The sequence below is a fragment of the Microtus oregoni genome, unplaced genomic scaffold, assembly GCF_018167655.1.
Source record: "Microtus oregoni isolate MIOR12 unplaced genomic scaffold, Mior012 000026F_ref0000081, whole genome shotgun sequence".
Lineage (NCBI taxonomy): Eukaryota > Metazoa > Chordata > Mammalia > Rodentia > Cricetidae > Microtus > Microtus oregoni.
This window is the reverse complement of record NW_024543085.1, coordinates 13,611,551-13,683,484: the sequence shown is the minus strand read 5'-3', so window position 1 is coordinate 13,683,484 and position 71,934 is coordinate 13,611,551. Positions and strand designations below refer to the sequence as shown.

The 71,934-nt window shown below is 42.4% G+C and overlaps 2 protein-coding genes across 3 annotated transcripts; both read right to left on the bottom strand.

The window, feature by feature from the left end:
• Positions 1-16,082: 16,082 nt before the first annotated feature.
• On the bottom strand, positions 16,083-47,316 carry Cav1 (caveolin 1). Its single transcript, XM_041675703.1, has 3 exons — positions 47,184-47,316; positions 45,634-45,798; positions 16,083-18,358 (listed from the first exon to the last, which is right to left on the bottom strand). The coding sequence occupies exons 1-3, from the start codon at positions 47,211-47,213 to the stop codon at positions 18,017-18,019; spliced, it is 537 nt and encodes a 178-aa protein (XP_041531637.1). The 5' UTR covers positions 47,214-47,316; the 3' UTR covers positions 16,083-18,016.
• Positions 47,317-63,936: 16,620 nt separating this feature from the next.
• Cav2 (caveolin 2) lies at positions 63,937-71,279 on the bottom strand. Of its 2 annotated transcripts, XM_041675773.1 has the most exons (3): positions 70,955-71,261; positions 70,446-70,633; positions 63,937-66,053 (listed from the first exon to the last, which is right to left on the bottom strand). In XM_041675773.1, exons 1-3 carry the CDS (start codon positions 71,102-71,104, stop codon positions 65,903-65,905), a joined length of 489 nt encoding a protein of 162 aa, XP_041531707.1. In that variant the 5' UTR covers positions 71,105-71,261; the 3' UTR covers positions 63,937-65,902. The 2 variants fall into 2 exon arrangements, with proteins under 2 accessions (XP_041531707.1, XP_041531708.1); XM_041675774.1 differs by lacking the exon at positions 70,446-70,633 and having other exon boundaries at positions 70,955-71,279.
• Positions 71,280-71,934: the final 655 nt, after the last annotated feature.

Here is a 71,934-nt window from a genome sequence, read left to right as displayed (position 1 = left end):
AGCATCAACCATATTCCATGAAAGTAAGATGTCCACATTTGGGTAGGTCTCTCAATGTCCCATTAATGCTGATGTTTAGGGAAGAGTTAGTGGGGAGACCAGGCTTCTATGGACAATTCATCAGACCTCTTGGTTTCTGTGCTTTCTGGGACACAAATCTTCTACAATGTCCTGGAACCCGGTCAACCTATAGTCATGAAAACCTGGTTTTACAAGAGCCTAACTTTGTACAGTTTGACTAAGACTCCAAGTCCTACAAACATGGGAGCTTCTCTCCCGCTCTGTGCTCCACTGAAAAGCGTTTACTGATTTCAGATTTCTGGCAACTGTTTCCTACGAAGTCAGAACTTGAGTTGGCAGTTTCCTGGTGCTGGAAGACATAAGGAAATTGGTTGATCTCCTCTTGCGTGCTTGGGTGGCTAGTAGAGGAATTAGTTGAGCACTTGTGGAATTGAAGTGGATGCAGCTCAGCTGTAAGGCTGGGTGGTGAAGCGCAGTATCATTGGTGCTTCTTCCTTGCCGTCACCAAGGCAGTGACCATCAAATCACGGGCGCAGGCTAAGCTGACGACCACCTGACTTTTCATCCCCATGAAAGAGTCTTATTGATACGCAGCTAGCTATTCCCATGTATTTACCTGTTGTCGCTGGCTGCTTCACGGCTAAAATGACATTGTGTAGAAACTGTCAAAAGTCCCTATGCCCTGCATACCTCCGAAAGACAGACTCCCAAACCTTGCTAAGCGTGAAGGGAATTATTTATAGAACTGGGACAGAAATGGTTGAAAATTAGCCAATATCTCTTTAACCTCTTTCAGGATTCAAGACTAAAGTCAAACTGGTTGCCGCTTGTCTCTTACAATTCCAGCTTCAGTTCTTCAAAGACTGATGCCAAAGACACACTAAGCTGGCCAGCACTAAAGAGCTTCTCACTTTTCAAACACTCATGAAAAACAAACAAGCAGCAACAACAAACCCCACAAGGTCACAGTTTATAGAACTCAATGGGAATTACAAAGTAGGATTGGGTGCCATTTGGGCTCGTGCACTAGGGAAAAAAAGCTTGCTGGAGGCCTCCTAGGAAAACTTTTCCAGGACTTTTGTCTTTTTATTCAGCCTGCAGGAATGCTCGCTGCGCCACCCCCAACTCTTTCTCTTTGGGAACTCTGCTATCCCCTTGAGTCCTATTGTTCCCATGTATTTTTTTTTTTTAAAGTTAGTGAATCAGAGCTCTGCTACAATGAGAAAAACATTTGGCCTCACATGGCCTCGCCAAGGCTGTTGCTGTGCCAAGGCACAGAGTTGGTACTGCCCATGCTACACTAACTGCAGGCACTGTGGTGCACTCTGTAGAGAGGCATTTTATGCCCCTGAACCTCCTCCTCTCTCTCTCTCTCTCTCTCTCTCTCTCTCTCTCTCTCTCTCTCTCTCTCTCTCGGCCCTGTGCCCTTTACATTGTTCTGAGGAATCCATCTCCTCTGGGTAGGGCTGATGAAACATTCCTGAATCCCCTAAGGGTAAGGCAAGCTAAACTCCCTTTTTTGGAGAAGACCAGGGGTCCCAAGACACCTTGCTAGAGCGTCTTCCTTTGTCCCAGGTTTTAAAGTCATTTGCTGTGGATCTGGGTGGCAGCAGCTTTGCCCCAGAAAAAAGTTTTTGATTTATTTCTGTGTAGACATCAGTTGGGCAATGTGGCTTAGAGACTAAATCGTTGCAATGTGCATTTCCGATGACTTGAAAGTAATGACGGCATAAAGACATCTGAACAAAAGATGGAAATAACGCTATATTTACACCAAGAGGAGACTGTTAACTGCTTTTAAATTTCTTCTCTAGTCTGAAGCTGGTGTGATATGCCTTCCCAATGGCCTCCATCAGAAGGCAGGATCCCAAGCTGAGGTCTGTTCCTATCATTCATCTTACTGTAACTCCAGTCGTGGACACAGATCCCCATCCTGTGGTAGGATGGATGCCCCAGGAGAGGGAGAAAAAAAAATGCTGGCTTAGCAGTGACTCATTGTGTGACCATGGAAAATTCTAGTTATAAAGCATGGAAAAGTTAGTTTTTTTTTTTTTCCCCAAAGAAGCATCTCTTGACAGTGCCTCCCACCCGTCTGCTCACCCTATATGTCCAAACTGCCTCTGCAGGAAAGAAAGCAGGAACTCCATGACTGTGGTGGGGAAGGGCAAGCTGCAAGCAGCTGGGTAATCCACTTGGGCATTGGCCAGTGTTGCCTTTGTCATGGACGGCTGTTCAATAATGGAAGGCCAGCTGCTGGAACAGATAAACCCTGAAAGTTTGTGGACCAGCTTAGTGGAAATTGTTACTCATACGGAAGACATTGGCACTGGGTGGAGATAGATGGGCATGGAGTAGGCTTCTATGCAGTCTTTTGAGGGCCTGAGCTAAGGCAGGCTTTGCCATTTTAGCACTGAATTTTTAGATTGTCTTGATTTAGATCTCCAGCCAAGATGCAGAGATGACTGGTAGGTCATAGTTGAAGGTGCTATGGCTCAAGTCTAGAGAGAGAATACATGGTTTCTGCTTATGTTCTAGTACCAGATTTGAGGTACATGGCCAACAGAAGAAAGGCTGGCGCAGGAAGGCAGTGTGGTCTGAGGTACATGGCTGACCGAAGAAAAGCTGGTGCAGGGAGGTTAGTGTGAGCTCAGAAAGATACAGGAGCTAGTTTGCCAGTTTCTGGCATAGTGACCCAAGTCCATTCTCCAGTTTGGCAGGTGTTAACAAAAGGCTCTTCATAGCAGCTGGTTCTCAAGCAATGGGGAGTCCCGAAATAACTTGAAAGAACCAGACAGTAATGCAGGTAAGAAGGTCCAAGCCAAAGGACCTGAGTGGGTCTAAACAGGGGAAAGAAAAATTTCATGCTAAAAACCTCAGCTAAGTTTTTAAGTTCTTGACTAACTCAGCCAATTAGAAGGAGCTATAAGCTGGGTTCTCAGATGTCACCTGATAGCAAGGGGTTGCTATACTCTATGAGACTCCATATACTTAGACGGGAACTGAGTAGGTAGGAGTTTGTAGCTCCTTCATCTGACCAAAGTTGAGAAGTACTGCTTACATACACCATTTCCCTCCTCTATTCAACCCTGGAAGCACAGACATGTCTACGTGTTTGAGTCCATTCCAAAGTTACACACTGAAAATTTCACTTTCAAGGCAATGGAATTAGGAGACAGGAACGTCGGGGTTGACCAGTTGTAGCAACAGAACTCTGGCGGATGCTGTACTAGTAGTTGCTTTTCTGTAGCTGGGATAAAATTCCATGACCAAAAGCAATTTATTGAAGAAAGCATCTGTTATTTGTTTTACCTTACAATTCTAGAGGGACAGACACTGCCGTGCAAGAAAAGTTTAAACTACCCAGCTGGTCAGAGGGAGTGTTTTTGAGGAAAAAAAAATGATTATACTCTCTATAAACTGTTATAATCCTATAGGGCTAACAGAGGGGTATGTGAATGGTGGTTGTGGTGGTGGTGGTGTGTGTGATATGTGTGTGCATGTGTATGTGTCTCTGTGTGTGTCTGTGCTTGTGTGCATGTGGAAGTGTGCTTGTATGTGTGTGTGTGTGTGTGTGTGTGCGTGTGTGTGTGTGTGTGTGTGTGTGTGTGGTGTGTGTTAAAGAACAGCTTAGTTGGTGGACAGTTAACTTTCGTAATTGTGAGACAAGAAATTCATGATCCAAGCCTCTTCAGCCAATGTTGGAAAGACCCTAAACAACTGTCCTGTTATTATGTTATTGCCAGCGAGCACAGTGAAGTTTGCTAAGTCACACAAGGGCTAGTGGAAATGAACAGCAGTTGCTGGAGTGAGTGGTGATCAAAATGTGTGGAGTAGCAGGAAATACTGTGTAAGCCCTTCTGCCCTTGTCAAAATAGCAGGAAGGAAGGAAAAATCTGGAAAAGCATCACTGACTGCTTCCTTCTCAGGCAAGCATTCTTCAACCATGGCTTCCCCCAAGTGCACACACCCCAGAAAGCCTGGGACCTACCAAGATTTAACCAGTTCAGCTTAATCCTTCATCGGGGTGTTGATACACCAAGACCTGCATAGGGCGTCACCTGCTACTTCATTGCATTCGTGCACCAAGTTACATTATTGTTTCAAAGCCTATGTTTAGTATTTAAACATGTGACAATTTTCCTCTTAGGTGGGCCATCAGCATGATTTGTCACTGGGTAAAAACTTGCGGGGGAGAAGAATTCCAGTTCCCACCTGTTTGCAGCCACAGGAAGTGGTCACTACTTACTAGAGGAACATAGAACTCACGAATGACCATGTTTTCTTAGACCAGTTCCCTGATTAAACTTGCCTGATCTAAGAAACCATTCATGGGTCAAAAGAAGCAGCAGCGAACACAGCCAGGAAGCATAGCGTAACTGACTTAACACTGTACTCAGATCCCTTGGAGGATGTGAGTGGTGTGTGGCCGAGGAGGAGTTAAACATCCCCTTCACCATGGTCTGTCCAAGGGAGGAAAGGAAGGTAGCCCTCGTAAAGTGGTTAGCAATATGATTTTATTTTAAAACACAGGATGTGAGTAATGTTGCATTTTTTTTTCCTTTCTCCGTACAGCTTGAACATGGTCCAAGCCATTATTCTGCCCATCTGGTGGGAAGGTCAAGCTTCATCATGATGGTGTCCCTCAGTGGGCCACATGAAGGCCCTGTTTGCTTTCTCACAAACCACAGCTGACACACTTGGTCTGCAGAGCTGTGTCTTCCTTAAGGACGCGGGCTGCTCGTCCACAGTGCTGAAGTCACTGCGAGGCTCCTTGGGAGCTCCAGATGGGTATTCCTCATTGGGGTCACATCACATCGTGGGGTGCTATAGGAGAACAGGGTACAGGCTGCCTGTGCCTGCGTTGTGCACACACCCTTGTTGTCTTCTCAGCCTTAGAAGACACTCCCTAGATTTCCCTTCCACTGTACCTCAGAAGATCTTCTATATTGATTTTCTTAGATCCTTTACAAACTGGGTTGGAGGAGGAGTTGGGAGAAAACAAATCTGCCTTAACCACAGATATCATCCCTACACTGTCGTCAACTTGCATTGACACAGCCCAGGAAATCAGTGTACAGGAAATGCCTTTAGCTCTAGAGCTGAGAGCTGTGTGCAGGTTTATGGGAAAGTGCTGTGTGTGTTCACTCAGTTCCATTCATTCACTGGTTCAGAGACATTCAAATAGTAACTACTGTGTGCAAATCATCATCCTAAATCTATTTCTTCTCTGTCTAGAGTGCTAATCACAACCCACGGTGGTTGAGTCACACAAATTAATAGAGGTAAGTGAAGTTAGGTTTTTTTTTTTTCTCACACTGGTTGTGCTCCAACTATACAGCAACCACAATGACTAGTGATTCTTAAAGGGAGAAACTTGGAAAGTCTCCATTTTAAAAAATAAGTGTAGACCATTTCCACCATCATAAGGCGTTTACTGGACAACAGGTATTAAGGCTCACGAAGCTGCCAAGAGACTAGGCACAATGCCATTTAGAAGGGCTTGTGATTGCGGTACACCCACGTGGTAAGGTACATTCTGAGCAGTGTATTTTCTAACAGGCAATAGTTTAAGACATTATTTTGTTAGGTATTTAGTGTGCTAATAATTATGTTAAATTCTGTAGATACAAAGAGGTTTTAAATTGGACTCTACCCCTCTACCTTCCCCAGTAGGTTCTAGTTCGAGATAAGAAGAAATATCTCATGGTCTCCAAAGCCATAGTAACTTCCTCTGCTTGGGAAAGTTGTCAGGGAAAAACATGATTATGTCAGTTTCTTTTGTCTTCTCAGTCAATGTGCATGCCTGTTCCTTGAACAACAGAAAAGACTTCAATAGTCGTATTGTGTAATGAGCAATTATTATAATTTTGTACTGACATTCTCAAAGCGTTGGGCTCTCTTTGCTCCATTTTCTAAATGAGCGTGGACCACAGGGTGGGAACTGTGACAACACACCAATTTGCTTAGCAACATTAATCATAGGGCAGGTGGTTAGACCACAGGCCAAGGATGTCTCTCACTGTGCTCTGCTGAGTAAAGCTCAGAGCCTCCCCCTTTCTACACGCACGCACAGCAGAGGTCAGGTGGAGGGGACATTTAGTCTTCCTAGTGGTCCCACAGTTTTAAAGTATAGAGCAGTGACGTTTTATTAAACCTTTTGCTGGATCTTTTCTCCCCATGCGTAGCATTTTCCTTTCAATTGTACAAGTGATGGAATAGTTATGTCCTTTACAATGAGATAACTCACTTCATTCATAGGCAGTGACTTATGTGCACTGTAATTTTGAGAACTGTATTGAAGAGAACTCTACTTTTTTATTGAGTTGTGAGGGCAAGGGAAGCTCTCCATGGCCACTCAGGCCTGGCCAAGGGTTTAGCCTTCAGGTTCATTTCTGGCTTCCATCAATGTCACTGACAGGGAGGAAGCTCTCCAGAAGGGAAACTGTTGCTATTGAGATACGAGCCTATTTAAAGATGTTTTCTCACTTTAGTGGCCTTTGATAGCTCTTTGTTCTCTGTGGGCCTGAGTCTACTTCTGCTGTTTGATGCAGATGCTACATTACTGTACTTGTGTATGTTTCAAAACTTTACAGCTTCAGTTAGTGAGAGAGCAGCCAGACAAGGCTCTTACTTTTCTTTCAGGTATCACTTGCACTGGCAAGGTCCTTTAATCTTGCTGGTTTTGTCTTCCTCTCTGTAAAATGGGGTTATAAGCCTCCTTTATAACTCATGGGACTATGAGGATTAGAACTATGAAGGGGCGAGGGGGAATTTGGAAGATTAGCGTTTTTTGGATGTATAGATTGTGAAGAGAGTGTTTGCCAGGTTTCCTGTTATAGCCCAATTTCTAATCAACTTCCCAATCACCCAAAACCTGGGCACTGTGCTCCCATAACTGATTAGAGCCAGGATAGACAACAAATCTAAGACGAGTGGACCCTCTGACCTAGTTTGGATCAATAAGATATCACCCTTCAAACACAGGAGCAGTAATGGTAACACAACTGGGAGACCTTAAACTTAAAAGATCAGGTATAGTTGGGGAATTGTTAGCTTGGATCATATTGAAGAACACACAAAGAGATGTATTCTATAATAGAAGACCAGAGAAGTTAAGAAAATCAGGTAAGTGACTCTGGAATTCTAGAAAGACTAAATTTAGGTTCAGTTATCAAGAGGCAGCCTGAATCTCCCTTATTCTAAGGAATAAGGAAGACCTCATCCTTGGCCTGAGGTCTGAGACTGGCTAGCAATTTCTAGCTTGTCTCATCCATTACAACCTATCGAGGTAGTATGGCTTCCAAAGAAACGTGGCATGGCTTTTCCCAAGTCACGCTTGGTTCTGCAGTTGGCTTAGGTTGGATTATGGGTTTCTGCCTCCAGTTTCAAATCTTCTCCTACTTCTTTTCTTTAAGCTGTGTTTAAGGTTGGAGTTGAAAGTCAAATAAGAGCTAAAGGAATTGCTGTCGTCCAACTTACAAGCCAGAGGAAAGCTGACACGTTATTTGTAATTGCTTGAGCAATATTTTACAGCCTCTCAGACACTCTTCTGAGTGTTGATAACCTCACTGTTAAATTGACTTCCTCCCCAGGCCTATTAAAAACACTACCACATTTTTCCTGCTTGTCTCACTGAAGCCATTACTGACTTCTGTTGGAAGAAGGGTGTGAGAGTCTGCCAGGCCATCCTATATTTTAACTGGTATTTATTCATGGCTCTGAGACATGCTTCCTGTGTTTGGTCATTTGCTCTGTCAAGCCTGCTTTATACGAAGATTACAACTCAGGGCAAGCTTTGTAATCCCACAGCACTAATGGCTCAGCAGTAAAGAGCTTGTAATTCCCGAGGCAAGGGTCCCATTTGGTTCTCAGCACCCACATCAGGCATCTTGGAACTTCTGGCAACTCTGACTACAAGGGATCCAAAACCCTTTTCTATGCTCAGAGGGCTCTTGCACTCATATGACATATACACATACAGAATTAAAATAAAATAAAAATTTAAATATTACTACTCATATGTTTAAGTGGTAATTTCAAACTCAGGTACCAACGTTTCCTTTAAGGTCTATGTCAGTATAAGATTTGAATTTATTTCATCAACACACACAGTAGATTTTAGATCATCTCTGTGATGGAATGTTATAGTCAAAGAAAATGTGAGGCTGAGAATCAGCCCCCAAAAATGTTCAACCACAACTTTTCTTCCAAGAAGTGCCAGAAACCATTCTTCAACATCAATCCTTACTCTACCCCAAGGTTCCCAGGAATCCTACAAGGCAAAGGTTTTAAGGCCAATGTATTAAGCTATACAATTTATTCTAAAAAGTTTTTGTTAATGAAAAAGTTATTTTTTTTCCAGCTGAAGACAGCAAAATATGAATCCACTAATCTGGCAATTGTTGCCACTGCTGCCTCCTTAGGCACCATGGAGACAAAAACCTTGTTTTATTGACTTTCCTATTCCCCATAATGATAAATCATTGTTCCACTAATGCCCGTTGCGAGAACTAATTAAATAGCATTGTTAACAGAATCATATACTAAACAATAAATACATTGTTTCAATCACTTTTAACCATTTACTATTGCTTTCTTTTTCTGGCTGATGACTACACTTTAGCACATTCTCCCAAGTATAATAGGAGTTTTCCACACAGAAAAACTTTACAGTTAACAGTCATGGGTTTTAAGCTCATTGGCTGACCCAGATTGAATTATTGACCAAGCTTTGGTTTCCTAATCTTTAACGCAGATCAGTGATATTCATTTGACTTCGCTAGTACAAAACACAGAGCTGTTAGCGATATTTATAAAGTGTGTAGGATATTGCCTGGAATATAGCATTGTCTCAATAAATGGAAACTATTATTGTCAGTAACAAATAAGGCATCAATACAAAGAAAAGTCTCTGCCAAGCACAAAATGATACCTACTATGGTACAGACTGACTGTGCTCCTCGCAAAATGTGCACTTGTATTCCACGGTCTGCCCAGCTTCCTGACGGAGAGTTGGCATGTGACTGAATGTCACATTTTCCAAGATGATAGGCAATATGATATGGGATTTCGGAGATAGATCCCTGAAATGAGTGCTGACTAATGCCAGGAATAGCTGTAAACTCATTGATACTTGGCATAATTAATACAGCCATAAGCTTCTTTATTGGGAGTTCATAGGACAGCTCCAGCTGGCAGCTACTGCCACACTTTGAACTTAAAAAAGAGAATATTTTCTTTCTGTTGCAAAAAAATCCTACCCTTTATGCAGTATCCAGACCCCTCCTCTCCCCCAGTTGTTCAGTTGTTCCATTAAAGCACTGGGTAGATGCATCGTCTTTTTTTTTTTTTTTAGCATGTGGATTACTCAGCTTTTATAGTATGCAATCCTTCAGTTGGTTAGTACTTTTCATTTTCTCCATGTCTAACTCTTCCCACTCTTCCTCATAATAAAAAAACAACACTTCCTCAGTTTTAACTGCGTAGCTCTAGAACTTAAAATGACTCATTGCATAGTGGAATTGATGAAGTCAACAGCTGCTGGAAAGTATTTCCCCTTAATAGCCCTATCAACATGTGTTTGCGATTATCCCAGCAAGAAAAATAGATGCATCAAACATACACGCTAGCCTTTGCTAAAGCTTTCACTACAGAAAGGCATGCCTGCAAAGATACTGCAGTTTTAAGTTTATGTGCATGTCCGTTTCTCCTGCATGTATATCTGTGCACCATTTGCATTCCTGGTGCCCACAGAGGCTAGCAAACGATGTTGGATCTCCTGGAACTGGAGTTCCAGATGGTTGTGAGTCACTATGCTTATGCTGGGAATCAAACTTGGGTCTTCTGGAAGAGCAGAAAGTGTAGTGTTTTTAGCCACTGAGCCATCTCTCCAGATTAGGACATTGCTTTTTGACTCTGTGTTTAAATGAGGACTATAGAAGAAGTTCTGATGGTGGTACGGGAGAATTTTCTGTATTCTGTCAATCATGTTTTAAATAAATGCTGATTGGCCAGGCAGGAAGTATAGGCAGGTCAACCAGACAGGAAGGAGATGTGGGGTGATGATAACAGGAGTATTCTGGGATGAAGGAAGCTCCTTTGCCATTCCTTCCGAGACCACTGAAGAAGCAAGATGTGAGCTACCCCTCTGAGAAAGGTACCAAGCCATGTGTCTAACATAGACAAGAATAATGGGTTAATATAAGCTACAAGAGCTAATAAGTAGCCTGAGCTAATGGGCCAATCAGTTTTACAACTTATGGAAATCTCTGTGTGATTTTCTTTGGGGCTTGCTGGCTTGTTGTGGTACCGGGCAGGACAGAAATCCTAAGAAACCAGCCCTCGTGTTACATGATGGGGAACAACATCATGGAGAAATAAATGAAATAAAAGAAGAGGACAAATGACAAAGATCTTGTTGAAAATGCTATACTTCTTTTCAGAATTGGTTAGGAGATTTCACGACCTTACTAGTGATAAGAAGAGAAGTTGACAGCTCATGCCTTCATAGCTTCTGGACAGTTTGAGAAAGACTATATCTAACAATTATCAACTATTATGGTAAAATGCCTGTCTTCTGAAGAGCCAGAGCAAATAGTCGAAATATGCTGTGAAAAAGAAAGGAAAGAGGTCAAGATAGAGATGGAGAAGAAAGGATTTAATTCAGTTAAAGATGACATCTCTCTGCTGACATCAAGACTGGGAGCTAAAGGATGGGAAGGTGTGGCAGAGGCAGAGGAAACAACCTTGCGCGGTCTTGTGACCAGACAGGGCACAGACTGTTCTCAGAGATGGAGGAACATAGGTGTGTCCAGAGCACAGCCGGTGAAGACGGGACAAGGTGAGGCCAGAGAAATGGGCAGGGATGGTCCCATGTAAGACTATGCAGGTCTAGGTAACGGGATTCAATTTTATAACTGAATGCAATGAGAAATCGTAGGGGAGGTATAAGCTGTAATGTGTGTGTGCGTGTTTCTTTAAAAGAAACCCTCTAAAGCAGAATGTTTCCATTATATATAAGGAGAGTTAACTTGTCATACATAGTCAAACAACAGATTATCAGTTCCAACTTTGCTTTTTCTATGTACCTATGTATTACCTGTCTGTCTGTCTCTCTGTCTGTCTATCGAATCTTCCACAGTTATGTAGTGGGCCTTTCTCTATTGAATGAATTGCTTTGTGTTGAAGTTTGTTTTGCCAGAGTCCTATACAAAGAATGGAGCTCAACTACACCAAGAACTACAGGCAGCTAAAAAAAGCTATGAGTAGGAGAAGTAGTCTTCCTGGAGGCAAGCACATTAATTGGTTAACAAATACTACATGATGAGCCATGAAAACAACGTACACAAGTAACATTATAAAAAAAAAATTATGAGCAGGGCTGGAGAGTTGGCTGAGCCGTTAAGAGTACTGACTGCTCTTCCGGGGGACCCAGGTTCAATTCCCAGCACCCACATGGCAGTTTGCAATAGTCTGTAACTCCAAGATCTGACCCCCACACCTATATATGCATGCAGGCAAAAATACCAATCCACATAAAATTAAAAAAATGATCAGCTTACATTTAGGAATTATATGTATATAAGTATATATATATATGTATGTGAATATATATCTGCATATATGAATGCATATGAATAACAATGAATAGAAAAGGCCATCAATTTGATAAAGATTAAGGAGGAGTTGTCCATGAAAGGGTTTAGAGAGAGGAAAGTGAAGGAAAGATGCAATTATATTATAATTTCAAAAACATGAAAACAAAAAATAGATTCAAGCTGGCTCTGTGGTGCAGAAGGTAGAGTCCAGGGCCTTGCACGTGCTATCCTGTGCAGCGCTATCCTCTGCAGTGCTATCCTCTGCAGCGCTATCCTCTGCAGTGCTATCCTCTGCAGCGCTATCCTCTGCAGCGCTATCCTCTGCAGCGCTATCCTCTGCAGCGCTATCCTCCGCAGCTATCCTGTGCAGTGCTATCCTCTGCAGCGCTATCTTCTGCAGTGCTATCCTCTGCAGCGCTATCCTCCGCAGCTATCCTGTGCAGTGCTATCCTCTGCAGCGCTATCTTCTGCAGTGCTATCCTCTGCAGCGCTATCCTCTGCAGCGCTATCTTCTGCAGTGCTATCCTCTGCAGCGCTATCCTCTGCAGCGCTATCCTCTGCAGTGCTATCCTCTGCAGCGCTATCCTCTGCAGTGCTATCCTCTGCAGCGCTATCCTCTGCAGTGCTATCCTCTGCAGTGGTGCAGTGCTATCCTCTGCAGCACTATCCTCTGCAGTGCTATCCTCTGCAGTGGTGCAGTGCTATCTTCTGCAGTGCTATCCTCTGCAGTGCTATCCTGTGCAGCGCTATCCTATGCAGCGCTATTCTCTGCAGCGCTATCCTGTGCAGCGCTATCCTGTGCAGCGCTATCCTCTGCAGCACTATCCTCTGCAGCGCTATCCTCGGCAGCGCTATCCTCTGCAGCGCTATCCTCTGCAGTGTTATCCTTTGCATGTATTATTCTTTGCACGTGCTATCCTTTGCCATGTGCTATCCCCACACTTGGTTGGTTGAGAGGGAGCCTCACTTCACATCCCAGGTTGGTCCTGTATGCCAGATCTTCCTGTCTGAGCCTCCTGAGCACTAGGGCCTAGGACCCCCCCATGCAGGACAAAACATCACATTTCTAAATAAGTACGATCTTCAATATTTGATAGTTGACATGAAATGCATTTAAAATATAGCCACCATATCAGTCTTTGGTTTGGTGATAATTTCTTAGGTATTAATGATAAATAAGCAACAAAATAAGAAACATTAAGTCAAAGACAACCCTACACTGATGAAGATGGTACCTGAAGTAAGCAAGAACAACAAAAAACTTTAAATTTTTTTTAGCATAACTGTAGTGTTCCTGAGGGCAATTTAATGGTATTTGGATTTCTTTGAGAAATTTAACTGTAAAATAAAATAGATACGATAGTTAATGGCTGCAGTGGGCTCTCAATCACCTTCCTGATGCTTAGACCCTTTAACACAGTTCCTCATGTTGTGGTGACCCCCAACCCTAAAGTTATTTTTGGTGTTACTTCATAACTGTGACTCTGTTAGGGCTATGAATCGTAATGTAATTCTTGGAAACAGAGGTTTGCCAAAGAAGCCACAACCCACAGGTTGAGAACCACTAGGTAAGAGGAAGCTCTGAGTTCAAGGGAGGTTTTGCAGTGAGAAGAATATGATAAGGACAGTCTGGAAAGAATGTAGTGACATTAAAGCAGACAGTTAAGGGTCATCTTTGTTCCCAAGGACCCTAAGGATCACTGAATTGTATGGCAAAGTATATAGCATCATGTACTATTTTAAGGTTTTAACCTTTTTTTTCCCCAAGACAAGGTTTCTCAGTGTAACCCTGTCTGTCCTAAAACTCTCTCTGTAGACTAGGCCGGCTTGAACTCAGAGATCTGCCTGACTTTGTCTCTCAAGTGCTGGGATTAAAGGAGTGATTTAGCTCAGTGGTACAGTATTTGCCTAGCAAGTGCAAAGTCCTGGGTTCAGTCCTCACTTACAGGTAAAAAGAAAAAAGAAAAAAAAAACCAAAGAAATAAACAAACAAAAAACCCCAAGGTAACTGGTAAAACCTTATCTTTAAGCCCTTATGATGAGACTTAGGCTCCACCTCCTGAGCCCTCTTATTTTTAAGCCCTTAGAAAGGATTTTGATAAACTCATGAGGGTGGTTTCACTTTCATATCTAAACGCGAGGTATTTTAATTTGAACTTTAACTGTAGCCTGGAAGGCTGACCTCCACTGGGTCTTAGCACACACCCACCTTGCTTTCTTTTTCATCATTATCTGTTGCTGTGTGTATTCATGTCACTGTTCAGTGAGCAGATCCAGGAGCCAGACTCCATGTGTTCATAATCGTGACTTTGTAAGTTACCAGCTCTGTGAATTTGGGTGAATTGTTTGACTCTTCAGAGACAGTTTCCTGATCGCTATAACTGGAAGGATACGATACAACACTGTAGAAGGCTGTTAGAAGTGTGTAGGTGAATTCAATTCAAGTGCGTAGACTTGGTATGTAGGGATTATCACAGTTTTAACCACAGTGACGTAACGATTTAACAGTCTTCTAGAACCACCCTCACCTGATGAACTGTTTATCACTGTATTCAAAGCAGACGGAGAGATTCTGCCAGCTCCAGGAGTCAGGAAACCTTAGGGCTCTGAAACCACACAGAGCAGGAGGAGGAGCAGAGGAACAGAGGTTTGGTAGTGAATACACCAGGGTGGAGGATGCTACAGTACATTACTTATGGGGACCAGAGACTCAGTACACTCTGTAAGCTTTACTGTAAAATGGGGACAGTTTTACAAACTCAACTAGTTTTAAATATTTTGTATCTACAATGTTAAGTGTCTGATGGGAATCAGAAATAATGAAATATTTTAATCAAATGTCTCCTTTCCATTTTTAAATGTAAAATTAGCAGCAAATCCCACAAATAATTTAATTTGCCTAGAACTTTTTATTTTATTATTATTATCATGTGTGTGTAAATTATTTATTACCACATTCATTATCTTAATTTAAAGATGATATTGAATTTATATTTCAAGTATATTATAATGCTGTGTATTTTATATATAAAGCACATGATTTTTGGTTCTCTTTGCTGTTTATTTTGTATACTTTTGATATAGAGAAATTTAATACATTAATGTATTCATAGAGCAGATCTTAGCTTTTGTAGCTTTGCCCACTTTTTATAGTAAGGGTGTCTTTCGTCACATCCTATCTGTTCAAGATGTGGAAAGTTTGAAAGACAAAGTATTGAAAAACAAGTACTCATGTCAGGAAATCTATAAGTGGTCTATTCAGACTGATCCCTAGTGCCCTGGGTTGACACGCATTTTATGTTGGTGGAACTATATAAATGTGTTATATATGAAGCTGTTTATTGGCAATATGGAATCAAAGTCTTCCAAAACCATGTGAATGTTTATGTATACAGTGATGAACCAAGCTGCAGTGTGATTTTGTTCATATATAGGCAGTCAGACACTCACATTATAAAACAGAAGGATAATTTATTCCTGTCCAAGGACACTTCACTCATTCTCCCTTAAATGGAAGTCCCACTTCTGCCGGGATCATGTGGTAATACTCAGGGTGTGTCTAGTAGAAATAAATTGATGGGTAAATTCATAGTCCATGCAGAATTGCCTGCTAACCAATGCTTTCTCATCAAAGAGAAGAACCCTGTGATGTTCAGAAAACTTCCTTAGTCAAAAAAAATTTAAAGATTTTTTAAAATTAAATTTGGGAGCTTTGCTGATTAATTTTTATTCATTAAATTGACTGGATATTGGGTTGTTCAGATTTATGGTTAATCATTATGCTATGGTTCCTTCAAGAGTGGTTTGAATCATATTATATTTTAATTGCTAGATTCAATACTGCAAGCTTCCTTCATTCGTGTGGGCAGACATCATTCAGTCAGTGGAAGGTATAAGAATCTTAAGAGACTTATCTTCCTTCAAGAAAGAAACAGGTCCTTCTGTTCGGCTCCTTCCAACTGGTACATTAGTTCCTCCCACTGTTATTATTGGAAAAGTGGAATATTAGTTTTTCTGGAGTCTTGGACTCATATGGCTTTAGTTGGATCCCCAGCATCCTGACTCACCTTCTAGAACTAACCAGTATCCAAAATCATGAACCCAAGTCCTCCTGATAAATCTCTTATTCTCTATTCTTATCTTGATTTCTATTTTAGTCTCTATATGTATCATAACTCTTTCCTGTCAGTTTGTTTCTTTGGAAAACTTTAACACAGAAGTCCAAATCAAAATTTAGATAGAATCAAACAACATTATGGGTATCCTTCATGTAAGGTCATTGGAATTCCAGTTAATCGATAATAAATCATTGTGTAAATTGCTAAAATACCTTTTTAGTTATAAATTTTAACTAAGTTATTTGAAGTAGTCCACTAGTAGCAATGACTTTTACCAAAAATATTTCACTCAAATTAATTTTTAATATTTGAGATGTTTGCCACCCCCAAGCACAATACAAGCATGCAAATACACATTATACACACGCTTACTACATACAAACATACACAGAGACACAGACATTCCTGTTTAACTGTTAAACATTTTTATTGTGCAGATTTGAAATCTTTATAGGACATGCAGCATAAAAAAGTGTAAAATATATCAGTAAGCATATAAAAGTTCAGTAACCGTTTGAACCAGCCATGGACTTACATGAGACTGAGCATCTAGGAAGAACAGACATGTCTTGGGGCACACAGTTTACAGACTGAATCTCATAGTCATTTCCCAAGTGATTCTCTTTATATAAAGATAAAGAATATCTTTGCATTTAAACAAGTATGCAGGATAGTACATTTTCAGTTATGCACACAGCTTAAAAGTCAAACTGTGTCCATGCCAGTGTCTGTTTTAAATGCAAACAATCAAAGTAGGCAGCAGGTTGGTAGCGAAAGTGTGGCAAAACCGAGGAAGGAAACAACAGTTAGGCAGAACTCCAATAAATGTATAAAAATGAAAGTAAAAGCCTACCTGGAATTAAAAAAAATATCCCCAGGGGCTGAGCTGTAAGGTGGGTGGGGAATAAAAAGCTTTGGGGTGTCTCAGGTAGGCAGCTTTCTGGAGGACTCAGGTACACAGGTGAAATTCCTCAGTTTGGGTTCAGAAGAACTAGAACTTATTCCAGCAAGAACATTACCTCAAGCTTTTATCGCCGCCCCTCCCCCATTTTCTCTCTGAGCAAAGTGATGTTTGGATCAGTCCAAAGGCTCCTGGCAGGGGGAGGGGTCAAGTGTCACAGCATTACAGACTATTGCAAGGGCTAGTGTAGGAGAGGGGGGTCATGATTGCAACAGTGTCAGCAGTCTCCTTCTGGTGGCCTCCTTCCCGCCAGCCCTCCCTGGAGGCCACTGATCAGCTGAGAATGGAGCACAGTATCGAGCCGCCACCACACCACCCCAGCGACAGATCGGCTTAGACGCAGGAAAGTGTGATTGCTCTTGAAGCTAAGTGAGGCTGACTAGGCGTGCTGACCTCAGTCAGTGACGGAGAGTCAGGGAAAGTTGGCTTCCGCTCCTGCCAGGCCAAGAGAGAGCTCATCCCTGTTTGTCTGTTCTAAATCTGCGTTGATGTTGACCAGGCTTGTCATAGAGAAAGATGCTACATGACCAAGTACAGAGATCAGTTTCAACAGGTTCTGTATCTCAGAGTCAGACCCAAGGATAGAGAAGTAGCGAGATTTTCTGTTTTGTTTTTAGGAAAGCTGCTGGCATAGCGAAAGTGGATGAGTTAGACCCTGTTAGAAAAGAAAACATGAAAAATTAGAAGGCACCCAGGTCCTTACTATAGGTATAACAAATATTCAGGCACACAAAATAACAGGTTAAAATGTCAAGATGAATAAGACATTAATGATATCATGAGCATGAAGATTTTGGTCTCCAATTTGACAGCGATTACTAGATCCTAGCTAGGTTGTGATTGTTAAGAGTGACGGCAACTAACTCCTCAGAAGGCTGGGAAGTATCTGTTTAAAGCCAGCACCCACGTCCCTAAACATGAGGCCTTAGGCTGGAATTCTTCCCTTTCTAGGACATCATCATTTTAGAATAGACAGCTAAGGTTGTTGGTCCTTTTTCCATCCCTACCCCCATTTCTTCCTATTTTTCTCAGGTTATCTTTCAATGATATGCTTGTATTTTAACCAATAGAGCAATGATCCATGAACAGAAGAGAGGGTAGGACTGGTTTTTTAACATTTCAGACTGTCAAAAATAGATGCAGTAGCTCAAAAGAGACAAAAGTACATATGAAAAACGGAGCAAATGGCTTCTTTGTTCTGGACCAGGACAAACCACTCCTAAATGGCTGCTGGGATAGCAACTTGAAACTTGAAATTGGCACCAAAGAAATGATAAGGAAAAAAAGAATCGGGAATACTTCCATCACTGAAATGTCACTCATATTTCTTTCTGCATGTTGATACGGATATTGCTGAATATCTTGCCAATAGCCTCAAAGAGTGGATCGCAGAAGGTGTGGACATAGATGGAATAAACACGGCTGATGCACTGAATCTCAATCAGGAAGCTCTTGATGCACGGTACAACTGCCCAGATGTGCAGGAAAGAGAGAATGGCGAAGTAAATGCCCCAGATGAGTGCCATCGGGATGCCGAAGATGGTGGACAACAAGCGGTAAAACCAATATTTTGTCACAGTGAAGGTGGTGAAGCTGGCCTTCCAGATGCCGTCGAAACTGTGCGTCCCTTCTGGCTCTGCAATCACATCTTCGAAGTCGATCTGAAAGAAAGAAATTGCAGACCGTGAGTGTAAACAGAAGAAAATGGAGACACTGCTTGAGATTTATGCAAATCTCTTAGATTTGTTTGCCAGCCGTGTGCCAGACAATTATCAGCCACCAACAACATCTGTCTCCTTGGAACCCACTGAGAACATGACTATGTGGGTTCTTCTCAGATCTGATTGTTCTAGGGTGGAGCCCAAAGGCATTTTAACATATTTCCTAAGTGTTTCTCTACTGTGTCAATGGTTGAGAACCTATTGCTTTTGGAACAAATGAGGACGTTTTAATTTCTTACTTTAAAGTAAAACTCAGAAACATGGCTAAGGACACACAAAACACAGTAAAATGTAAGGAATGTGACATAATTTTACTGCATTCAGACACAATCATACAGCATTGAGGACTAGCCATCTTAAAATTCATTAATGACTTTCCAAACAGGATTAGCAGAATCATGTCAGGAAATTCGGTCACGGGTGAGCTGAAGCATTGAGATGGGGGGTGAGGCTTTAGCAGAACTTTGGAAATGAGTGTGACGGGGAAAGGAAATGAAGGACTGGAAATGGAGCGAGTCAAGCCTTAGGAGCAAGCAAGACTGAGGACTGGGCGTGTCACAGGCAGAGGAGACTGGAGTGACAACGTCAGGAAGAGAATGAGGCCAAAATATTGTTTTCCATACAGTTGAGAGTCAATTGAAGATGTTAGAGCTGGGAAGTGTGGCCACAACCACATAGAGTTTCTTGAGATAAACTTGACAATGTATGTAAGTATGTATGTGTGTATATGTGTGTGAGTGTGTGCATGAGTGTAGAGTGTGGAGTGTGTGTGTGTGTGTGTGTGTGTGTGTAAATGTGTATGCTGGACAAAAGGGGGAAAGAGACCAGCAGGGAAACTGTGGCACAGCCCAAGGGAAGATGGCACAGTCAAGATGGGAGAGGGGTCCTAAAAAGAAAATGAAAGGAAAAAAGAAGTAGGGGGGAAAGAAGGAGGAAAATGGTGGATGGGAAAGAAACAAGAGAAAAGAGAAAATAATTTCTGGATATTATGGGAAGATTTGGTTACTTCAAAGAGAGGAGCAAAGGATGATGACCTTTGAACGCCTGCTCTGACAGCTGGGGAGAGCACAGGTGGCATTAGAACAAGGAAAAAATTATGAAGAAAAACATTTTAAGCTAGCAGGAGAGAAGCTTACTTTAGAATTCGAGAAGATGAGAATATAGTTTTGGTAATAATCAAGATAAATACCCATGAGCCAGGAATCACGACTACTTCAGAAACTGCTCTCGGGAAGCAATCAACCAAGTGTGCAGTCACATAGCACTTCAATCACCAAATGCTTCTGGGGCTTGGTCATCTGAGGTTTCAAAGCTACCTGGAGCAGTAGGTTCCTGTCACTTTGCAACAGGAGAGACACCTGATGACTTTCTAAAGACAGAGGGGGATGCTGGCGCAAACACATCTTTTTCCAATAGCACCCACTTCCAGGTACCCGTTCACCTACGTAGCTAATTCTTAGACTTTATATAAACTAAATGAAGCACGGGATTAAAAACAAATTGTCATCAGGAAGGCTAGCGAGTTCTAGGGCTACGGCTTCCTCGTTGCTGCCATATGAAGAACTCTGGTGTGGTTTGAAATTCACGCAAACTGATGGCTGTTTCTGCGATCATCAGAGCTCAACGTCAAGGCTAGAACTTGGGTTCCTTCTGGCTGCTGCTCAGTGCCAAAGTGCCACCTTTGATTTAGCACACCAAAATGTCTTTTGGAAAAAGGACATGATGCTTACCAGCTTTAAAGTTTATTTTCCAGAACATTCTGTCTCTTGCTCTGCTGCCCAGTGTCCTAATAGTATAATATGCAAAAAAATAGTTTGGCTATAATTTTGTAAGTAGCCACTGCATTCTTTTCTCGGCACATTTAGAACTAGACTCGGAGGTAGCGTTCACTTGTGTTTTTTGACAGTTTGTAAGAAGCCAGGAAAATAGCTCAGTTACAAGAAAGAACCAGGACATGAGTTTAGCCCCCAGAACCCTCTTAAAAAACAAGCAAAAACAACAGACAAGGCTCAGTAGGCCAGCCTAGTCTAATTGTGAAGTTCCAGACCAGTGAAAGACTTTGTCTTTTATAGAAAATGATGGGGGGCTTTGGAGAGGAAACACCTGATATGTCCTCTACACACACACACACGTACATGCACATACACACACACACCCCACATGGGAAATATTAGGAAAATTAGATTAAGACTTCAATGATGATATATATTTATTCATAATTATAATACTTATTTATAATTGGCTATTTTCCAGGTTATGATAATAAATTCTGTCAAAGCAATAAAAATAGGAAATGATGATTTTCCTTTGATTCAGCTAAAATATATTCCTTTTTCTGTTCTTTTTAAAGATGCCATTATTTTGTAAGTGAAACTGAAGATGTCAAAATTGCAACATTTTCAGGAACATTTAAGTCTGGGATGAAAGTCCAAGCAATGGCGGTTTACAAATCCCCTGGGCGTGTACACAGGGAAGAGACCTATTGCTTTTACCAAAGGGAACGTCTGTTACCCTGTTCCCCCAGAAATACAAATGAATCACCGGGTGAATCGGAGGTTGGTTTGGGGCTCACATATATTCTGAAAGAAGCTGAGGTTTTGGTAAATACTGAGCAACTTTACAAAAAAATATACTTTTTGAAAATGAAGAGTATTTCAGAGTAATGAAAAAAACGTTGATAGCTTGAGAGGCTTGCCGTACTGACTCTTTCCCTAGCATGACCTCAGGACCAGTGGAACATGTGTGCATGCCTGGGTGTCTACATATATGTGAATATATGCATTTGGCCTATATTAGCAAAGTATATTCTGTTAGGGAAGATGTCTAGGAATGTATGTATATGTAAAACTTCCTGATAACAGCTTCCTTAACTGCACATCTAGTACTTTCTCAGCAAACGTATTGGAAATTCTTTTTCTCATGTTAGCTACTTTTGAAACTTTTTCAGGGCCTTCTGAAAACAGGAAGTGAGCACAATATTTAAACACCTCAGAGAATTTCATGAAGGTTTGCTGGACAAATTACATGAATATAGTTGGGTGCTATTTTGTCTTAAGAATTTATGGTGACTAAAAAGGATGAAGCAGTGTGGCCAAATTCAGTGTAGCTGGGGGCAGAAGCGAGGCAGGCTGATGAAGCCAAAAGCCAGAGGGATGCTTCCTCCTCTCTACTCCCAATCTACAGCAACAGCCAGCTGCTCTGACAAGTGCATACTGTCAGTACAAAGCCCTGTGATGTGGCGAGTGCTCCCTAAGCGACAGCACTGGCAAGCTCCTCTACCTGCTGATTAGGGTTTTACTAGAGAAGCAAGTAGGATTGCCACAGCCCCTGAAAGACGTGAATTCAGTGCCTACCCCTGGCTCAACAGGACTAAACTGTGTTTGTGATCGCCTTCCTGCAAACTTCTGAGATGCCCGCTCTTACTCCTTTTTGGAGATGAGGTCACTGAAGGGAGTTAATAAATTGCTCCAGGTCACCCAGATGCTAGCGAGCACAGCCAAAATGTGTCGCATTTCAGGTCTACACTCCTTCTGCTTCTGCACTGCTGGGAATCAAACTCTTACACCAGTTTTGGTGCTTGATTTTTTATGAGGGTAGACGGGCACGCAGACGCGCTCACACTGTGGTTGCTGAAAGAAAAGATTCTTACTAATATGACCACTTTAAGTCAGGACAACTGGTAACAGGGATATTTTGAGTTGTGTGAACTGATCATATTTAAATTGCTCTGAACAGTATGCTCTTGCAGTCCTGGGAACTCAGCCAGGGACTTTCAAGTTAATTGGTAAAAATGGAAACTGAGGCACAGAGTGATTAAAACGAGGCAGACAGTACCCTGGTTTCAAGTGAGTCTGTAGAAAAGCTGACATTAGAATGGGAATTTTTACCATTCTTAGGTGTACCAACAGCCAGAGGCCCCCCACACCTCCCCCTTTTCACATACCTATTTCATGTCTAGGCACCCACACATCTCCCCCTGCCATCTAAGACTCTGGCTTGGCAGTATCTCTGTATAGGTTTTAGAGAGATGTTCTTTTAGTACTGTGCTCAGGAAATCTCATACTTCAGCCAGAATGAAGAAAACTGGAAATGGACACTTTTACGTTTTTAGAAAGTGTGTGTGTGCGTGTGTGTGTGTGTGTGTGTGTGTGTGTGTGTGTGCGTGTGTGCACAACTGCTCAGCTTGGTGTGCATGTCTGCATCGGGGGGGGGGTGTTGGAGTCTAAATTCTGATGCCCCTGATAGCACAGCCAGCGCTTTTAACTGCTAAGCCATGAGGAAGGGACAACTATCTTTAGTGTATGTTCCGACTTGCATTCAAAGTGCACGGAGGTGAACACAGTTCTACTAAGTGAACGGCCACCTAGTCGGCAGCAGGGCAAACTTTCCCACCAGGTAAGGCAGAGTTATTGAGGGGATTCATGGAAACTAAAAGAATTCCATAGGAATTTAAATTTTAAAATTCATAGCTGTTTAAAGCAAAGGATCCTTGGAGAACTGGAGTCCCATTTAAAACACAAAAATCAATGGCCACCACTGTCTTGGCTAGAGCAAGGCTATCTGCTCATCAAAAGATAGACACAGGATTGGAACTCAGTCTCAGGAACACGCCTGGCTTCTGCCTGACGTCACCACTTGTTCCCAGTCAGTCTGGTGGATGTGCTCTGTGACCAACAAGAACGACTTCTGGCCTTGTACTTGCATTTAAACATTGTCTTGATCTGCAGAGGCCCCACGGGTCCATTTGTTAGACAAGCGATGGCGCCTTTTTCTGCCAGTTTCCTGGGCACACACTCTTTGCATAAAGCATCCGACTGAGTGACTGTCCATCAAAATGGCCACTCTCGAGTCCTGTTTCCAAAGGGGCTTATCCCACTTGTCCCTGTCCATTGTTGGTGTGGAATTGTGCCCTGCCATTGACTAGGTGACTGTTAGTGAACCATGTTCTGTTCGTCATTGCTGGCCTCACCCAGAGTAATACTTCATCTGTTCACTCCAATTTGGAATGGCATAGGAGTTAGACATTGGCTTTTCTTAAAAGATTAGACAAGATCACAAACCTAAGTGGTATAAGCAACCCTGTGGTTTTTAGAGTGAGATGCCTCAAATGAAGCTCAGTTATGCCACCAAGGAATAGGTTTTCTGTTCTGTAACCTAAGGAACACATTGCCATTTTGGTAAAAGTTGTTATGCAGACCTACACATCAAAGATTGGGATGTGCTTCAGCAAGATTTCTGTGTCTCAATGGATGCTTTCCTGGGAGTCAACAGTTTATATTACTAGATTTTTATAAATGATGCTAGAATACCTTTGCACAGCTTTTGCTGTTTCTGAAACATAACAAAATCTAGCAACAGATGTCAGGAAAAGCAATCTGTCTTGTTATGTTTTGATAATGTTTGACTAATGCAATAAATCTCAGCAGATCCTATCCTGTTAGATGTGTCTTTAAAGACAGTTTACGTGTACACACAGCATTAAAGAAACAGGGTCAAGTTTTTTTTTCTGTCTCAAAATATGGATCATTTTTTTTTCTGAAAAAAGTAGTCAAGGAAAATTGAAGTACCTTTGTGAGTTTATGCACAACAATGTTTCCACATTTGGTAGTGGGAAATATATATTTTATTTGTTATATATATGTTAGTGGAAACTCTGATTTTGTTAGACTATAAAAAATATCTATTAGAACATTATTAACATGATTAAATATATTTGTAGGACATACTACAAAGCAGCTACCAAGATGTTTGCTAAAGACCAGTCTGTTGTCCGTCCAACACAGTCACACTGCTGCCCCAACGGGGTCCCAACCACTTAGGTAACTGGAAGGGTCTCCTGATCTCAGAGTTATGTCATAATTAGTTTATATCTGGGATGCTCAGGCTAGTCTTCTTGGTGAGTGGTTTGTGGCTTATTGAGAAGATACACGTGACTCGATTCTGACCAGTAAGATGTAAGTTAGTCTGCTGGGTGGAAATTTAAAGACAGCTTTTATTTACTTTTTATTTGTGTGTGTGTGTGTGTGTGTGTGTGTGTTCGTATGTGCACATGTACACAGACGCAGGACAGGACATCAGATTCCTTGAACCTGACATTGCAGGCAGTTTTGAGCTACCTAACGTGGGTGTCAGGAATCTAACTCTGGTCCTTTGTGAGAGCAGGTGAGCACTCTCAACTGCTGAGCCTTATTTCCAGCCCCCAGCAAAAAACTTTATATTTTTTTAATAAAAAAAGACAGGACCTCATGGGGAGATCCTTTTCATCCTGTGTAGATAGTATGTGCTTCTTACATAAGTTGATGCCATCATATGACCATGAAGTGACAGGAATGAGTGAAGGAGAAGGGGATGGAAATGATGCTCATTTAGCCATTGATCAGCTGTGGAATCAACGCCAGCAGTGCTGACCTCATGACTGTTCCTATGTGCTGTGTACATACCATTATTTTAAGCCATAGCTCTAGGTTTCATTCCTATAACACACATCTCTGTTGGTAGGCATACTGCATACACTTTTAGAAACATGTTCCGTGTCTGGCTTCAACCTTCCCACATTGCTAGACATTCCCACCGAATGCAGCCAAAACTAATTCAGGAAGTGTTTACTTTACATTAATATCAGAATGACAAATTAACTAGGAAGAGAGCAGTGCAATGTGTTTTCCATCTTATAAAAATGAAATTTAAATATAATAGTATTGAAAATGGCTCTCAAGGATTCCTTTCCAGCTAGTCATGTTCTTTCAATGCCCTCTGCTTGAGTTGGTGGCCAGAAGTCATGATTGTCCTTCAAAAGTGAAGGGTGTCATTTTGAAGATGAGTTTACAAAACACTGTAACACCTGACTGTGTGCCTTTCTGGCTCTCTGGCTTGCTTTGCTGGAAGCTAGCCACCATGATTGAATTCCCTTAGAAGAGGAAAGCATGGGCAAGAAGTAAAGGCAGCCCCTAGCTACCAACTATTGAGACATTGAAGTCCTCAGTCCAATAGCTTGGAAGGAACAGATTAGCCATCAATCGTGTAGAGAAGTCTGGATATGGTACCTCCACCACCTTGTCTGTGGGAGGATCTGATATTGACAGCTGCATTGCACCTTGCGAGAGACCCTGCGCCACCATTTAGAAAGGCTGACTTTCATTCCCACTGCACAGAAAGGGTAAAGTGATGGTGTCTTTTGCTCTACATTACTAAATTGGAGGATAATTGGCTATGAACGTGTAGGCAATGAATCCAATTTGCTAACAAGTCACTCTTACATTATCATTTCATGTCTTTTGCATTAGACAATTTAACTTCCACATTTACAAATAAAAACATGTACAGTGGATATATGCCTAATTTCTTAGAATTTGGTCCTGAGACAAAAATCCATAAGTATGTGATAATGAAATCCAACATTTTAAACTTTCTATAATCTATATCTTAGAAAAATAATTAGACCATTTACAGTGTTTGTATAAGACTGTCCACCATATGTCTCAAATGGCTTGAGCTTATAACCAAATGTGATTGTTGGTCTTAATTTTTACCTTAAAAGGACTTAAAATCTACCCAGCATTTATGATCCAACCCACATCAGGGCATGTCTGTGAGGACATATCCAGAGAGGATCAACTGCCTCAATTTGGGTGGTACCTTCCAATGGTGGTTGATACCTGAAGAGGTCTGAAGGGAAAAGCAATATTGTCTGCTTGCATTAGCTCCTTCCTGAGTGCATCCAGTTCTAATTTCTTTGACCTTTCACTATGAACTGGACACAAACAGCTCTCCAGAAATCTTTCTGGCTGTTAGCACCTGTTTGGGTCTACTGAGACACCCAGTGTTCTGCAATAAGAAGCTACTGGAATCTCAACTTGTCCAGTGTGAGGTGGTTGTTGTCTGACTACCCAACCCCTACACTATAAGCTGGTCTAATAAATCCTTTTATATGACACCTGCTTTCCATTGGTTCTATTCTTCAAGAGAACCCTGCCAGAACACCAGATGTGCTTAACAGACTAAGAGCCATTTTGATCTAGAAGACACACCCAGACAACCAAATCTAGACTTCTAAATCAAGTACTCCACAAAGTAATAGTTATTGTTCTTGGTTTTCAGAAGTTCTAAGTGTGAGAAACACGGCAAGAGGGTCTTTCTAGCAAAAAAAAAAAAGTGTTAAAATGCTAACACTCCCCTCAGACTCTCTGGGGTGGGATCTGGGCTTGGCACTTTTCTGATTTCAGAAAGAATCTTCTTATATAGCTCAGGCTGGTCTTGAACTGAAGATCCATGCCTCAGCCTTTTCAGTGCTAAGACAACAATCCTGGTTCTGGGCCTCCATTTCATTTTTAATTTTCTTCAAAATCATTTGTGTTTGCATCTGTCTGTTTGTGGGTCATGGGTGTAAGTACCTGCAGAGTCTAGAAAAGGGTGTGGCATGCCCTAGAGTCAAACAAGTGACCGTAAGACATCTGAGAATGATGTTGGGAACTAAACTTGTATCCTCAGAAGAAAACTTTTCCTTCTCCTAACCACTGAACCATTTCTCCTGCCCCCAGGGCTGTCACTTCAAACAAGACTTCTTTTCTATCCTCATTGCTAAACCGTACTGGAGCCTGCCATGGCTTCTTGCAGTTAATGAAAGCCCTGATGTATCGATGCCTTGCAGCCCTGGCTTGCTTCCTTCTCCAGGGTCTTTATATGCTGAATAACATCTGAACTCTAATGGGTAAATGAATGGAAACACCCTCAGAAAACCTTTTTCTAATTTCTATCTACAAATATTGGTTATTGGTTAAAAGAAATTACCATGATTATTATAAAAAACCATTTAGTAGAAATCCTGATGTATTTCCATCACTCTACGTTCAATAAAAACAAATCCTATGCTTTTTTCAAAATTAGATACATATTTCTAAAATTCTAATGTGCACACCAAATCTAGTCACAAACACAGAGGGTGTGTTCCAACTCCCTTCTCTGTTCCCACACAAATTTCCAACATGTTGAGAGGCCTTTGAAGCTGACGGAATAATATTGTGTGAGCATGTGGGTATGGACGAGGATGAGAAAGAACACAATTAAATGTTACCAGAGCACAGCGACTTTGCCCTAATTCCCATGTGTTTTCTCAAAGGCAGACTTTGCTGGGCAAAACGGACACCACTGGGCAAGAGACTGCGGCATTCTTGCCATCGGTACTGAAGGCGGAGGGTCTGGATTATGTTATAAACACCTACGATCACATGAACCCCATGGTGACCCACCCATAACTCCAGAGGAATGTAAATCTGGGGTAGGAACTTTGTTGCCTGTTCTTGGTTTGAAGGCCTGCTGCTTTCAGTGGAAGATGTGAAGTAACTTTGTCTTTCATTAGTTCCAGGACTGTCTGCTGGGGAACAAGGGAGAAGGACCCGCCCATAACCAGAGTGTCAGTGCAAACTGACAACCATGAGCAAGGAAAGAGTTTGGAGTGTGGATTACAGGGCAGGAAAAGGTCTGCAGTGAGAAGCCTGGGCACTAGCTTGGCCTTGAACTCTCTCCCTCACGTCCAGTCCTCAGCAATCTCGCTCTTCCCAGGCTAGAACCTCTGGGTCCCTTGTCCTGTCTCCTGCCATTTCGTTCTGTTGTCTCTTTGTTTTACCTTAGCATTTTATTTCTCCCTTATTCCTGATGACAGTTTCTCAAACATTAAAATACTTCAGAATTTGCTGTAGATACTGTAAAAACACAAGTTTCTGGGTCTTGAATAAGAATCAGTAGTCTGTCTATGGTACCAGGGCGTCTTTCCCTCCTATCCTGACTTTAATGCTGGATGTCTGGGGAAGAAAAACAAAGCTGCCAGTAGAGAGGCTCTCAAAGCCTCAAAATGGAGACTTGAATTAATGCAATCGTATGTGAGTGTATTGTTTTTGAAATGGAATAGATGGTCCAGGCCAATAGCATGGAGGCTGGATTCGCCTCCTTCAGGACAGCATCATATGACAGAAATGGCTCATCCGCTCCTTGCCTTGGTTTTTTTTTTACTTAGATCATGCAAATGTGGTAGTGTTAGCTCCACAGGGATGTTTTAAGGGTTAACATTGAAAATGTCCAGGTTATAGCCAGGTATACCAGGAGCACTGGTCCAGTTGTCTTGGCCAGGAGGGTGCGATGTTCTCTGGGATCCACAATAGATTTCTACACTGTAGACTGACTATCCCTGGCCTGATAGCACAGGCGAACACTCCTAGTTTATCCTTTGCCATGCCTACATCTTGCCATGCATTGAATTACGTCCCCATTCCAAGCTAAATCAAAACCCCGGTTTCCAGTAAACATGGGGAGATGGCAAGTGTTGATGGAGGCCGGGAATTGTGCTGAGCAGCTGCCGTCTGCCGTCTGCTGAGAATGCTCAACAAACCCCCAGAAACAAGGAAAAGACATAGATCTAGCAGGGGTTTCACAGGCAGCATGGCCTTCCTGATGCCTTGACTTCGGACCCCTTGCCTTCAGTCCAGGACACGATGGACTTTAAGCTTTAAGTCAACCAGCTTGTTTGGTGGTGGGGACGCCTAGGAAATGCATGGAAGTCTTCATTTTCAATGTCAGGGTTTAGCGATTCCTGAGTGTCTCCATGCCTCTTCATTTAGGGTGTGCACCCTTGTTTAGGGTGATCCCAGGTGGAAACCAAAAGCTGCATGTAATTGAGGCCAGTTGGCCAGGAGTCTTCCTAGGGAGTCCAGTATGCTTTGTTGATACAGCTTCACATTTTCTTATCACGAAGTTTCTAGCTGCAGATGTCTCTCTACACAGCAGGCTGCGCACCTCCTGGTTCATTTTATTCTCCACAGACTTCTGGGGTCTGTTTGGTGCCACTTGTTAACGCTGAGTGTCACCAAACAGGTGACAGAGAACAGACAACTGTCTAAAAATAGACCAAGAAAGGGCCAGAGATAGGAAGCTGGTGACTGCGTGTTAGTGGACAGAGCGGGGTGACTGTCCAGGCACACTTCTATTCACCACGCCAGAGAGGGAGGAATCACTGTAACCGTCCAGAGTGTCTCCAAGGGGAAGAGGCCTGCGTCACTAAATGTATGGAAACCTCATTTCGTGCAAACACACAATTAGAGGCCTCACCCGGAGGTCTGGCTTGCTCACCGAATTCTGTGTTTATGGTTTGGCGTTTGTTATTCTTTAGGCTTCTGGGTACGCCATGGGGAAGATGTGAATGATGACCATAGTATATATATATATATATGAAAAAAAAAAGCTCTTTGTATTTCATTCAAGATAGAACAAGCAGAAATGCCTTTGCCATTTGCAGGCTCGTCTTTCGTCTCTAAATGTGTTTGTTTGAGTCACAGCTTTTGAAACAGTAACAAGCTCCTTTTGCAGTTGTCACAGGGCCCTTCCTGGTGGCAGTCGCTGCCGCCTACCGTCCAGCTCAGTCGAAGGAGCACTGCAAACAGCGTCCGTTTTATCTCATAGCTGGAATCTTTTCCCCTCCAGTGCCTTTAGTCTGTTTATTAAACAAATAGAAAACGAATCCAATAGATCCCTGCAAGCCTGGACGCTACTTCACAACACGGGGAAAGGATTCACACGCGTGTCCTCGCCAGGAGAATCACAGCCCATTGTACTCAACTGACGCTCGACGTGCGGCGACTCCCAGACACAGCCCCTGACCGTCACAGCGGGATTTTCCACGTGGACATGATTGACAGGTTGATATTTAGGTTTATATAAACCCTCATTGTGGGGGTGCACTGCAGAATGATTATCTGTGTCTCTGAAGTCTACTCACTAGATGCCGGTGACATCCTCCAAATTGTGACAAGTAACGCTGTCTCCAGACATGTCCCCTTGGAGGGGAGAAAAGATTGCCCCTGGTTGAGAATCCTGCCCTAGGAAAGGATGATACGCTGCGATAAGGCGCTACCTTAAGTTTAGGAGGATCTGTAGCCTGGAATCCCTCTGTTTATTGCAGGGATGTTTGCTTTGCACGGCCATGACCTGGTGGGGCCATTTATTTATCCAGCTAACGTTTGGGAAGCATTTGTTTTTTGAGGATAGAATAAATGAAATGAGGAAACAGGGCCAGGTCAAGGTCCCAAGGCTGGCTATAGGTCATTGAAAAGGGGACAGTATAATTAGACACGAACCTTGACTTTGCATGCTCACTTAGGACCCATTGCCTGGGAGGGGTGACGTCCTTCAGGATATACACATGTGCTTTTAGGTAAGAGAGGGAGCCGTTATCCTTTCTGATTCCAGATCACTAGCTTCTAGAATTTCTAGGAATTAAGGAAGCTTTGTCCTGTGCTCAGACCCAGGGACACGCCCAAGTCCATTCCTGCTGGGGAGCCTCTCACTGGCTGTGGGATGTGCTTGGCTTGCTTCGCCCACCACTCTCCTCCTGGTTGCTTCTCTATGTCTCATCCTGCATCAGAGATTTCCTTCTAGTCATACACTGGTTTCTCACTTGAACCTTTGTTTTCTACCCAGGTTATTACTTCATCACTCCTATTTAATGGTATGCTTCTCTCTCTCTCTCTCTCTCTCTCTCTCTCTCTCTCTCTCTCCCTCCCCCCTCGTCTCTCTTGTGTTATGTGTGGTTTCTGCTAGCAGACTTTAAGTTTCTTAAGTATAGTGGTTCATAAATCAATATTTGTTAAATATATGAAAGAATTAGTGAAAGTTGCTGTATTGGTTCCTCTTCCATTGCTGTGAAAAGATACCACGACCAAGACAGCTTATAAAAGAAAGCATTTAACTGGGGACTTGCTTATGGCTTCAAGGGTTACTTCATGACCATCACGGATGTGGGAAGAGCACACGGGCAGGCGGGTAGGCATGGTGATAGAGCATCAGCTGAGCTTACATCCTGGTCCAGAGGTAGAAGACAGAGAGAGATAGTGAGACTGAGTCTGAAATGGGCTTTTGAGAGCTTGAAGCCCACTCCCAGTGACTAACTCCACCAACAAGGACACACTACTTAATTTCTCCACGATTGGAAGCAAATATTCGAATATATGAGCCTATGGGACATTTCTCATCCAAACCACCACACTGGGTATTTAAAAGTCGTAGCTCCTCCTCCTTCCAAGAGAAATCATTGTCTTCATTACATCCCCTTGAAGAAACAGAGTTCTGAATATGTTATTATCTGGCTCATGGATTAGAAACTGAATTCACCAATATAGTTATTTCTTTTTCAACCCAGGTGTAATTTTGATGAAAGCATTCACAGGAGCTGACTAATGGCAAAGAAGATGGCTTAATTTAGTGTTGTGTATTATGCAAATTCAGGTTCCACTATACGGGTTGTAATGTAGCTTTGCTCGTCAGAGCCAGTGGGTCCCCTAGGAGTGCTCAGGTGGCTGAGAACTCAAGTGACTTCATGTTTATCTTCAGAGCCACACAGCTGGGGTGCTAAGTGATGGGGTTAAAATCACGTGGGCCCTTAAATGCTAAACTTTATGCCAGTTGGAGAGAAACAGACTTTATAGCTCCCCGACAGGAAACTATGACTCAAAGGAACTCTGCCCTTTTTGCCTGCTAGTCATCGGATCCATTGCTCACAGATAGGCCTTAAAGGAACTCCAGAAACAGGACCACACTAACTAGGTGAGTCTGACAACTGCTGGCTTCATAGGAATCTGCTATTTAGCTAGGTCTTTATTAGACCATAGCTCTAACCAAGGCTTCAATTATGGCTTTTCTGCAAAAAGGAAAAAGAAATCTTGAAGGTTTGTAGCCAACTTTGGAACTGACTTCTGGTTCATCTTGGAACACAAAAGCGACCAGTTTGGAGACAATGAAAAAGAAGACCGCAAAGTACAGAGTCCAGATCTGTGAAGTGAACTGCCAGCTCCAGATCATCTCCAGAATGCACTAAGTGTGCATTGAGTAACATGTGGGTTCAGCAGGCTGCCAGCGACGTCAGTCTTTCCAAGATTATTTCATTAATTACTGTAGCTGCAGTATTAAGAGCAAAGAAGCCATTTGAAAAAATTTAGGAAATTCATAATAAAGATACTAATGACGATTAACTGGGCACGGTGGCACAAGCTTTTGATCCTAGTACTTTGGAGGTAGAGGCAGGTGGATACCTGTGAACTCAAGGCTGACCTTGTCTACAAAGATGGTCCCAGGACAGTCATAGTTACTTATTTACTCTGTCTCAACAACCAACCATCACACAAACTCCTACACACACTCTTTGTTGATGAGAAGTCGTCCACCATTCTCTCTTTGTCAGTACATTTCTGGGTTTCTATTGTTGCATGAACGTTAGCCTACTTGAAGGATGAGTCCTTAGAAATGAAAGTGACTTAGGGGTTGTCTTGTTATAGACACAAAAGGTGGATAGGACTTTTCCAAGGGCCAAAGTAACATTGGAGATATGTGTCCAAGAGAGAACTAGAATTAAAATTTACTTTCAGACTCAGTTTTCCCTTCTTCTCTGAGGGGGTGACAGGCATCAGTAAATGTCAGTTGGTGACTTGGGTTCTCTTCTCTGTGAGGCACCGGAGAACTCAGTGACATCTGCCTAGTGTGGATTCTCTGAAGTTGCCCATAACTACAGGCACTGCAGGAATTTTATAGCATTTTTAGGAGAAAAGGCCACGTGAGTTGTTAGCTCCAGTGCAGGTAAGAAGAAGGTCTGGAGGTGACCTTTTGGTGCTCCAAACAATAGGCTGTCCTCTTGAGGAAGAATAGACAAAGATAATCAAGTAGACAGGAGGCAGCTGGATTTTGCAAGTACCCTGAGCTTCACTCTGCTTGGAAGGTTTATCTCATATAGTTGCTATAGCAGAAAACACTATATTCTGGTAAATTGCTAAGACACTTCTGTTCACTATTAAAAAGCAGCGAGCGAAGTAACACCTTACTGCCTTGATGGTTGTGAAAAATCTTACTCTGACATGTGTTTTATTTTATTGATAAATTCCAATCAAAGTCAATTTAATTCTGATTGTCTATCAGCTGCATGTAGGAACTACACAGAAGGACTCCAAGGAGCTTGGGCCCTGCCATAGACCAATTACATCATATTTTCTACATCTCAGTGTGCAGTGCTTTAAAACACTCTGCAGATGGCTTGAGGCCAGATGAAGAGCCTCTCTGTGGAAGCCACACCCTCTCGTGGGGCTGTATTTCAAGGTTCTACCACAATGGGGTTTATACACTCAGCCAGCGCTGTGAGTATGTGCTGTGTAGGAGGGCGTGGAGGGCGGGCTTGCAGCACGGATAATGCTTCGTGCTGACCTTTTGGTCCCTACAATGCATGCATTTTCTAGTGTGCTGCCTCTGGATGTTTACCACTTGCATTCTCCCTTGCTGATTAAAGTGAAGCCACATCCAATCTTTACCCAAGCAAACCAGGTCCACGGCTGAAACAGAGGAAGGTGTTCATATACGTCTATGTTAGGCTGTGGGTAGGGGCTGTCACACACACAAAATTGTAACTGTAGAGGATCTGAGAAGTTGTAGAGACAACGAAATAAACATGCAGCCATCAGGAAGCTGCTTCTTGCGACACATTGCTGGGATTATTCCTAGGATTAACCCTGGTTACGACTTGAAAGTATTTTCTGCTTTCTTTTGAAGTGAATCATGGTAGCCTTCTCTTTCCTTCAATGAAGACTCTGTCTGAATAATATGTGCCCTGTAAATCTCCCAGGAGCCTGACAATAAGCAAGGTCTTTTCCAAATTATCATGCAAACCAAAACGGTCCCTCCTCTGGGGATTTCTCTTCAGTCCTGATCACCAGCATCTTGCTCTTCTCAAGGGTCTCTCCAGTCCCCACCCCCTTTCAAGACCAAGCAGTCTGTAGGATGGCAAGGTAAAGAATCTTGAAGGTGACATTCCCTTTGGGATATCAAATCACGCTTGCTTTAGAACATCATCTGATTATGGGGATGCTTAATGTTGGGTGGCAACTGACAGACTTACTATGTATCTCCCGTTGCTAAGGTATTTTGTGTGTGAATCCAGTGAGGGCATGTTTACACTTGTTATTTTTAAAAGAGGTCATGGTTCTTGAGGGCCTTGGAATCTAGCCCACTATTCTAATGGCATATTGCCTTTCCACACCGCATGTTGAAAACAGCCCTCTTTCCTTGTTACTTGTCTATTTTTCATGTTTAGTTAATATATAATTCTCATTATATATATCTTATTTTGAGCCCTTCAACACAATTGTGCTTTGTAGTAGTTATTAGTTTCTATAGGCTACCTGTAATTTGTCAAAGTTACTTTGATTTTGGGTTAAACACGGATATTAATAGGGTCATCATAACGGGTGTCATTTATGAGGTGGAAGACCTCTCCACTTGTCTACTCCAGGCTCTGACAAAACATGTGTGCTAAGATTGTGCTTCTGGCCTGTATGTTTGAAACCTGGTTACACACCTAACATTCTCATTACACCCCAACACTCTTTCTTGATGCCACTTCCTCTTTCTATATATTTTTAACTGAATGATATTGCAGATATTTTACACTCATTCTGTTGCAGAGCCTCCTATTGGAAGTCAAGTTGGTGACTCGTAGACATATTCTAGTAAATCTATCTGCCATTACAGGAGACAAGAACAGGTCGCATCTCTGAGCAAAAAGCCAACCTTTCATCTCACATGGCACAGACACCAGAAAAGAAGTCCTGATATCTGACCCCCAGAATTCTACATTCTCTCTGCTCTGGTTTCGTTTTTTACCTTTTCCTCCAAGAAGAGATCTGTGATCTATAAGAGACCAGCCCTGCGGTTAAAGAAACGGTCTCTGCTATTGAAATAGTGAATGACAATTCGGATCGTCTCAGCGAGAAAAGCCTCCAGCTCTGCATGCTCGTCATCAGAGAGATCAAGCAAAAGAGGAAGAAGTGGGGAAGCCAAGCAGCAGCCAGTGGCATCCTGAGAATGTGCTTGGGACACCCTGGAGCTTAGAGCTGATCTATGGCAGCCCAGGAGGTCAACACTTGAAGGCCCAAGCAGGACGTATTATATTGTGTTCCTCTAATACCAGAGTTTTAAAAAAATCAAATTAACATTAAAAAAATACGTATTTTAATACACATACAAGTATTTCAAATACAGACAAACGGTGTGTATATGTACATATAGAACATGTTTTCCTTCTCGTAGTACACTGATAGCTTGGCTATTTCTCTCACTCTTTCAGCTTTTTGTTTTTGTACAAGGTTTTGAACTGTAGTCAATAAAAGGCACGAAGGAAGCTAGGTGATAAGGTGATCCAACTGTGGTTTCATTAAACAGGACTGAATCAGTCTAGGAAGTTCAGAGTGTCGATTCGATTCGATTGAGCCTCTATTTTCTGGTGACTGATTCAGTTGGTGCTTGATTCTGGGGTTCACCTGCAGGTTTAGGGCAGGGATAGAAGTGAGGACCATTGCCTTGCCCTGCTGGACTTGAAATGAGGGATAGGGAGAGGGATAGCCACCCTCCTCCAAAGGAACGAGAGGAGAGCACTGTCCTCTTAGCAAACAGTGAAACCGTGCCCGGAAATCTTTCCAGTGCCACAACGGTGAGAACGGAACAGCTAGAGCATCTCACGAAGCACGGGCACCTGAAGCTGCTGCTGCGGGGTGCCGGAACCCTGCGTGTGTCCATGGGGTATATTCTAGGACTCCACGGACTCTGGGTCTGCTGGGGAGCTGGTCTTCCTAAGTATTTCTTGAGCATGTTGTATGGGAACAATTTATTCTCAGATCTATTTAACTACAGAAATAGAAGGGGTTTATCAAAAAATAATTTGGGGGATTGGTTGTAACTGTTTTTTGTTTGTTTTAATGATACCCTTTCCAAAAAAGCAAAACAACAAATTAAACAGACAAAAAGCCTGGCTTTTCGAGGAACAAACTAGAAAGGAGGTTGTTGAATTAATAAAAACAATCAGCGATGATTCTAACAAATCCAGTGCCCTTTCCTTGATTCGTCCCGATATGCACACCTCAGCCACGTTCTACTGTTTGCAACCTAGGGAAGGGACGGTAAGGTGCACGCATCGCGAGGCACGACTAACGGACACTTCATTTATTCTCACAGATTAATGCGGCTCGTAAAATGCACTAGTTACGTCTGCTTTTTGTTTCTGGCATTTGTTTTTTAGAACAACTACGTAATGCGTAGAGAGAGGAAGTCTCAGAGAAACTCCCTGCAGAACTCAATAGACCTTTCTCCCACCAGCGTCTAACTAAGGTTATTCTCAATCGCTTCCTGTTTCCACAATGTATGGCTCCGTGGCACGTATGTATATACAGACCAAAGAGGCAAACGGAGAACCTTCAGAATAGTTGTTTTGTACTTGTTGGGACCTGCTTCCTTGTTCTCTACGGTTTACCCCGCCCTTCACATCCAGCGGGACGAGCCCCACCCGAGGTGCTTTCGTGAACCTGGGTGATCCACAGCACTCTAAAGGCTTTCCAGTCAACGCCTTTGATTCTATGCCCACGCACTGAGATTCCCCAGAAGTTTGTGCTTATCTCTGGTCTTTGCAACGGAGCGTCCTGTGCCTCCCTGGGAATGTGTGTGTTTGGGAATGTACATATGTTTCTACATCAGTTTTTCTTCTTTCCTACCAACCTACCAGGACCTGGAGTCAGGTCCTACAGTGACGATATTCCTGTTACTCCTAACGTAGGCCACATCAAAAACATATGTTTGTTCATCCTGAGGCTGCCATCTCCTATTTCAGCTCTTTCTTAACACCTGTGTTTCCCTGGAGTATGGTTTGTTACAGAGGGATGTAGGATAACAGTGGTTAAGAGCCCAGGCTTTTGCATTCTCTGTTTGGGTTCTAATCCTGACTCTTCTACTTTTCTGTTCGTGCGGTTCTGAGCAATTCGTGTTTTCTTTTTGCAAAAAAGAGTGTTGCTGTTGATAGTAGCAACAGTATGTAGTTCACAGGACTGCTGGAGGAGTAAGTGCTATTGAGCCATGCTGTAGGAAGTTCTAGAGCCCCCCCCCCCCCATTCTTCTCTTCCTCATATCCACACAATTAACACCAGGAGGCTGTAGCCAGCCCTTGAAAGGGTATATACCCCCAGCTGACTCTGTGGCCCCTAAGCTCCTTTGTGGGTCACCAAGGCCTATAAAGATACAAATACTCTGATTGGGTGAACAAGGCCATGCCTAACTGGCTTGTGGTTTTACATGTGGTTCTGGCTACACTAGGCTGCTGCTGGCACCAGGCACCTTCACCTCCCTGGATGCTCTCGGTGGGAACCCTTTCTGTGCAAACATACACTTGACTTTGAAGACTGCCAAGAACTCTGTGCTCTGGGCTTGACTGTTGTCTGTCCTTTAGTTACTCGATCTTACAACGGCCTGTGTGCATATCCTCCCCTAAATCCCATACCCTTGGAGATGGGGCTATGATTCAGCTACTCAGGGAACGCCTGACCCTGGATGAATGCATGAATGTATAAATCCATACGTGAGTGTGCCATGTATGAGTACTTGGCAGCACTGTGTACAAAGAATTGAATGTGGGGGGAGCTGGAGCAGGGGTGTGTGCAGCTTAGCCCAGTCGGGGACAAAGATTTTTATTAGACTTTTTAAATTTTTGTTTGTTTGCCTCCCATCACCTGCTTCTTCACTATTTTCACTATTCAGGCTCAGCATCTTTCAATGTTCACAGCAAATGAGAAATGTAATTGTGTTTGACATCTGCACCACACATGACTCAGAATCATTTCTAGACACAGATAGCTAGCATTGAGTCTGTCAAGGACTGGCTACAATATAATGCTGCTATCGGGCTCGGTAAAGGTTTGCATACTTCACGCAGCTCCAGAATTTAGACTTTTGAATTACTGTTGAGATGCAGTCGACCAAAATATATTTAGGTATTGTCAAAATTAAAAACGCCTGGTTTTTAATTACCGAAACAGGTAACAATGGTTAAAGGGAAGCTTGTACTTCCCTTTCTGTGAAGTAATGACCAACAAGAGACATCTCCTCAAGGTCCAATAGGGAAGGCAAGATGTGTTTTATATCTGAACCGTCAGCACAGTTTCCGGGAGAGGCAGGAAATATGTGTTCTCTGCAGGTGTAACACTGTTCTACCGACTAAATCCCTTGGTAGTCGCCCAGTCCGTGGGGCATGCAGATTTCCTTTAAGACAAAATTAAAAAACATTTCCCCCTCCCTAAACAATGGTTCGTGTTAAAATATGCTGCTTTATGTTTCCTGGACTACATTTCAGTCTTTTGATTGACTCACTGATGAAATATGTGGGGGGGGGTGTCAGTTTATTTAACCCCGTGATTCATGGAAAGAACCCAACGGGTTCGAATATGGGAGATAGAGGTTAGAATCGGCTCATCCAGATGGGGCAGCTTGCTGGCTGTGACGAAGGGTAGGAAAGATGTGACAATGGAGAATGTAGAGGAGGGAGGCAACACACACTCGGACTGTGAAAACTTTGTACCATCTGTTAGAAAAGTGAGCGGAAAGATTTCTAGTGTATCCCAGGCACAGGAATTAGTAACAGGTGATTTCCAATGCATTTTTGATCACTTTTTTTCTTATAAATTAAAGCACTTCTGAGTATGTCATGAGGGGCACCATCAATAATTGCTCAAGGTTTTTTAAAACCCAGCTTGCCCAACTAAATCAGTGTTGTCTGCCATGGGGCAACATGGAACATAGGCTTGCCGCACTCAGGTTACCCTGGGTCTTTGGGATTCTAGTTGGCTCTCAACTCAAATGGTCTCAAGAGATGGAAAGCCATTGAGCAAGGCTGACTTGGGAGTACTCCATGCTGTTTCCAAATTCTCTGGTGAGGTTTAAAATTCCAGATCCTCAAATAGTATTCTGTCAGAGAAAATGTCAAAAAAACCTAACCAACCAACAAAACCAAACCAAACAAAAATCAAAAAACAAAACCTCTACAAAGTGACTCATGTGTTCTCTTGGGATAGAAGAAACCAGAGTACATATCCTTAAGCCAACTTGGGCACGACTTCTAAACCTGACTCCACAGTATAATCATTTGAAGCTCTGAAAATACAGATATTCGGGCATGCTTTTTGTATGTTCTGACTTAACAGAGCTGGGTAGTCCCAAGGCATCTGAATTTTCAAGAATTCCTCTGTTGACTCTGGTGCCTTAAGTAAATCTTAGACATCTCTAAAGTTTGTAAAGAGGCAATGCACTGTTTAAGGCTTCAGAGTTCACATTTTCAACAGGAAAGTATTCAATATTAACTGCAATATTTTATACAATTTAATCACAGTTTAAAGAACTCCAGAAGAGAACATTGATTGTAAGTAATCTCTCTACACCAGGACATCTCTGAATTCCTCTCTGTTGGGCAGCTTTGTGCAAGAGGAGAGCACCTTTACTATGCTCTTTTCAAATATATATATATATATATATATATATATATATATATCTTTCACAAACAAAGCATCTTTGCAAAGATATTCCACCACGATCATAGAAGCTTTATCTACACATATATACACACATATAATACGAATCATCTTATGTACAATGAGTATCATATAATAAGCAATTCCATAGAATGCACACCACACACACACACACACACACACACACACACACACACACACACACATTCCCAGAGCAGAATAAAGGGTGAATGCATCCCGGCATAAGCCATCTTCATAGGAATTCATCATCCCTACCATTTCCCCACTGCAAACATAGTGTCATAGAAGGATCCAGAGCCCCACAGTGCAGTGCACAGAGACTCATCTTTCTAACAATCAGCTCTCTCTGGCATTTAGTCATAGAGAACTGCTTTTTCAAAGTAGGGCAAACTAGGAAGAATGAAAATGTGCCTGCCGTTGTATACACTTGAGTGGACAGGATGCATAAGCAGGTGGCGTTTGAAGTTTCTGGACATTTTAGATCCTGTTCCCCACTGCAGCTGTTCATAACTCAGCCCTCTTCAAATGTAGCCAGCACTGCTTGCTGTTAAGGGAAAAGTAGCCCACATCATGAAAGCTTCACAATTCAATGATATGTAGTATACTTTGTCATAATAACTAATATACAATTTTATTCAGTTAAAGTCAAAGTTTAGACAATTTCCTACTGTTTTTTTTAACCTTAATTAAGGGATGGAGATAAAAAGGCAACTTTTAAAAAGTGTTTTGCATATACATAGAGATACATATACACACATCGTTGCTGGCTTAACTTAAAACCACTTCATAAGCTTAGAAATGAATAATGTCACTCATTTTAACATCTTTCTTTGCTCAGTAATGTGTAGAAACTTGCAATCAAGGATGACTACAATGTGGTTTTATAAACTGGACATTCTGAATTCCGTGTATGATTTCAGGTGTGGCAGAACATTAATTACCATTTTATGAAGCATCTTAAACAAACAAGCAAAACAAGTAACACTGCTATCAATTTCAACAGAAAAGAATGCTACCTTGGCCTTGGAAATGTGTTTTGATTATATATATATATATATATATATATATATATATATACATATACATACATATATATATTAAAGTGGTTTAATTTTATGTGATACTTATCTAAAATTAATCACAATTTTTGTGGATTACTCCACTGACAATGGTCTGTACACCACACACATGCCTTCGCTCCACGATTAAAGAAAACTATGCATGCATTTAAGAATTACATTCTTGTTTTAGGAGAGAAAGTTGCAAGCATATATTTTGACTTTTTAAGAACGACGTCTTCCCAGATGTTCTGATTTGTCTCATTGCTAGTCTCAAGATTACTAAACTCGTTTCTTCCCTGTGACAATAATCCATGACGAATCATGTAATTTGTCTATTGTTCCTTAGTTGCACATCTCAAAATATCTGTTCGGAGCTCTCCTTGAAACTGTGAAAAACATTTCAAAGTTGATTAACTCTTAATTTTCTATTAATGTCAAAAGGGGAAACTAGAAGCTAAACTGGTAGCCATTATGGTCTCATAAATTATGTTGCTTGTTGCTTAGATGATTCCCTTCCCAGTGTGTGGACCATCCTTTTCACTTCCATGTTTGGACCATGGAGTAAACACAGATACTTCTCAAATTACTATGGGATTACATTTGATTAAGTTCACTGTAAACTGAAAATATTTCAAGTCTAGGATGCCTTTAACAGGCCTAACCTACTGAACACCATAGTTTAGCCACATGGCACGCTGTAGTATTTATTGGTGGTTGTTTCTCGTGATTGTGTGGCCAACAGGGAACCATGGCTGGCTGCCACTGCCCATCGTCACAAGAGACCATTGTACCACATAGCGCTGAACTAGGAAAAGGTCAAGAGTCAAATTTTTGAATGTTTGTTTTTGTAGTTTCTTAAAACTGAATAATCACGTTGATCCACTGTGAGCCATGGTGCACCTGTATTTCATCCCTTTCCAGAGTACGCAAGGCTGTGGTGAACCTGCACTTTCCTGAAACGCCAGTTTCTCACCTCAAGCCCTTTCTTGGGTTCTTCCACAGCTTTCCACGGCTGGCTGAGGAGCCCACCCACACCCTTAAAGTGCATATGAGATTCAGAGCTCTGCTGTCTGATCAGAATCTCCCATTTCATCTTTATTGTCTTCCCCGCTGCCATATGAGTCCCTAGAGTCCACAGTCAAAGTGAGATGTTAACACTTGTGTGGTACAACAGGACCTAATACTCGGGGGCTGTTGTGGAAGGGAGGACGGGAAGATTCTAAGAGTCAGAGGAACACTGTCTCCTAAAAATGTCAGAGTAGCAACATCCATGAGGCCTCACCGAAAAGGCTGTCTGAACAAGATCTGAGCAAGGACGACATTGATAGACGTGCTAAGGAAGAGGGAAAGATCAGGAGGCCTCAACCCTAGACGAAGAAGCACAGATGGCTAAGGGATGCTGGGAGTGGGAGAAACTTGTCTTCCTCAGGGAAGAGCGCACAAACTGGTTATCCAGTGCCAAAAGGTAAGCCCTGAAAGCATACATACAAATAACACTATTCGACTGAGCAGGTTATATGCATTTATTTAGAAATATGTATACACATATATATGTAACAAAAATCAAGGGAAAAGTAGCTATGAATCTGAGAAGGATCCAGGGGTTACAATGGGAGATGCTGGAAGGAAGAAAGGGAAGGGGGCGGTGATGCAATTATAATCTCCAAAAACAAAAGGAGTGGAGTCTCTAGAGGAGCAAAGAAGACAATGAGAAGAGTGAAAATGGAAGGGAAATATGGAAGAGAAAATGCTCAAAATACAATATATATATTATACCTGCATTAAAATATATATTAAAAAGTGTCTGTGGGAGACGGCTCTGTCTGACTTCCTCGTATCCTCCTGCACCTCCTAGGCTATTGCATGCAAACTACTCTTCCACCCAATCAGACTGCACGTCCTTCATGACCACTCTTCCACCCAATCAGACTGCACATCCTTCATGACCACTCTTCCACCCAATCAGACTGCACGTCCTTCATGACCACTCTTCCACCCAATCAGACTGCACGTCCTTCATGACCACTCTTCCACCCAATCAGACTGCACGTCCTTCATGACCACTCTTCCACCCAATCAGACTGCACGTCCTTCATGACCACTCTTCCACCCAATCAGACTGCACGTCCTTCATGACCGCCTCCATCCAAGTATTTTCAACAACTCCTCTCCACCTGTTGCTCTTTCCATAGCAGCATCTCCCTGACAGTTAATGCTCACGGCAATCACTATTTTAAGAACATTTTTATTCTGCAATATGTGATACAACCTACTTTGACTTATTATGGCATATATTTTGTCTATTTATGAAATGACAGATTTTTCTATGGAGCCTCCTAAAACTTCATGTCAGTAAAAAAAAAAAGGAAGTGAAAACATAAAACCACATGGGATGTTAGCCTGGATGTTTGTTATTTAATTCTTAAAATAAATCCAGAAGATAAGACTATTCCTGTGATTGAGACAAGGGATGCACATATTATTAAATCTTAATCTTAGGCACACACACAACCACAATGGGTCCTTCAGTTTTGCCTTGACTGCCAGGGCAAATGTAGCCAGATTTTTTTTTTATTATTTTATTAGCACAGTTAAATAAAATTATTATGTGGAATGGCAAACCTCTGTAAGAAAACAATTTTATTGGCAATCAATCCTTAAATCAATATTCTTGTCACCAGTGGACTGGTTAATTGTGCTCTGTGTTATTGAAGTTCAAGTGGAGAGAGCACCAGGCTTTGGCGGCTCGCCACGCCTCCCTACCTGATGTGTAGGCCTGAAAGGATGTGTCCCATGCGCCATGCTGTTCTCCAGACTTTAAATTTGGGCCTCATTTGTTCTCTCCACAGAGGATTTGTTTAGTTGTGTTTTTCATATTGATGCAAAGGTATTTGTGAGGAACAGGGACACTCTAGCCAGACCCTGTCCCGCAGAGGTTTCTATGAGGATGAAAAATTTCTAGCTAGTCGTGCGGAGGAGGGGAGGAGCAAAATGTGCAGGGGGTAACCGGGGTCTCTCTTTGCAGAGGGAGCATTCTTTGAAGGCATCCTCCTAGGCAGGGCTTCCACCTAAATCCTGCCAAATTCTTTTCTCAAGGTGGGTTTTTCTGGCCTGCTGGACTTTCTGGATTTGCTCCTAGTTCTGTTTGCAAGTAAACAGGCATTGCTGTAGTTCTTCTATTTTCTCTAGTTCGAGGATCCCCACATTAGCCCTTGAAATGATATTTTGTAAACTGCTGTTTCCTCCACGCCTGTCACGCCTTTTTTTTTTTCCATCTGTGTTGAGGACTCTTCCCAGTGGGGCCTTCTTTCTCCACTTAGTCATGCTTGTGTGGAGACCCACATCCACACTGCTGGCCTTTCTGACTCATCCCAGGAGTCTAGTTGGCTCCAGGGAATTCTGCTCCCAGCACAGGGCCACAGCAGGGAGGGTCCAGTGGAAGGAGCCAATCTGAAATCCTGGAATCAGCTTTTATCCTTCGAGTCCCCCTCCTTGACCAAAGCAGCCAGCACGAAAAGGGTGAGAAGCAAAAGTGTCCTTTCCCCTTTAAGGAAATGTGGCTAATAAACAGATTTTAGCAATCTTAACTTTCAGTTTATGAGATGCCTTCATTGCTGGTTTTAAATATTCCGCAATCCGGCCAGGAGAAAAACGGTCCAATTTTCCTTTTCCCTTTACCAGTAAACCAAGAGAGTACATTTTGACAGGTACACGTTCCCTTCAGTTGTAGATGAAACCGTTTCTTTCTGAAATATATTATTCATAAAGGTGAAACTGCGCTAGAACCCCTCCCATCCATAGATAAGAGGTTGTGGGTGGAAACCCTTTGAGCTCCTGGGGGTGCATTCATTTATGCCGCAGTTACAGCTGGGCAGGACATTGGCTTCCCACTGGAACCCCTGAGGCCAGGATTTTCCTTGGCCCTCCAGGCCACTCAGAGGAAACCCTCAGCCAAGGGGAGCACAAGCCCAGGATTTCTCAACTCACAAGGGTTCAGACAATAAATTCCTTGAACTGGAATTGCTGAAAGGGTCAAAGTTGAATAACAAAATGATATAGAAAATCAGACCACTGTGTCAAGTCTCCACTCGACCAAGAACCCAGGAAAGTAAAGTTTTAAATCCCAGCAAGTTATCCTGAAAGTGGAAAATGGAGCTACAACCTTAAAGCTCCTTTAGCCCAGCGCAGGCTGACCTTGGCTGTCACCAAAGACGCGGCTTTCCACATTTAACTAGAGGGATCCAGAAGCCAAGAGGTGGAAATTATTTTCAGTTTGGTAAATTGGCTTAGCCTTGCACATGTGCTGAGTTTTTATAGCCCAAACACTGTTCATATCTATATATATGCATAGGTTATTTGTGTTAAGCGTTTCCACTTGCTCAATATTTTTAAGCTAATAACTCGATTATTTTAGCTGAAGGAATAAGATCATTCTGTATTCTAACCGCCGCCGGTGGTGCAAAGTCTCACATAATTGTTTTACCAACACGAAAACGACCTGTCACTGAACTTTTAACATGGCTCATTGTCACACTCATCTTCCCTTCCCAAGTAATGTGGGGTCCCACCTGTGGCTGAGGGTCTATGAACTCCCACAAGGCTCACTTCAGCTAAATTCCTGCTGAGCTAGCCAGGATTTCTGACAACGGACCGCAGGGGTTCACATACAGTCAAGCCTAGGAAACGGTGCCTGCGGGATAAAGCGACGAAAGGATGTACAGTTACTCGCAGAGAGTAAGGTTGTGGGACTCAGACAGCCACCAAGGCTTACCTTGACCACGTCATCGTTGAGATGCTTGGGGTCCCGGTTAACCAGGTCGATCTCCTTGGTGTGTGCATCGTACACTTGCTTCTCATTCACTTCGTCTGCCATGGCCTTGTTGTTGGGCTTGTAGATGTTGCCCTGTTCCCGGATGGGAACAGTGTAGAGATGTCCCTGTGAGGGCAGCCGGCCAAGGCAGGGGAGGGCGGCAACGGAGGTGGGAAGAAAAGTTCAGAAAGAAAAACAAGCGTCAGGAGTCAGTCTGCGTGACGGAGGAGCCTGGCGCTCTAACTCTCTCTAACTTCAACCTCCAAGGCTTTGCGCACAGAAAACTCCGGGCGCCGCAAGCTTTTTAAGAGGACGGAGGGGAGGACACCACACCCCTCGGTACCAGGCAGCGAGCGCCTGCCTCCCGCGCCTGCCGCCAGGGGTCAGGGCTAAGCCCCATGCTCGCCCTCCTGCTCCCCGCAGCTCCTGGCGGCTGCGACTCCTCAACCCAGGGGGTATGCCTTCCGCCTACTCTGTCTCCCTTCTCTACGTCAGACCACCCGTGTTCCCACAACCTCACCTGCTCCACCGTCCCGCCCTGACCCTGTTAATTGTGTGCCGCTATCCTTTCCACCATTATCTTTAAGATTCAACTGAACCATACTGACAGACTCAGTGGTCCCATCTTGTCTGTCCCTCCGTGCGTCTCCCTCGCACCTGCCGCGTCCCCTACCCTTCTTCGAAACCCCTTTGCTTCATGGTTTTCCTCAGGCCGTGGGGGTGAATTGGGTGGATCAAAATCTAACATACTTTTATTTCTGAAACTGTGCCAGGCACCCCTACCTCACCCCGCCCAATGTTCTAGAAGGGCTTCTCACCTGAAGGACACCCTGACCCACCCTTACTTAGATCACCCCCAAGCTTGTCTGCCCGAGGCTGAACGAAAGTCACGTTTGGGAACCGAGGTCTCCACGTTTAGGCCACCTGAGTGCCAGGAACTAGTTGCCAACGGTGGTGGTACTTGTGAGGAAGGAGACTCCCCACCTCGGAACTCCCCCGGGCCGCCGCCGCCCATATTGAAGTGCTAGAGAACTTTGCTAAGTGCAAGACAGGCGTGGCTGCTGCCCAGGCCAGCCACTTTAGGCTCCTGGTGGGGACTGTCCTTAGCTGTGGGCAAATGACACCCTCCCCCCCCCCCCCATCCAAACGCACCACCACCACCACCAGCAGCAACAGCTCTCAGCCTCCCAGTAGCAAGGGGTTTGTCCGTGGGAGGTATTGCGAACGAAACCATCTGAAAAACTTAGTTCTAAGTTTGGCAGACTACCAACGCAGGACCCCGATCCTCCTTTGCCCGGTGGGCTCCCTTGGTTCCCTCTCCAAAAGGAAGCCATAAACATTCCTGACTTTTCTTCACCTCCCCACCCAGGCCCATTCCTCAGCGGTGCCAGAAGGAGAGAAGTGCTGTGAAGGCGGAGAGGGCTGGGGCTAGGAAAGCAGCCGGAGCATTTGGAGTGGGAGATAGCAAAAGCAGGCACTTTGGAGCCGGGCGCGCCCTCACCCAAGCCTACCTCGGAGTCTACGTATTTGCCCCCAGACATGCTGGCGCGTGGCTGGCTGCAGGCTCTGAGGAGGTTTCCCTGGGCTGTGATTTAAGAGAACTGAGGAAGGAAGATCTTGTATTGTATAGGGGGGGAAAGGCGCTGGCGGGGGGGGGGGGGGGGGGCGGTGGCTGGGAGGGAGCCTCTTGGCTATCCGCCAGTGGTTTGTTCTGCTCTCAGTTGGCTGGGACGTGCTCTGCGCCGGGTCTAGGCACATCCCCAAGGTTCTGGCAGCAGAGGGCGGGGAGCGCCCGCGGGGAGCTGAGAGCCTGTGAGAAAGCCTTCATCAGCGCTAGGCTGTTTGGGCAGATATTTTAGACCCGGGGCAACATTTTCCCAGCTATAAACTAACAGAGAAGCATCCCTGGGAGAGCGAATGTTTTCCCAGTGCATCATCCCAGCAGGGGTGGAGGGAGCACCAGAGTCTGCAGAGCTGCCCAGTATGGGCATCGGGAGCAGCAGAAAGAATTCTGCCCTGTCCTAAGCAGCTTCCCTGCTTCGCCCACATTCCATTACCTCCTGGGGACTGATCTGCCTCCCTGTTTCACAGAGAATTCTAGGAAGCCCAAGGAGCACTTTACATATAAACACAAGAAAGGAATCTGTGTGGGTGCCTGTAATGTCATTAACAATCTCTGTAAAAATGAAAATGAAATTTCTACCAACCTTTATGCCATAACCATAAGCACTTAGAATATTTCCGACTGTAGAAAATTTATTTGGAGGTTCAAGTTTGTTACCAGAGAGGAGTTTTCTATCTGATTGAGATCAAACCCAGGGCTTTGTACATTGTACCTGGAGGGAAACACTCGACCACTGAATTGCATCCTCGGGACTAGAGTACCCCTGCCCAGAAAGATGAGGTTGACTGTGAGAGGAGATGGTTTTTGACAAACTGACTTGACAAGGTTTTTCTCTTTTTTTAGATTATTTATTCATTTATTAAAAATTTCCATCTCCTCCCCTCCTCCCATTTCCTTTCCACTCCCCCCACTCACTCTCCCCCTCCAGAAGAGATGTTTTTTTTTGACAAACTGACTTGACATGGTTTATTAAAGTTAAAAACTAATATGGCAGTTTCAAAATCTGGCCGACCTCCTTTTATTTTATTGCAAATAAAATAAACTATAGTTGTTTTTTACTAAACAACTGAGTAACTAAAGAGAGGCAGAAGCTAAGAAATTTACCCCCACCAAGCTGAAAAGGGTGTTTTTATTTAAACATCCATATACAAACTGCCATAGACACTGGAAGGGACAGAGGATTTCTTTCTTTCTTTCTTTCTTTCTTTCTTTCTTTTTTTGATATAGGGTTTCTTTATATAACAGCCCTGGCTTTCTGGGAACTCTCTCTGTAGACCAGGCTAGCCTCGAACTCACAGAGATCCTCCTGCCTCTGTCTTCCCAATGTTGGGATTAAAGACATGTGCCACCACCGCTTGGCTTCAAAGGATATTTTAAATTTTAAACATGGCTATCAAGAAGCCAGAACATGGGATCAGGAAGAAGATGAAGAGGAAACACGGGCCTGAGAGTAGAGAACGGCACTTCAGAGAACTGATCACGAAACAGGACCTGAAAAGACTAGTGACCTAAGCAGACTGGACCCCAGCTGATGGGGAAAAAGGCAATCCATTTTTTTGAATTAGTTATTTTGATTAGCATGTGATAACCACACTGCTAATGATAGGATATTTCAACAGTTGCTTATATATACTGATCAAATAAGGATGATTAGCTATACATTGTTAAAATAAAAAGATCAGCTTTAACTAAGGATGGCAGGGGAAAGTCAGTATGATAAACAGGAGATAACTTATGCTAGCTATTATTCACCATGAGATTAAAAATCTTTCAAAAGACACATTTTCTTGGTTTTATTTCTGCTAAATTACCTTTCCTAAAGTGGTGTGAGAGGTCCTTCTGTCTATGTGTTGCTTTTATTGGTTAATGAATAAAGAAACTGCCTTAGCCTGTTGATAGTGCAGAACTTAGGTAGGCTGGAAAAACTGGACTGAATGCTTGGAGGAAGAAGACAGAGTCGGAGAGATGCCATGGATCTGCTGCCAGAGTTAGACATGTTGAGACTTTGTTGGTAAGCCACTGGCACGTGGCAATACACAGATTAATGGAGTTAATTTAAATGGGTTAAACTAAAATGTAAGAGCTAATGATAAGAGTAAAATGTAAGAGTAATGATAAGAAGTTAGAGCTAATAGGCCAAGCAGTGTTTTAAATAATATTGTTTCTGTGTGATTATTTTGGGTTTAAGCTAGCTGGGTGGCCAGGAACCAACAAGTGACCCTTCTTACTAAAGTCTTTAGTCAACTTGTGTTCCAACACACATGATAAACACCCAGAAAAAGGATGCTTTTTCTTTCCATGTACTCTGTACTGGCCCCTCAGGTGATCTCTTAGAGTGCCCTTCCTATCCTATATACATTTTCTTTCATTGATATTTTTTTGCAAATCAATACAGGCTCTATTCTAGGGAAAAGGTAGTAACTGGTTCCTGTTTATTGTTACTCAGTTTTCAGCTGCGTATGAGTAATTCTGGCTGTGAAAAAGTCAGCAGGAGCTGGGAGAGCTTGTCTTGTTTTCCAGGCAGGAAAGGAGCTCCAGGAGAGGTCCTCCAGTGGATGCCTAACTAGTCCCCAGCAGAGGGAATGTGGCCAAGCCACCTCACTGGGGAAACCCTTATCCAAGTCAAATCAACAGCGGTGCTTGGCATCGTAATGATCAGTGAAGCGTTGTCAATGCCAAGATGAATTCCTAGCGAGTGGAAAAACCACAAAGTGTTGAAGTAACCTGCCTCAACAAGAAGCAGGCACCAAAGACAAGCAGCTCTTATGCTGGCTGTTACAGCTGGCTGGGAGAAGCAGCTCCAATCCCGTGAGAAGGAAAGATGCAGGACTCACTAACTTAGGTACAAGATTTCAGTGAGTAGATGGTAAACAATCCCTTCCTCTGATAGCCACACAGATAGCTGTAGGCTTGAAGAGAAGTTAATAGCTTTCTCTAAATCATTTACTAGAAATGAGTGGAAACTGCAGTAGATTTGCTTTGTTTTCATGTTAGGAGCAACATTAAATGTCAGCTTGTGGAATATGAGTTACTTAACTGAGTAGGACATAGATAATCTAATTCCCACTATGTCAGAAGTAAAGAAACTGAAGTTTTTTTTTCTGAGGAAATTTTGTTGGATAATGAACCTGGTACATTCAAGGACACAGGCATCTGCTTATGGCTAAATAACAAACTGGGTGCTTTTGTGTTCTCCTTTCTTCCACCTCATCATCCTACCATGGGGTCCTTTTCCCCTTCTCAACACCCTGAGTCTTTTTCCTCTTCTCATCTAGTCTTATCTTATTTCTCCTCTGTGGTTAGAAGACTAAGGTTTAACCATGTACAGTGACATCAGTGTTCTTAATAGAAGCAAAATTGGGCTGGGGCAATGACTCAGAGGTGAAGAGGAGTATGAGAACTTGCTGCTCTTACAGAGGATCTGGATTGAGTTCCCAAATAGTAGGTCACATTGTTGTAACCCCAGTTCTAGTGGATCCTCTACCCTCTTCTGGCCTCTGCAGGCACCGACACACACATGGTGCTCATACAGGCATGTAGGCAAAACACTCATACAGATAAAATAAAATAAATACATCTTCAAACAGGATGCAAAATCTTTCCAATCTTTTCCAACATTCAAATGCATAGCCTACCTAAGTGTATCTTTGCCAATTAGTTTAGAAAAGAGATTTGGCACAAGTTGTAAATGGCCGTGTGTGTGTGTGTGTGTGTGTGTGTGTGTGTGTGTAAGACAAAGTCACTCATTGGTCATTCCAGACTTGAGTTGTGACACTGGGGCTCTTCTTGGGACACTGCTAATTATCTGATGGCCCTCTGGATAAAGGGTACATACCAGGTGGTTGCTGGTCACATGTAGATATATAAACTTGGCAGTATTTTAGCTCTGGCTTCGTCTAGCTGAACAGTCACTATCCTCATCACCATCTCACACACCTTCCCCTTCTTAACTTGTCTTCCAGATTCCTTGGAGGGCTTCTTTCTCTCTTTTCTGATTTTTACTCAGAAATTAAGAGCATTTTGAATGAGCACATGATGTGTTGTTATTTCCTTTCCTATCCCTGTCTGACTTGAAGCCTAGCTGGACTGGGGGTCCTCCTTGGTTTAATCTTTATCATTGTCACCATTTTCATCCAACATCACGCTCCCTGTATCAGAGGATGCTGGTTCTCTCTGCTTCTACCTATCAAATACTGGAATTTATAGGTATGTAATAACCAGCTTTCCTTTCAGTATTTTAAAGGCATTTTTTCTATCTAATTTATATATATTTTTAAAAGATTTATTTATTATGTATACAGCATCCGGTCTTCATGTATGCCTGTACGCCAGAAGAGGGCACCAGATCTCGTTATAGATGGCTGTGAGCCATAATGTGGTTGCTGGGAATTGAACTCAGGACCTCTGGAAGAGCATTCAGTGCTCTTAACCTTTTCCTACTCAGTTCTAAGCCAGTCTGACTTGCGATTTACTGGGAGTGCGATCTTCAGAAAACTTTAGAGCACCAAATCCTGCCCTGAGAGTGAATTTGTTTTTATTCCAGCACACCTTTAGTCCCAGTACTCAGGAGGCAGAGGCATGTAGATCTCTGAGTCTGAAGCCAGCCTGGTCCACAAAAAGAGTATTAGGACATTCAGGGCCACACAGAGAAATGCTGTCTCTAAAAACAAAAACCAAACCAACCAAACGAACAAACAAAAAAGTGAACTGTGTTTTGTGTCCCCTCGAAAGCTGCTGAAAGCATGGCCACCTTGTGACTGTCAGTCTAGCAGTCCTGGTGGCTTTATGGAGCTGTCTAGATGATAGCAAAGTGAAAGTTGAAGGGAACCAGCACGATTTTACTATCATACATTTGATAAATATATTAAAACTAAACTTTAGAGTGTATCAATCACCCACAGTTATGGCTGTTGCATGGCTGTATAAACAAACTACTCTAAAATCCAGTGGTTTTAAATAGCTACCATCTCTTCTGTAAGATTCACTGCCTAGTTGACTGCTGTTGGATGATTTGGTCTGCGGAGGTTGGTCTCCATGCTTCTCTCCTTCTTTGTACCAGCTAGCTGAATGGGTTATACTCTTTTTATGCTCCAAGAAGGAGCTGAGGTCCAAAAGGACAAGAAAAATATACAGTGCTTCCAAAGCGTAGAGCTGGAATGGTGGATTGTGACTTTTGTTTTGTTCCCTGACCTATGGAAAATGACATTGCATAACCCTAGGTCAAGGGAGGAGAAATTAAAAGCCACCAATGAGAAAGCCATAGTAGGGTGTGAACCAAAGAAAGCCAGAGCAAAATGATTGGCTTTTTACTGACTTTCTAAGTTTTCATCTAAGTTTTGATGTATACTTTATTACCATCCTTTATCTCATTCTTAGAAAGCATTGTGCAGTGTATTAGCAATATTCCAGGGTAGGGACAGGTGCTTGAAGCCCATGTAAAATTGTAGATTCAAGTATTTATAGTATCATGATGACATAGAGCAGATCAAATTAGCTGCCATGAAATTGAGTGACCTATTTACATTAGGTTGATAACTAGATCGTAACTGTGCTATCATTCTTCAAGATGAGAAATCTTAGTCCAAACTTACAGCCACTTGTAACATGATCAAAGGATTATATATTCTGAAAGAGTAAAGTTAAAAAATAAATATTTTGTTTATTCTTTCCTCTGAGTAGATTTATATCAATAATGGAAATACATAAGTAAGTGTTGGGTTAGAAGGATTTAGAAAATATGAAGTCAAGTGATGAAGCAAATTATTGCATTTTATCTAGCTGAGAGACTTGGAGTAGTGCAATAATGTCTACACTTCATCCTGCCCAAGCTAAATAAATTGTGGCTCCCTTTTGGACATACATGCTATCTAGAACTGACTGCAACTCATGTTACAATATACAATATGAAATAGCTTAGTGTACTTCAGTGTAACAAACCAGAACTAAGATATATACTGTTGGAATATCCGCAGAGCTTTTTTTTTTTTTGTATTATATTACAAAGCTACATACTTTATTTTTAATTCTATTGGGTCAAACATATATTTTGATCATGATGAAATGGAAAAGACTAAAAATGGCACTACTTTTGATAGAGATGTGAAACTCTGATGTTTTTCTTGAGCAACTGTAAATATCTGGGAGGAGCCTTCCCTGGAAGCCCTTTGTTTCCAGACACATCTGGTTTTAAGCCAATGCTTCACTATTTAACAAAGGAAACTCTCCTTACTTTGGTGCTTTCTCTAGTAAACAAACTATTTACCAGGAACTGCTTTTACCTAGGGAAAATGTGTCTCTACACACCACTTCCTCCAAGGCAATGATACCCGATGATAAATATGTAATTCTTAAAAAAGCGTAGGGGCGAATGTGTGTGCAGTTTTACATTAGATAGTAAATTATTTGGTTCCCACATAAAACTGTACTTTTTTACAATCATATAAAGTTTAATATTTTTTCCAAAGAAAAGACAACACGACAGCCTTGCTCTTATGTGGCTGGTGACTGAGTTTAGTTTTTTTGTGTGTGTGAGTTTCGCAGTTTAGCTTCAGCTGACTCTGCTTACTTCAGAGAGCGTGAGGTCACGGGAATGTGTTTTAAAAAGGATAGAGAAGAGGAGATTCTACTATGTAAATTACCTGTTGTACCTTCTCAGAGAACCAAGGACATGGACGACCTCACTGCCTTCTCTGGAGCTCTCTCATCTGTCTCTCATCCCTCATCTTGTTACAAGTGACGTTTAGAGCCATGGCCCTCAGAGGGTGACCGAGAGGTTCAGTAACACAGGCGTGTTCACCGGAAATACAGAATCTCAGGTCCAGTCCCAGACACACTGAGTCAGAATCTGCAGGCAGTGCACAGGGAAGTATCCTTAAGGAGTGCGGTGGAGAGGACACGTGGAAACTTAAGACTTTAAGACATTTGAAAAGCAGGATCCATGCCGGTAAACACGACTCACCTGTATGGGAACCATGGATAAAACAAATAAACAAAAACAAACGGAAACCACAAACACTAGAAAACTTTACAGTGAAGGAAGATCTGTGGAAATACAACAGGGTGTCTGACAGGGAACTCCAGGCCAACAAGTGGAAGTGAAGGATTCTTAAAGGAATGCTTCTAAGTAAATGACAGCAAGCATCATCTAAAGGGGACGCCAAAAATGCTTCTAAGTAAATGACAGCAAGCATCATCTAAAGGGGACGCCAAAGGCTACCTTGGCGCAGTTGCTTGCAGGGAAATGGCATTTTTTTTTTTTTTTTGCCATTTAGAAACTAGTCTCATAGGTGTTGAAATTAGGAATTATGCACTGGGCATTAACCAATGTGATTTTTTTTTTAAAGAAAGGACTGAGTTGCATTAAGTACTCCTGGCATAGTGAGATGCCAGCGGAGGCACACCAGCCCAGTGATTTTACCAGAGGATACCTGTTTAGGAGACTTTATTTGTAGACATTAGGCTGACATAGTTTCTTTTCTGATGGTGAATATTTCTTCTTTTTGCATAATCCCCTCGGTTCACCATGTGGCATAAAGCATTGTCTCCTTTGTATGTGCCTCTGGTAGAAGGTGCTAATCATTGCCAACATACATTGAGACAAATTATATCATAATCTTTTTGTCTTTGCTCTTATTTAAATCTCTTTATGGCTACAGCATTCAGTGTGGGTGGGTAAGTATGTACATGTATGTAGGTAAGTATGTATATGTATATATGTGTGTGTGTCTGTGTGTCTGTGTGTCTGTGTGTATTGTGTCCTTTTAAAGTAGAGATATCTTTATTGTTTTTATTAGAATGCTTTAGTGACCTTCCAATTAGCCTTTGGGACAAATCAAACCAAATACTTCCATGACTTTTAAAGATCTAATTTTTAAAAATTTGATCATCCCAAGATCTTCCCTTTGAGTAAACGGGATGTATATAGATGATTCAATTGGTTGCTCACTTGTATCACCTAGCTGATCCAAATGATTTTCTGTTTTTATTATCATTATTAATACTTTAATCACGACTAGCTCCTGAATTCCATGAATTTGTCATATGCAAATGAACTAGACATTGTTGATGGATTTATTGTCTGTATATATTGTTTATAGTTATTGTACTTATTGTTTATAGTTTCTTATATTATAGTCTTCTTTTTATTTTACATGAAAGGGGAAATATAGTGATATTTCATTTGTATTTCAATAAGTAAAGCTTCCCTGAAGATTAGAGAGTAAAACAGAGGCACTGGTCAGCTTTACAGACCAGGCAGTGGTGACACACATCTTTAATCTCAATAGCCACACTAGTTTGCTATAGAAACTGGGAAGTAGTGGTGTACGCCTTTAATCCCAGCACTAAAGAGGAATAAAATATGGGAGGAGACAGCTCTCAGTCAGTCTCATTCTGAGGATTCCTGGAGGCAGGATCGCCATTTCGCACTGAGGTAGATGTAAAAGCTGGTGCTGGCTGATGGGGGAGAGTCTTCTGTTTTGTGTTAATTTCATTGGTTAAATAAAGAGACTGCCTTGGCCCTTTCATAGGACATAAAATTAGGTAGGCGGAGTAAACAGAACAGAATGCTGGGAGAAAGAAGCTGAGTCAAGGAGTCGCCATGATTCTCCTACTGGACACAGACACAGGTTAAGATCTTCCCTGGTAAGACACCTCGTGGTGTTACAGGGATATTAGAAATGGGTTAGATTAATATGTAAGAGCTAGCCAAAAAGAGGCAGGAACTAATGGGCCAGGCAGTGTTTAAAAGAATACAGTTTTCGTGTAATTATTTCGGGTGTAAAGCTAGCTGGGTGGCGGGATGCAGCCTCACCGCTCCTATTACAAAAGCTGGCTACTTTGCTTTTCTGAATTGAACCTTCAGGTTGAACCCCTGTATCAGTCCCTAGGTTTTTATTAATCATGCTACATATAAAAACTATTTGGTATTTCAAGCATATTTATTTGGTGATTTACGTATTTTGGTGTATTATATCTTACACATTTGAATTAGAAAAACATTAAATTTTATTGGGTCCATTAAGGAAAAGTTATGAATAAACCAAAATCATGTTATGTAGTCCAATTAATTTTTGTCCCACAGTAAAATGGTGAAACTCTTTATCCATTAGAGACATGTAAAATATTCAGTTCACAGGACTGAGTAAGTAGCGAGAGGAGGGATGAAATAAAGGGGGAGAAGATTGAATAAATAGGAGCTAGTCATGGCTAAGACTGAGCAATGTAATCTCCTTGCCCTATGACAGGAGTCTATACAATATAGTTAAGAATAGTTCATATTTCTTATTTTTAATTATGTATATGCATGTGTCTTGCCCATATTTTGAATCTACCAGAGCTGGAGTTCCAGGCAATTTTGAGCCACCTGGTGTGGATGCTGGGAACCTAAGTAGGATCCTCTGCAAGAACAGTGTGACCTCTTAACCACTGAACCACCCTTCCAGCCCCTGGTACAACCATTATTGCAAAGCACTGTTCTGTTTTATTATACCAATTGAAAATTAGTGCAAAATTAAGAATGTAGGCATCACAATGATCACGCCCACTAGGAAATCTCGTTTACTTTGTATACTTACAAAATGGCAATGCTCAACTTTTCTTGAGGAGATGTGAAGGAGCAGCCGATCACTGCAGATGAACACCAATATGACAGCCCAAAGTAATGTTATGGCATGGAGATACCAATGAGTTTAGTGGGCTTTCTGGGCAGAGTATGGGTGACTTCAGAACAGCTGTGCCACCTCAAAGTTTCACTGTTGGTACGTGCTCAAACAGAGGCATAGGACACCTAGGTTTTGTGACAAGAAGCAGCATGCCATGCTTCCTTCCCTTTGTTCTAGGAGGATCCTTACCATCCCTCAGTCATGGACGATGGTTTCATGGAGACTAAGCCATGGGGTACTAATTTCAGTTAATCTGTTTCCTACATATGGCCACACAAGCAAGAGAACTAGAGATCATAGCTCCCGAACCACCATAAATATTGGGTAAGTGTTAAGGCTCACCTTAATTCCAGATTCAGAAGGTCGATGTGTGACTCCTGGAGGCCCTAACTTGCCTAACAAGACTAACCATGTTGATGAACTCTGGATTTGTTTGAGAGAAGAATGTATTGCCAAGATTCCCAAGATCAGCCTTAGGGCACCATACCCATGTGCATATATGTCATGTCTGTTCCCCACATCCGTGCGCACTAATGCAAACATACACATGCAAAAACAAAATTTTGAAAAAAATCATACTAACTTAAACATATATATATACACATATATATGCATATATATGTAAGCCCAGAAGACAATGTCTGTAGTATAAAAGGCGCGCCATAACAAAACTGAGCTAGCAAGCAACATCCATGCTAAGATGGCCTCTGCCTTTGAAGTCTTAATTCAAGGATGATCTTGGTTGTTCCTCCATGTTGGCTAAAGCTCACCCTCATACTCTATTCCTGATTGGCTAATTTGAAAAGTGGCCTGAAGGAAAGGTGGAAGGGGTTGGGTCCTAAGGATTCTTAAGTTCCTGGAATATAGCAGGGCCTTTGTGTGGGGATGAAAAGATTTGCATAGGAGACTATAGAGACAACTTACTGGAAGACCTGTGTTTGGTTTCCAGCACCCACATGGTGGCTTATAGATTTCTGTTATTTCAGCTGAGAGATCTAGCACATTCTTCTGGCCTTCCTGGGCACCAAGAGTGCATGCAATGCACATACATAAGTGTAAGCAAAAACACTCATACACATAAAAAGTAAAAATTAAGTAAATATTAAATTATAATTTGAAAAAATGTTCATAAATGTTTTACAAGGTAGAGGAGATTAAAAGACTTGCATTAAAGTTTTTTATAAGATTTATGAAATATTGGCCTTTGGAGGGTTAGCCACTTTTGATAGAACAAATTCTTCACAATACTAATACTGATAGCAAGATCATAATACACAACCTGGCATGGGGGAACACATCTTTAATCCCAGCACTCATAGGCAGAGAAATGCAGGCAGGTGTCTGTGAGTTCAAAACCAGCCTGGTCTACATAGTGAGTTCCAGGACAGCCAGGCTACATAGTAAGACTCTGTCTTAAAAACAAATCATAATACCAGACTGATTCACTACTGTTGCAATAGTACATTGTATACATCTATTGAACATCTGTATGGCATTATAAAACTAAACTATTAATACGATCATGTACTTCAATGAAGCTCCACTTTTGAAAATTATCATAAAATCTTCAAAGATAGGAAAATAAACAAATGTATATATGGTTTTTTTTTTTTGATTTTTTTGAGACAGGGTTTCTCCGTAGCTTTTTGGTTCCTGTCCTGGAACTAGCTCTTGTAGACCAGGCTGGCCTCGAACTCACAGAGATCTGCCTGCCTCTGCCTCCCGAGTGCTGGGATTAAAGGCGTGCGCCACCACCGCCCGGCATGTATATATGTTTTCTTACTGTTTCAAAAATAGAATGACAGACAAGGTTGAGTAACAATTAAAGGTTAGACACTCTGAAAAGACATTTTTGAACAAATAAAGACACTACATATGTTCTGCTTAGATAACTGATTAACCTAAACAGAAATTGATGCCATTGTTAACATGTGCCAATATGTCTAGTGTTTAGATAAATTACTATGCTGAGACACATCGTAAAGAAACTTGTGTGGGATTTGAATTTCTACCTGTGAATAACGGCATTTGAAAGGTAATTTTCTGACATTGGGCAGAATGTAAAATGTAGTAAGGAGGCTGCTTGTTTGTCCTGGTTGCTTAGCCCCGAAATAATCACACAAAAACTGTATTAATTAAATCACTGCTTGGCCCATTAGCTCAAGTTTCTTATTGGCTAACTCTTACATATTAATCTAACCCATTTTCTATTAATCTGTGTATTGCCATGTGGCTGTGGCTTACTGGCTAAAGTTCCGTCTGACTCCGGTGGAGCTACATTGCTTCTTTCTGACTCTGCCTTTTTTCTCCCAGCATTCAGTTTAGTTTTCCCCACCTAGTTCTCTTCCCCTATATCTCTGCTATAAGCCCAAAGCAGTTCCTTTATTAACCAATGCTATTCACAGCATACAGAGGGGAATCCCTCATCAGTAAGAGCCTGAGTAAGATTGTAAAAGGAGCAAAAGGCTGTACCTAGAGAAGCAGGATATTGAGCTGTATTAGGGGATGCCTGAGCTGGGGGACAGCTTTCAGGTTGGGAGAGGCCCTACCTCTGAGGACCTGGGACTGATTTGGATGAAAACACATGCAGGAGAAGCCACACACAGAATCCTAGGGAAAGCAGATGTCCCCCAAATGCAAGCTTTGGTGTCAGATTTTCTTGGCTCAAATCTTAATTTCAAGGGTGATCTTGAGCAAATCCCTCAACTTCCAGGCATCATTTTCATCATTTTGAAAACAGGGTCAAAAGAATCCGTGCTATAAGTTACAGATGAAGCTCCCAGTTCCTAAGTGCTTATCCAATGTACACTTTCCTGTCGTTTCCTGAGAGTGCAACCCTCAACTGTGTGTGCATGAAGGATTACAACCCTGCTACTCTTTGCCACTTGGCTCCCTGAAAAACACCCTGCTTCTGCCCTGCAACTTCCCAAACGACTCCTTGTTTCACTGCCCCAGTTAGATGAGACAGCAATTGTCTGGAACTGAAGCAGGACCTGCTTTCTGCCCTTCTCTCCCCTTTTGTGACTGGATCGTGCTCAGGGACAAGTGGCTGGGAGGCAGGGAAAGAAAAGAACACTCTAGAGGTGACCTGTTGCTCTCATCTTCCTGCTCCGGTTATAGCGGAGAGGAGCCTTTGCCTTTGGCTACAGGCTGCTTCCCACTGAGTCTTGTCTCTTCCTGTCTCTCATCCCTCCCCACCCCTACCTCTCCTCATAATGGCAGAATGACTTCTCCAGCCGTGCAGCCAAGCTGCGTAACATAACGCGTCCAAGTGCAGGCAGATAGGTGTCCTTGTCCCATTTCGGGGTAATTGTGGAAGTGATGGCCTCTGATTTCTCTGAGTGCTCTGTGGTATCCGTTCTCTGTCACAGACACCATGGCTGGGGTCAACAGCGGAGCAGGGCAAGGTGAAAGCGGCACAAGCGGTCACAGCTAAGCTTCCGTTTTCATCCTCAGCGTTGCTCGCCGCATGGTCTTTGGGGGACATGGTTCCTGCAGAGCCCCTCGGCTCCCTCCCAGGCCCATTTGTATTCAATAAGACAAAAGCAATTCTTCTTTGTGGAGAAAAAGAAGTCTCTTTTGTGGACTGAACTCTCCCCACTCCTATTCAGTTTCCACTGAGCCACGCTTAGGAATGAGAAGCAGAGGTCTCCAAAGCCGAGCTGGGACGGGTTAAGGTCAGCGCCATTGCAGCCGCCTGTCTTTGTGTCTCTAACCTGATTTTCTTCTTGGTCTGTGTGTGTGCCCCATGCAGTATTCGGGGCTCTTCCTGGGATCCCTTCTGCAGTGTTCAATATCCCCTTTAGACTACCCATTCATACTGGAGTTTAAAATATAAGGCCGCAATCAATTGATATGTGACTCCACTCAAGGCCATTTTCCACTTAAAAAGCATCAGAGTTAAGATCCCTGTGGTAGCATTTCAGATGTTACCCAGAGAAAGGCTAGAGGGTACAAAATGACTTAAAACTATGTCGAGGGGAGCCGTCTTTGGCTCATTTTGCTACTTAGAAGTGAAGAGAGAAGACACTGGGTGAATCAAGCCCAAATTATTCTTAGTCTTTAAGTCTGTAGCCTGGGTTTCTAATGCGCTGACATCCTTTGCCTCCTCCTCGCTCTGTTTTTCAGAGGAGATGTCCTATATCGCGATGCGTTGCACCAGCTGCCGTAAGTTCTCCTTGCGGCTTTATCTAGTCTTCTCCTGCCTGTGACCCTCCAGAAACGGCTGGAAGCTCTTGTTAGCTTACACTGTGCAGTGCTAGCTAACGTTGCAACCACAGAAATGGAGCCATTTGCATGGTCTCTTCACTGCCGTTTAATTTGTCCTCGAACTCAAATGACACAATGCATAGGCCCTGTTTTCTAACAGGCAAACTTTTACAGAAATCATGTTTTACTTGACTTTAGCTGGGAGATGGAGTAGCAAAGGAATTCCCATTCTCAAAGGCCCATAAGCACATCTGCAATCAAGTTCCCAAGTTCTAGAGATCCCTGTTCCTGAAGGTTCGAAAATAGGTAACAAGCAAAACAATGAAGAATAAGGCAGGCCCAGCTTGAGTCAGAATGTCATGTGTTTGAACATTTGGTTTTCTGTGGATAGAGCTGTAGGAAATTATAGACCTTTAGGGGGTGGAGCCTGACTGGCTGGCTAGAAGTAGGGCCTAGGGGTACTGGTCGAGAGATTCTAGCTGAGCCTCCGGCCTGCTTCCTAACTGCAAATAGGGCCTGGTACCTCATACTCCTCTTCACTGTGCGGCCTTTCTCACTATGACCAAGTGTTTCCCTTCCTAAAGCACAAGTCAAGATAATCCCTTCATGAAGTTGTATTGGCCAGGGGTTTTTGTCACACCAGTGAGTGGAGTAACCAGCACGACTGGTGCTGCCCCAAAGGAGGGACTGCAGCTCACATGGTTTATATAAGGCTTAGTTTTCCCTTAGTGGTTTATGAGCACTAAAAGCCAAGTAGGAAACTTTTACCAAAATCGGTCTGCTTCACACTTCTTTCGTAATGATTCTTACTCTGGATTCTTCAAGCACCCTAGATTCTCCTTAGGTATTTATCTGCCTAGTTATTCATCCAGAAAACATTGCCTGAATGCATTTGGTGCTGCTACAATCCCAGGATCCCAACAGAGTGAAGAAGAGATTGAAGCAGAGGGTGAGGACAGCTGGCAGGCTCTGGTGGACATCTGGGCTGATGGTGGCGATGGCAATGGGGATGGGTGGTTCTCAATCAGCTTCCATTGCCGTGGCAAACAGCTGGGATAATTTTGAGATGGGGAGGGCTATTTGGGGTTCATATTTTCTTTGAGATGTTTCAGTTGCTTGGCCCTGTTGCCTTTGGGCTGTACTGAAGGATAACACTTATGGTAGAGAGTAACCTGATCACTTCTTGGCAACCAGGAAGCAATAAGGAAAGGACAGGAAGTGTCTCAGACCCCAATAGCCTCTTCCATGCCGCACTTCCAAAGACATGACTTGTTTTGTCTAGATCCAGACACCTAAAGGTTCTACCAGCTCAAAAATAGCACCACAGGCAGGTGGCCAAGCCTTCTGGACACAAGCCTTTTGAGAACCATTTAAAATGCACTGATAAAGCGTTGATACTATTGTTTGAATTAATCTGAATTCATTAAAATATATGATAACATGTTAATTCAAGGAATAGAATAATAGTATTAGAGGTCATAAAAATCTAGAAATTTCAGTCATAAAGAGCCAAAGTTACAAAAGGACTCCTATAATCAGTGGGAGAGAGAAAAGCATACCCATGGACTTATATTTAGTATCCCAACTGAATAATTGACAAAAGCTATATTACTTTCTTCTTCTTCTTCTTCTTCTTATTATTATTATTATTATTATTATTATTATTCATGTTTCTGGACTAAATTGCTAGATTTGTAAGAAGAGACAGACCCAAATCTTGCTGTTTTAGAAAACAGTGGGATTTGGAACTCCACATTTGATTAAAAAGACCATTTAATTCAATATTTTTATTACAGATGAGAAGTTTAAGACACAGAAGCTAAACCATTTGCAGGAGGTGAACCAAAGGAGTCATGGTGGTGCTGAGGGTGGAACCAATATGTCTGAGTTCTAGGGCAGGGGTCTTTTCCTACAGGCAGCAACTTCCTAAGAAAGACTTGGAAATAAGTTTGTGGGATTTCGATGACTATTAAAAAGACGGTTTTTAAAAGTTCTTTCAATCCATAAAGAACATTTTTAAAAGCCAAATATCTGATTTATTATCACATTAATTGACCACAAGAAGGTCTGTGCCAATATCAGCAATTATTCTTCACATACTTACTTTCCAAAAATAATTTCGGATAAAGCTGACTTTGGGATTCAAGGTAATTTAACATGTGATTTATATTGTCATTACTTTTGCATTTAAGAGTTAGGAACGGAGACAGTAGTTTATTTAGGATTAGTAAAATGAGACTTTACGAAGATTAAGGGTGATTGGCTTATGAACAAGCCACTGCATATTACTCATTAAGTGGCAGAAAAGGAAACATTCTTTTTTTTTTCTCATGTGCACATATTCTCTCATATGCTCAGGCTTGTGTGTGTGTCTGTGCATCCATACATATGGATGCAGAGGCCCAAAGTTTGGTATTGGAAGTCTTTCTCCACTCATCCACTGAAGCAGGGCTTCTCCATTGAACTCAGAACTTGTGGACCAGAGTAGGCTGCCAGCTGACTCTGAGAATCCCATCTCTGTCTTTGTAGAGATGGAGCTGAAGATGGGCTGCCAAGGGGATCCTAATTCTAGTCCTTCTGTTTCCATGGCAAGCACTTTAACCATCTCCTCCTCCCAACAGACACATCTTGGAACAATAACCCATGTTCTTGTTATTGGAGGTCTTAATGTCTTGGAGTGAATTTGTAAAGGTTCTTACTCTTCAGTTTCAGATGTATGAAGTAAGCAGCAGAAAGATAAAATATAATAAAACCAATGAACTCATTTCCTGCTTTTTAGATGTTTATTTTAGATAATGAGGCAACTTTTCGCCTCTGAATTCCAACTGCCCAAGATAAAAGAACCAACATATTTGCATACTTAACTTTGATTTGATTTATCCATAATTTGAGTTTTTGATACAAAATGATTCATGAAAAGTTTCAATAAATGTTCACTTGAAAATAATCACTACTATTTAGGAAAAAAATCATATATTTTAGAAATGAAGATTTTGATGTATAATTATACATAATTGTCTTCAAAATATGCCAAAACTATTTTAAAAGATTGAAGCTTATAATTTATTAAATTGGTATTTTATTATCAGTTTTTGGTTGTTCAATATATCTAAACGTTTAAATCTCAAATTACAAAAATAATATAAAGCCATGAGACTGACTTTTGAAAGCAGTATGATACAATCTCCATAGTCCTGTTAGTGACAACACTTTGAAGCTATTTCTGGGCTATGACCTCTCTTCTGAGGACATTTTAAAATGTTCCTTTTGTGACTACCTTCAAAAATGTATTACCTTTACAATTTAGTTCCCTGACATGGTCTTTTAATCTAGTTTGCAGTAGAATTCTAATTCAATCACCCATACACAATACTGGTCAGATCTGGAAATCTTAAAACATTTTTAGTAATTTTCATTGAATGAATATTTGACACCCAAGAGGATATTTAAGCAAATGGTAATTCAGGTTTTGATAATAATTCTCAAATTTAAAAATTTATAGTAATTATAATGTAGAATTTTTTTACTTGCCAATTTTATAAGGTATATAGTGAGAATATACTTAATTAGGGCTCTGCAATTGAAAAACCATAGGATAATGTTTTATAGGTCACAAAATTCATACCAGATGACATCTTGAAAATTTGTAACTGTTATTTTTTAATTTACACATGTACTTTAGTATTATAAACCCTCACAATGTCAACTCTTCTATATGTTTCTCTACATGAGTCCCTGTAGTAAAAATTGTACTTAGGTGTTAGAGATAGCCATTGTCATAAAAATATTATTAACTAGCACCAGAATTACTTGAAAGTAATTGAAGTATTCATAGGAATGTAGAATACAGATTAAACTCCTAACTATATGGGAGAAAAAAGTCTGGTAAACAAAAGTAGCTACATGTCTTACGCTCAGAAAACATTTGCCAGGAAGAATAGACAGGAAACCTCGAGAGATCATTTTACATTGAATTCCAAAGAAATTACAACAATTCTCATATGTGACAGCATAATCTTACAAAGAAAGTTACCCTGCAGTAGTGATGGTTAATTTATATATGAGATCAATAAGATGGCAAATATATTAAAAACATTCTAAAGCAATTGAATTATAGTAACGCTTGTATTAGGTACAAAAATATACAGCAAAATGAAACATCTTGTTAAATAGGCTTACAGGCTAATATCTCAGAGGGACACATTTCACATTTATTTGTCTTATTATATTTGATAGTTATTATCATAGGTATATGCATTTCTAAAGGTTATCCTGCTGCATGAAGTTCTAGAATGTTTGTATATATTACCTCTTGCTAGCCTTTTGGTGATAGCTGGAGAAGTAATTTTAAAAGCTTTACTCCTAGAGTAAAAGAAAATAAGAAATCCCATACTTTTACGAGCAGTTATGCACAAGATGACTGTAGTGTTGGAGGAAATTGCCCCTTGACCACTATCACGTCATCACCACAAATGTATGTTTCCTGTTAAAGCAAAAACTGTCTGCTCCTACATTGAGTGTTGCTAATACTGGTATAACATTAGATAGGAAATCCTTGGCTTATGGTGGGGAAATCACTATTTATTAAGATCTGTCAGTGAACATTTCTGAACACGGGTCCCATCCTGACAGTCTTCTAGACTATAACAACTGGGAAGTGAGCAGAGCAGTGGTGCTTGATGCTACATCAACAGGTAGTACAGCATCCACACATCTGGGCCTGCGCTCCAAGCTGTCAGTCGTGGCTCAGCTGCATGCTGACAGAAGAGAAACAGCGTCCTATGCTTGTACACAATGGACCAATGACAACATCTGTCACACTCTTCCATATGGTCTGCACGGAAGGCAGGACCATTAGGCAGGTCTTCACAAAAGGCATTAGGATCCTGGCGGGGGGAAGAGGGAAACATAAGCATTGTTAGCGTTACCACTAGCAATTACTGTTACCAAGGGGACTGACACACACGCATGGACAAATATAAGAATGACTTTAACTTGCTTTAGTATGGTTCAACAGTTCAAAATAAACAAATGAACAATGGCAAGAGTGATAAGAAGTGCAAGAGGTAAGCTGTTTAAAAAATAAACAGGCACATGGATGATAAATGTTAATATTCTTTCGGCTGGTTGAACGCTAGTGGAAACGGTAAAACAAAAATAAACAAAGCAGTTTATTTCTCTGCCAGACCTCTGCTTCTAAAGATTAACCTGCTAGCACTTCCTGTTTCTCTGAGGATCTACTTCCTGCCTGCCTTTCCTGTGGCCTCCCTCTTTGCCTCCCCTCTTAGACAGGCTGGGTGGGAGTCTCCTGCTTTTGGTGTACTGAAACAAATCTCATCATTTTCAAATCTATCAAAAAGCTGGTACGTAAATACTTAAATTTCTGTCTTTCCTTTTAGAATGTATGCTGAAAGTTCACTTTTTAGTAAGATTTGAATGGAAATGCATTTAGTATTTTGTTCAGCTTCATGTTATCATCGTTTATGTCATGAATTGCTTCATATTGTTATTTTTATAGGAATTACACTCACCAACAAGGGCTGTGTGGTGCAGTTCAGAGAGAAAAAAGGTGTATTCCCACACTTTTGCATAGTTTTTCTTTTGATACTTTTTCTATTCTTCTATCATTCACGTGACTATTTTGTGTAATCCTCTGAGTAGTGCTTCCTGGGAGCATGAGAGTTGTGAACTTTGGGCACTGGAGAGGTTCTTTATTATTACGTGGGGGGAGGACTGAGGGTGAGGTCGATTTTCTTGGTTTGTTCTTAAAATGAGACTTAACTAAAGACCTGTTGCATTGAACTCAAAGGACCAATGATTGTGTGTTTGATGGGTATATTTTTAGAACGCTGTTATTCCTACTGCCCATCTACATAGACAATATTTATGTGATGTTTTGTTCCAATGGCTAAATATTTGAAACAATTTTATAAGAAAATTAATTATGGGTGCTTTAGAACTAAACACATGACAAAAAGCTGAGCAACTGTTCTCTTCATATTCCGTCCACATGAAGCTTCTCCCTGGATGTCACTTCTGCACATGCCCTCACATTAAAAAGAGACTGGAAATCTTACAGAACCAGTTATCAGGGCTAAGCCTTATTGCATGTCCCTCAGATATCCACACGTTGCTGTCACATAACAAATAATAACAGACAGACCTATCTTGAAGTCAGAATATATAGTAAAAATAATTTAATAAAATAGACTCAAAATAATAGAAGCCTAAAGTTTATATCCGAAAGTTTGTTTTAAAATATCCACTTCACTCTGAATCAATTTGCTCTTCCTTAGGCTAATCTTCTCTAGCTTCATAACCCTTGTATCTGTGGCCTCTAAAAGGGACTTCAACATTTTGAGTCAACGAAGTCCGATTGCCATGTTGGACGATTTCATCACTGGATATGACTGGCACATTTTATTTTCTTCAAGTTATTCTCTCTTTGTGTCACAGAGCTCAACAATCCTTGGATGTATAATTGGAGTCTTCTCAACATTGTGAATCATTTCTTTTGTACAACTGCACACAGTTTAGACTGATGGAAAATGCCCGACATCGTCAACCAAATGCTTCTCATGCAAACACCATAATCTACAGATCTGTATACTGCCATTGGGTAAAAAGCCCGAGATCAGGGAGTCCCAGCTGTTTTTCTACTGCAGTGTCTTAAAGATTGGGCTATCACAGCAATGTGTGTGCCGAAAGCACCCAGAATGAGGCACTGAGCACTGTGTTTACAGCAATTGGACACCCGTTTGCATTGCGTTCCAGGAAAATAAGAGTATAGATGCCCCAGTAACATTTCTTTGATTATGGTTTATTATTTATTTGCTTATTTGCCAAATGATGAGTGCATCTGACTGAGGCATCAAACAGAATGATCCCACAAGTCCTAAAGATGTGAACTTTTGGCTGAAGATCCAATATAACTCAATTTTTATATTTCAATTTTTGTTATGTGTTTGGGCAAAGAATCCAAAATCTAGTGGTAGTGGTGAATAGTTGGAGTTCTGCCTACTGGAGAGGCTAAGGCACAGGGATTCCTTGAGTCCAGGAGTTCAAGGCCCACCTGGGCAACATGGTGAGCCTCTGTGCTCACAACCAAACAAAATGATAACAAACCACCAACCAAACGCCTCCCCAAACAATAACCACAGTCAAAGCAAAAATCTACAATCAGATGTGTGCTGATTTTGTGACTGGTGAAAAGTCCCTTTTTTATTTCCTCTTCTTTGGTTAAACAATGACCAATCCCATGTTTAAAAAATATTAAATAAACAACTAAAAAAGAAAAAAACTCAAACAAACCCCAGTCTTGCTCAAATGAGTCTACTCATTAACAATGGTTCCCATTGATTTAGCTAGTCTGTCGGGGGGGGGGGGGGGGATATAATCCATTAATGATGAAAAATGTTCCATCAAGGCACAAAGTAACATCTAAGCATAGATGCACAGCTCCCGGATGACAGCTAGGTGACAGTTAAATATTAATGTCCCACATGAATGCAGTTTGAAAAACAAGCTGAGGTTAAATAATACATATCATGTGGCTAAAGAGAAGGTGGGCTGATGAGTCATCAGCGGATGCCAAATGCAAAACTCCTCCCACTGCAGGAAAGCCAGGTGGAGAAAAGCCTCCTTTGGGTCACTGTAGTGTTGCTAATATCTTTCCACCATTTAGCAAATGAAAAATTCCTTTTTTCCCCAATTCTTACCAAGGAGGTGTGGGAAGACACTAAACCTGTATGCTGCACTTCCAATGAGCATCAGAGCCAGCATCCCAACACGTGGTGGGTCCTTTGGCTTTTCACATTTTTGAAAGTGGAAAAATAACCGGCTCAGACATGGCCTTGGCAGCTTTAGCTTATTAGGACTGTCCAGTTGCATATGTTGATTTAGGCATGTGAAAAAGCCATGTGTGGGAATGTCATACATAGATGAGATAACTGCATCTGGCTTCTGTGGGTCTGTACACACACAAAGGCAGACGCTTCCTCTTGCAATCAATGGCACGTTCACCATGACTGCTCACAACCTCAGGTGACTGCATCCGTGTTCTTTGTTGATCCTTTGGTCATCTGGATTTATGTTTATCATAAATTAACGAAGTAACCTTCCTTTCCCAGTCTCCCCATTGCTGATCAATGGCGCTTTCTCACCATTCATGTCTGTATCTAAAGCCCCCTCACAGGCGGTGGGCAAGCTGAGGAAAATTCTGGGCACTTGTTCAGTAAGACAGAGCACCTAATAGACTCAGTGTGCAGAACTAGCTGGCTAACGGTAGCTGAATTTAGCTAGAGACTGAAAGAAGGGGTGGATTTGAGAGTTCTAACACTGAGCACCGAGGCTGCGTTAGGGTGCGGCAATGTCATATAAAGTGACAAACTAGACGGTGGCACCTCTGATTATACATGTCATGGGTCCATCTTGAGGAGCCAACCCGAGAACAATGGTGACACTAGGGATGATTCTTAGAATAAAGTAGATATTTCTGGAAGAAATGTGCTATTTTCCTCAAGCAAAGTTTGAGCGCTTGAAAATGCTCTATACATTTTATGACGCATTTCCAGTGTTTCCAAATTTCTTTTTCTGGTAACTAGATGTCCTATTATTCATTTGCACATCATAGGTGAAGCGATAATATAATGGCCTTATTTTATTGCTGCAGACTCTGAACTTCCATTCACCCATGGTAGGCGGGCCACGTTATCGCCGTCAACACCTCCTAGCTCACCTGGTTCCCTTACTACCATGTTTACCAATGGCAAAAGCTGAGTGGCACCGTCCACAGCACTGTTTGCCAAAGCCTGCCGTTCTTGCTTGGTCAGACTGGCGGTGGGGTTCTGCTCTGAGATGGCGCTTGTTTTGCCCAAGCACAGATGGTGACAGAATAAGAGGCAATGAAAGAATGAAAGAACCTGTCCAGAACCACAGGCACAAGTCACAACAGGGCCTTGAGAGTGCAGCCTGGGGCAGGAAGCAGCCTTCCAACCCCCACCTCCACACTCAGCTCAGCCTTCTGCGGGGAAGGAAAAATCACACCCGGGAAAGAGGCCCTTGCTTCTGTTTAAACCCTCAACTATTATTCTAAAGGACCATTATTATTCTAAAGAAAGCACACTGCCCCTCAAGCTTCCTCAGGTCTTGCTACTGCTTGGGAACTAATGCAAGCGTTCTCTCTGCAACCTGGCCTGGGAAATAGGAAGAGCAGTGGGCAGGTGGCAAAAACATCAGTATGCTTTAGAAGGAAGATCCATCCCTGGGTCCCTTCTCACCAGATGTGCAGACAGCTGAGGGTAGCAAACAGGATCCCTGCGACGAAGGCCAAGGGGATAGCCAGAAACACGGTCAGGAACTTGTAGATCACGTATTTGCTGATTTCATAGAGGGCATGGCTGCAGATCCACACTTTGTCAAAGGAGTGTGTATTCTCAGGCTCTGCAATTAGATCCTCAAAACCTAGCTGCAGAGACAAGACACAGGGACCCAACCTGTCATCCAACCTGTCTGCAGGGGTTGGGGGACTAGAGGCACTATAAACAGGGGAAGTCTGCAGAAAAAACGGTAGACTATTCCCAGCGTTTCCTAGGGTAACCGTGGGCACACAGGAATTGGGGCAACATTCCTGGTTGTTCAGGGAGCCTGAGGGTTGTGTGTCTGGGTCAATAGGGTGCCAATAGGACCAGTGGCCACTGTTGGAGAGGACTTGAAGGGGCATCCTCCTACAGAGAGTTAGGGACCCACAGCAGCTTCCTGCCTAGGTGGTAGCTGGGCTGAAACTCACCTTGAGATGGGAATTGAGCCGGTGGGGATCCCGGTCGTGACTCGAGTCCACGTACTTCTCGGGATCAACGTAGTCGACACCACTGTGGTGGCTGTAGGCGTCGTCCGCCATGAAGAGCTGCACGTTGGCCTTCTCGGTCTCCAGCCCCATCGCGGCTGACGCTGCGCTGCAAGAGCGGCTCGGGTCGTTCCGTTCCCGGGCAGCGCGGCCACCCCTTCCCGCGGCGCCCAGCCCCGCCCCGCTCGCCTCGCCTCGCTTCGCCTAGGTCGCGCTGCCCGGGCGGTGGCCGCTTTCCGCTGCCGGTTCCCGCTCCCGGCCTTGGCTGGCCGAGCCCCGCCCAGCCCCGCTGGGCCTCTGGGTGGGAGGGCAGGCACCTCTCTAGTTGCTTGCCAGAGCCCGAAGGAGCTCAGGGAATCGGCCCGATGAGTCACCTCCTGGCTCCTTGGAGCTGGGCAAAGCGGGCCTCCAGGGCCACTTGGCTAGCAGTTCAGACCTGGGTGCTTAATGGCAGGCAAATTGGCCAGGGAGATGTGCAAACTGGAGCGAGGTCTCGAAGTACTTGGATGGTAAGCAGTAGGAAAGCCTGCGTTCGTTGCCTGTTGCTTTATGTCTTTGGCACCTGCTCCTCAGAGCTATCTTGATGTTAATTCATGTTAAACTTTTACTTGGTCCCTAACTCACGGTAGGCATCCAATCAGCATTACTGCTGCTCAGTGAGGCTAGAAGCCAAGCTTAGAGATTGACAGGGGATGCACCCAACCCTTCAGTTTTCCCAGAACTGGGTATGTGAGGCTTTTGGTCTAGAAGTTTGCGCCATCATAGCCCAAGGAGAAGTCTGTTCCTTTACCTCCAGACTACAACTAATTCTTGATTTTTCCTTAACTCGGGATTTTGTTCAGAGATTTCAGGAATTGCTAACATGCACACAAATTCTGCAATATCCTCATAGGTGCAACGTAAACAGAAGCATGAAACCATGC

What these genes read in the sequence shown, in the direction of transcription:
- Cav1 (XM_041675703.1), bottom strand. Translation starts at nt 47,213, where the DNA reads ATGTCTGGGGGCAAATACGTAGACTCCGAG. An exon ending in GCAAATACGTAGACTCCGAG is followed by an intron (nt 45,799 to 47,183) that starts GTAGGCTTGGGT and finishes CTGCCCTCACAG; the next exon opens with GGACATCTCTACACTGTTCC. An exon ending in TCAACGATGACGTGGTCAAG is followed by an intron (nt 18,359 to 45,633) that starts GTAAGCCTTGGT and finishes TCTTTCTTTCAG; the next exon opens with ATCGACTTCGAAGATGTGAT.
- Cav2 (XM_041675773.1), bottom strand. Translation starts at nt 71,104, where the DNA reads ATGGGGCTGGAGACCGAGAAGGCCAACGTGCAGCTCTTCATGGCGGAC. An exon ending in GGCTCAATTCCCATCTCAAG is followed by an intron (nt 70,634 to 70,954) that starts GTGAGTTTCAGC and finishes TTGTCTCTGCAG; the next exon opens with CTAGGTTTTGAGGATCTAAT. An exon ending in CTCAGCTGTCTGCACATCTG is followed by an intron (nt 66,054 to 70,445) that starts GTGAGAAGGGAC and finishes TCCCCCCGCCAG; the next exon opens with GATCCTAATGCCTTTTGTGA.